Below are 66,553 nucleotides of genomic sequence, written 5' to 3' on the forward strand. Positions count from 1 at the left end.
GTGGGTGTCTGCCAAGCCCCTGGGCAAGCACTGGCACACTTTTATTTTCCATCCATCCCTTGGGATACAGCACAGCTGGGATTTTGGAAAGCAGCTGGGTTGGCCTTGTCCTGGCCAGCTCAGATCAGGCTGAGTTACGTCCAGCCCTCGGAGTTTGACCCTTTGGCGTTACCCTTCAGCCTTCCTGTTTTCCTCTGGTATTGCTGGCTTCTTTGGTTTCCCATTTCTTACAGCAGTCCTGCAGCTCCCCAGAGCACCAGCAACCTTGGCTCAGTGATGGGTGAGACCTCTGTTTGCTCTGCAGGAGCAGATAACAAAGGGGATAAAAAAGTGGACATCTCTCCTCGCAGCCACTTCCCAAAGCCAGGACAGAGCTGGTGGCTTTGTGCCACAGCTCAGCTCCCTCCTGCACCCAGGGCTGCCTTTATATTTACTTCCTGAAACCAGAACCGCTGCCCTGGCTGCCACCCGGGAGGACAAATCCAGGCATGATGGCATTCCTGCTGTGGCAGGGGCCAAATCCCTGTCCTGTGCTTCCAAACTCCAGTGGCTGTTTGAGGCCGAGCCCTGATGCCAGGGGCTGCCTGGACAGGAATGGACCCACAACAGCTCCACTGGCAACCAGAGCTGCCGGGGGGCCCATATGGGGGGCTTTGGGATGTCCCACATGCTGTTGTCACTGCTTCTTTGCCTCGTCACCCATCAGCCACGTTTCCTCCTTGCCTGGGACAGGGCACAGCTGTGGCACGCTGTGGGAGTGTGGAAGCCCCAGTGACTCTTGCTCTTCCTATTCTTTCTTTCCTCTTCCCTCTGTCTTGTCACGGTTTAACCCAGTGACCCTCCAGCCCCCGCAGTTTGTAGGGAAGGGCTTGATGGGAATCTGGCAGTGAGGAGGAGGAGGAGGAGGAGGAGGAGGAAGAAGAAGTGCAGTGGATTGGAGCTCCTGGCTCAGTGCCAGCCTGGGTACCAGCTGCTCTGCTGGAGCAGGGTGTGAGGAGCCATGGGGGGATGGTTGTCCCAGGAACTGCCATGGGAATAAGAGGGTTGTCCCTGGGGCTGGGGTCTATGTCTGACTAATGGGCCCTCCCCTTCTCCTGCCTTTTTCATCTTCTGCATCCATCATTTATGAACTTTCTTTCCTTTGGAAAAAAGTATTCCTCGGGGCCTTGCAGGAGCTCCAAGGCTTGCCTGACCACCATGCCCTGAGCCCCAGCACTGCTGGACCCCCACCAACCTGGACCCCTGCCAGCCCCTGACAAATGATTTTGCCATTTCATGGGGGGAAGGAGACATTGATTAACTCCTGTACTTGCCTTTCTGGAAAGGTTATGGTTTAATTGGTCAAACTTGGAGTCGTAAATCATGTGCTGAAGGATCAGCAGAGATAAGAAAATTTCTGCAGAATGTTGCAAAACACTTTTTGGTAGGCAGAATCCAGCTGTGCCCACCCAGCTGTGGGGGCTGAGAGCAGCCAGTGTGCAGGGCTCTTCCATGAAAATGATTCACCCTCCAGCCAGGGGCCGGAAATTCCCCCTGTGTTATCAATTAATCTCAGGACTTGCAAAATATCCTTTTTTATTTTACTTTTGTAAAAAGAAAACAACAGGAAAGCCAGTGTTTGCTTTATTCAGAAGAATCATAATTCCATCTGGTTTGAAGAATGATTCAGTTTCTTACTGGGAAGTGCTATTCCCCCAACCTAAAAACTGTAATGGGGGGGATGCAGCAGATCAGCTCTCAGCAGAGCAGAAAATCGAGCAAGGGAACTGTTAGGCCTGTCTTAGAGTGATGCTGGAGGGAAAAGAGATTTTTGGCTCTTGTGATGTGCTGTTTGCCTTCCAGGTGGGCATGGCTTGCACTGGCCACATGTGTGGGGATGGGGAGAAGGCAAATAAGGCCGGCACAGGGATGGGGACCAGGGACATGTCATAATATGAAGAGCTGAAATGTCCTGGCTGGGTGACCCTGGTGCCATTCAGGACATGGCATTATTGGAGAATGGGGCAAAGCCTGCTGGCACATCCAGGACATGCAGACGTGTTCAGGGTGTCTAAGACAATGACTTTTAAGCCAAAAAAGAATGGGGTGGACTCAGCAACCAGGATTTCAGTGGAGGAGGGACGGAAGTGCCAGTAGTGAAATCAGTGTTGAGCTGGGGAAGATGGAGTTCAAAAGAACTGAAAGAAGAAGTAAAGGGCAGACAAAGGGCAGGACTGGGAGTGGTGACAGGCAGGAAGTTCTGTGACAGTGCAGGGCTGGGGTCGATCTTCAGACGGTTAATGATGCGTTAATGACCCAGACAGGAGGAGCACAGTGCCGCAGCCTCCAGAGAGGAGCTCAGCGGGGCTCGGCTTCGGGATCTGGCAAAAACAAGACTGAGGGGGGTATGAGTGATGCTCAGCCGGACTGGGATGGGCGAGTGCCCTTTGCCGAGGAGCAGCATCCTGCAGGGCGCGAGCCATGACCACACCGGGCTGGGAGGAGAGTGTTTTTCTGGAACAGCCTCCACGGGAGAGATTGCTTCTCCTCCGATGTCTCTTGATTAGCTCATGCTGCCGCTGCCCAGGGGGGCGGCCATTCAGCTCCTGGCCCCGACAGCCGGGGTCCCGCCTGCCTTTGCCTGCTCCTGAGTGCCCAAACAGGCGGTGCATGGCAGGGGGGACGCACCCACGGGGATGGGATCTCTGGGGACCCCAGGCTGCTTTGGACTGGGATCAGCAAGGTCGCACCCAGCTCGAATGGGTCCCCAAGGCTCCAGGGCAGTGCGTTCCCAAAACAGAGTGGGGAGGCTGGGCAGGATGACACCATCCTCGACGTACTGGGAGGGGGGACCAGAGACTGAGGCACTTAACCCTTACAAAAGGGTCCTTTGAGCAGGAACAGGGTGCTGGCAGCAAGCAGGAGAGCCAGGCTGTGGGTGCAGCCCATGTGGGGGGCACAGGGGGCCTTCGTGGTGGCACTGGCTGCCTGTGGGCACTGGGCTGGGGCGGTGGGAGCAGCTGGAGCCCAGGTGAGCAGCCCAGCACCTGGCTCTCAGCAGGACACGACTTCTTGCTCTTCTCCACGAGGAGCACCCCAGGTATTTCTCTTCAGGTTTATTAACGTTAATAGCATTAGTCCCGTGTTAATGAGCACACAAACACAAGGCCCATCGATGGGGATCAGCTGGTGCAGGGGATGGTAAAACCACCGGGAGGAGTGGGGAGCACAGTCAATGGCAGGAACACCTCGGCACAGGTCTGCACTCTCCTGGGATGCTCCAGGCACAGCTGCTGACTGTGGGAACCTTCCCTGCTGCCCAAGATGAGGCTGGCACTGGTAAGGATAAAGGCACTTTATGGGAAGATTGCTACATGCCTGGTAGATTATTAACAAATCTCATGAGCTGGTGATGGGGTTACTGCCAATCCACAGCAGGGAGAGCACTAAGTATAGGGAACCAAAGATTCTGGGACTGAAGGTTGGGTAAGAGTCCCCAGCATCCCACTTCTGAGTGTGGGAAGTCCCATCCAGTTGGTGATTGAGACTTCCACAGCTGGACAGGAAGAGCTTCAACTGGAGGGACTGGTTACTTGGCATTTGCTTTAGCTAGACTCTCAGTGTGGTGGTTCTCCAGGTAAACAATCTGAGGGGGCTTTTCAGAGGGGCAGGGTGGTCTGGGACTCTGAAGATCCTGGGGCAAAGCCGAGCTCATTGCTGGGGATTCTTCCACAGAGTTCTGTGAGTCTGAGTCCTCGGAGGAGAAACTGCTCTGGCTGGAAACCTGAAAGTACTGGGCAGCTTCTGCTTGTGGCCCCGGTGGTGGGCCAGGTGTGCTGGGATCCGAGGCAGTCCCATGGGGCACAGCGGTGGGACGTGCCTGGTCAGCACCTGGAAAGCGCATCCAGGGAGGCAGCGTGAAGGGACGCCTCCGAGGGGGCTGGCTGCGCTCCGGGGCGAGGTGTCCTGCGGCTCCCAGGCTGGCTCCACTCTCGGGTTTGGGCAGGGGGGTGTCAGCAGAGACATGGTGGTGAGAGGTGCGGGCACCCTCAGGCCCCAGCTGACAGGGGGGCTGTGGGGAACTCGGCTCTGCACCCAGTGTGGGGCCAGGAGCAGAGTTGGTCCAGGGCTGCCCTTGCCCCTGGCGCTGTCCTGGCCCCTCAGGGCTGGGCTGTGGCTGCTCTGCCACCCCCTGACCCCCCAGCACTACTGGCTCGGGGCTGGCAGCTGCTCTGCAGACGGGGGCTTCTGTGCGAGGGGCTGCAGACTCTGGGCTGGGGGGGCTGGAGGAGTCTCCCTGCCTGTCGGCTTGCACTCCCCAGGCCTCCTGCAGCTCCGCCAGCATCTCCTCCAGGACCTGCCGGGTCTCCTGGTACCTGTGCCGTGCCTCTGTCCAGGCTGCCAGCCCTTGGCTGCTCTGCATCCTGCGCACCTGAGCTTTCATCTCCTGCAGCTTCTCCAGGCCAAACTCCATCGAGAGCTTCTGGAAGGATCTCTGCAGGCACCTCAGTGCCTGGCCCTCCCCACGCTGTGCCTGGGCCGAGCACTGCCGGCAGTCCAGCTTCAGCCCCGTGACCTACAACAGGAGGTGAGAGCAGCTGGTTTTGTTTCCACCAGCAGCACCAGGTCCTGCAGGGGAAGACCCGCTGCACCCACCTTGTTGGAGAACTGGGCAAGCTCCTGCAGCAGCTCCCATTCTGCCTGCCGCCGCTCCAGCTGCTTGGAGAAGCTCATCAGCTTCGTCTGGAAAAGGGCTGCAGCCACCTGGAAGGCATCTGCCTCAGGAAATGCTGCGTCTCGGACCTCAGCCACTTCCCGGCACAGGGTCAGGCCGTGCTGGTATCGAGCCTGTAGGGATGGCAGGAAGGAACAAGCTCCACATTTGGGAATGGTGCTGGCCTGGATGTGTGTCCAGGGTGAGGCGCTGCAGGTCAGCACTCAGCATCACCATCACAGCTGGATGGGAAACACTTCTGGGCAAGTGAGAAGAAACAAAGGGAACAGAGATCCTCCAAACTTCTGCTCTGCCCTGGCTTGGCTCAAAATGCATTAAATGCACCTCCTGTCCCAAGTGGGATCACTGTGCCTTGTTCTCCCTGCGGTGTGTGTGACTAAAGGGCCTCCACACCCAGGGGAGTGGGAAGAACAGATCCTCATCACCATATTATTTGTTGTCTGATGGATGCCCAGGCTCTGCAGGACAAGGGAGCTGCATACATGGAGTACAGCAGGGATTGGGGACAGCAGTCCCAGCCTAGCACACACTAAGGAATAGTGCAGGCACCCCCTCACTGGAGCAGGGCTGCCTAGAATCCCTGCAGTGTTAGGCTTGACAACTGCAGCTTGACAACTTCAGTGTGACCCGGCAGCACAGGGACACCCAGTTCTGCCCAGAAGCCTCATTCCGAACCCAGGGAACGTGTGTTACGGAAAAGCCTCTCCAAGCATACCGTGGCCTGGGCCAGGAACTCATTGAAGTGCTTGGCAGGGCCCTGGCAGCTGTCGGGGCTCCACTCCTCGGTGCCCATCTCCTGCAGCCGTGCTGCTGCCTCCCCGTCCAGCCAGCATCCGAGCTGTGAGACAGTAGGACAGGGGTCAGGGGGTCAGGCAGGACTGGCCACGGCAGCAGTGTGGCCACGGCACCTCCCCTTCCTGCCCGGGCATCCCAGCCCAGGCACAGTCACGCACAGTCACTCATAATGAACATCAAAGCTCAGGCTATCCTGCTATTCTCCAGGCTTCCGTCATCATCGGAAGCAAAGGAAACGTGCCCAGAACACTCAGCCACGGAACACCAGAGAGGACAACCACAACTTGCAGTGTTCCAGGAACGCCCAGCTCACCTTGCTAAACTCGGTCTCGAGCTCCCGGACCTTTCGGAGGAACTCCAGGCGCTCCAGGCAGCTGTTGGATTGGGACACCAGGTCGTGAAGCTCCTCCTCCAGCTGACTGTACAGCCCCTCAGCCAACTCCATGCCAGTCCTGGTGGTTGGGAGGAGAGGGGCCGTCAGTGCCAGGTGCTGCTGGGTGGGCTCAGGGATGTGTGGGGTGGAGGGGAGCAGGTCTCTTAGTCAGCTCCTGACTCTGGTCCTGCACACACCTGGACAACTCCCCATCCCGTGGAGCAATCAGAAAGCAGGGACCACAGGATGGGAAAGCATCATCTGTCAGTGCAGCCCAGCCCCGCAGAGAGGAGGGAGCAGTGGGATTAGTGCTGCCAGTATGCACGGACAATAGACCAGTGTGGAATGGCTGGACCAGTGTGGCATCACCAGATGAGTCTCACCAGCAGCATCACCCGACAAGTGCGACATCACTGGATGAGTATGGAATGACCCGACTATGGCACGGCTGGATGAGTAAGAGCATGGCTGGATTACGGCATCGCTGGATGAGTATGGAACGGCCAGACAAGTGCGACATCACCGGACGAGCACGGCATGGCCGGCCGAGTGCAGCACGGCCGGGACTTGGCCCCATCTAGTGGCTTTTCACAAGCCCAGCCCGAGGCATCGCAGCGCAGAGACGGATCCGTTCTGGCCTGAAGCAGGAGACCCTCCCAGGGATCTGGCACTTTCCCCAGTCAGGATGGGGGCCATACTGCTGTGCCAGATGCGTGCTCTGGGCTTGCAGAGCAGGAGGGAGCACGGCAACAGCTTGTGCTCATAGGGACTGAGCTGACCCTGGGGAGGTGGCTCTGTCAGCTGGCAGAAGCTGGGGGTCCCCACCACTGGCACCCTGGACCAGTGAAGCCGCCCCCTCCTACCTGACGTGGTCGGAGGCGCAGAGGCGGGCGGCCTCCCTGCGCAGCCTGGCCAGCACGAAGCCCCCCTCACGCTGCACCCGCACCAGCTGTGGGTCACTCAGCACCTTCTGCATCAGCTCCTGGTGCCTCCTGATGCCCGCAGCTGCATCCTGCGGACGGAGGGAGGGTTGGACAGACGTCTTACCCGAGACCTCACCCGAGGCCTCAGCCAGCACAGGAGGGGTACCTGGAGCTGCATCCCAGGGATGAGCAGAGGGGACAGGGAACAGCCCCATGGCCAGGAGCAGCCAGTCTGGGAGTGGTCATGCCAAGTTTTGGGCAATGTCACAGGAAATGTCGCTGTGGCTGCACTGCAGACAGGAACCTTGGAAATGCCCCCAAGCTGCGGTGCCACCATCCCTCTTACCCGTGTCCCTGCCAGTGTGTCGGTGCTCCGCAGTTCCTGGATGCAGCGCTGCAGCAGCTCCGATGCCTGCCTGAGGCCGGCCGTGAAGGGATGCAGCTTCTGGGGGGGACACACAGTGGGTCAGCGGGAACAGCTGCCCATGAGGAGGAAGAGGAGGAACAGCGCCAGGACAGAGTAGGGAATACTGTGAGGCACTGGGTTAAAGCAGAGGGGGAAGGGAGCGTGGAGACAGATGGGCAGCTGCAGGCAGAAGCGGGCAGCAAGGACCTGCCCTCCTGTGCTCAGAGCTCTCCTTTTCCTTCCCCTCTCCCAGACCTTCCTGTTGCTTTTCCAGGGGTGTGTGTGGGACATGTAAGACGTGGTGGGGACAGAGGGGCATGGGGGAGGTGAGGTGATGGCTAATGGCGTGGTGACAGACACCTGGAAGAATTGAACCCACTCGCCGTGGCAGTAGGGGAAGGCACCATCCAGCTCCGGGGGCAGCTGGGAGCTGTCGACATGGCGGCCCAGAGCCTTCAGCGACGTCAGGGTCTCCACCTGCAGGCACAGGGCTCATGAGGCTGGTCCCTCCCCAGGCACATCCTGGAGTAGGAAATAACCCCCTCCTGCCCCAGCCCACAGGGCAGGGACAGGCTCACCAGCACCCCGGGCAGCCTCTCACGGTGGGCGACCAGCTCCTTCTCAGCCAGCAGCAGCACACTGTGGATGCAGCCCGGTGAGACGCTCTGTGGGAGGCAGGGAAGAGTCACCAGGGCAAACTCAGCCCTCGGACTCGCTGTGGAGCCCATTTCCCAGTGAGCTCAGGCAACAGGCATTGGGAAATGGGCTCCGCAGTGACAGCCCATTGTCCTGGCAGGGACACCTGCCCCAGGCACAGGTACGCAGAGCCCAGTGTACCTGGATGGAGCGGAGGGCTGAGAACAAGACGGGAGCGGGTGGCTGCTTCCTGGCATCCACCACGACCGTCAGCCCAACGTCCTTCGGTTCTCGCCTCTCGCCATTCCTCACTTCTCGCCTAGCGAGGGGAAACACAGCAGGAGCAGATGGCACTTGAAGTGTGGGTCCTCCCCTGGGGCAGGACCTGCTCAAAGCCCCCTCCCACACTCTGCACCCCCCGGCAGGCAGGAGCCCACAGCCACAAGTGGTGACCTCATCCCTGTGGGATGCCCCAGCCAAAGGCTCAGAGCATGTGCCTCTGGCAGGGGCACGGCCCAGGGTCCCTGGGGATGCGCCCAAACCAGAATTTGAGGGATGTTGGGCATTCATCTACTTGGCCAAGGAGCCCTGAGCCAGGCAGTATCTAGGGATCACTGGTAGGTCCTGCTGGCCCTTACCTGGGGAGGGAGCAGAGGTAGAGTATGAGCCTCGCCAGCTCAGCAGTTGAGCACCACGCAGCCCCCCAGGCGCTGCCACTGGTGGTCACAAGAAGGAGGGCCCTGCCCAACCTGTCCGAGCTCCCTGCAGGAAAAGGGTGAGTGACCCCTCCGGCAGCCACCTGCCAGCCCTGAGCAACCCACAAGGGGCCAGGGCACCCATTGGTGCTGCCCCAGTTCAGCTCGGGGGCCTGCCATAGTGCAGCCCCTCTGGTCCTTCCAGAGAAAAAGGTGGAGTTTGTTACTGTTTTTTGGTTCTTGGGAAAAGGAAGGAGCCAAATGTTTAGTGTTTGGCAGCTAAAACTGAACAGCTTCACTAGAGAGGAATGGTGTGGGAGGGTTTGGGGCGGCTGGGACCGGGGCAGCTGCTCTGCTGCCTGCATTTATGTTTTTAATATTTTTGCCAAACTGAAAGGAAATTTTCTGCTTGGGGGATTTCTGGCCTCCAGCAAAGCCCTGAAACCTTCCTCCAGAACACCCTCTCCAGCAGCCCACCGTTTCCCTCTGGAGGCCTCTCCCACCATCCCCTGGGATTGCGGTGCCGGCAGTACCTGGCAGGCAGACGATGCCAGAGCGGAGCAGCCCCGCGTGCAGGTTCAGCCAGGCCAGTGGCTCCCAGCCAGCAGGGCTGGTGCCAGGCACAGGAGGACCATTCTTACAGCCGGTGCTTTCCAGGGAGCGTTCCTCCACGGGGGCAGCGGCATTTGTACCTGTGCACAGGGATGAAGGAGGGAGGAGCTGGTGACATGCAATGAGGCAAAGGAATGGCAAAGCCCCAGCAGTGCCTGATCAAGTGCAGCAGCCCCATGGGACGGTACCTTTCCCAGCTGCCCTGGCTCTGCCCATCCTGGGTGAGTAGATGGCTGACATCTTCTTCCAGGCCCCCTCATGCTGGCTGGTGGCTCTTTCATCTGCAGGGGCTGCCCCGAGCCGAGCACCCTTCAGGAAGGAGAACTTGTGGCTGGAGCCTGGGGGGAGCCGGGGGCTGCCCCGCTGTGCCAACGCCTCCGCTGGCACCCTGGGAGTTGCTTGGCGGGGCTGGTGGCTGAGGAGCGTGGGGTTGCTGGCCCCCTTCCCATGCTGTGCAGGGGTCTCACAGTGGGCAGCAGGGGGCAAGTCGGGGCTGTAGCCATCTGGCTCCTCCAGGATGGCTGCCATCAATCCGGGGCCGAAGCTCACCGGGTTCTGCAGCGCAGCCAGGTAGGAGTCACGGTGGCGGCACCTCGGGCCATGCAGCCCTGGCTCCTGGCTCAGCTTCCTCCCCAGGCACGGGCTGCAGGGACTCTCCTCTGAGCTCAGTGCCCCCCCACAGGGCCAGGCATCTGCCCCCAGTCCCCCATTTTCCCAGGGGAGCGTCACCTCAGCCGCAGCCCCCATTGTCCCTGGTGGGCAGATGGGAAGCAGGGGCCTGGTTAGGACATGCAGCTGCTCCTGGGATTGCTCCAGCAGGTTCACGTACTCCCCCTCCAGGTTCTGGCTGATGATCTCGCGGAGGCTGGGCACGGCCAGCGTGGATGGCTTCTTCCGCAGCCCAGCCTGCTCCACCTTGATCAGTCCCGGGTATCGTCCCTGGCTCGACTTCCAAGAGGTGGCCTTGCAGCCTGGGATGGTGCCTGCAATGTTGCCATAGGGCACAGGAACATTTGCCGTGCTGTGGTGCACGGGCGTGCCGGGTCCTGCTGGCTCAGGTGCAGTCTGAGGAGCAGGTTCATGCCGGGCACCTGCGGGCACACCATCGGCTCCAGCCCTGGGCTTGTTGACGAACTCTGGCGTGGCAATCCGGCTCCACGGCAGCGGGGTAACGCCGTTCTCGGTGGCCACCAGGCAGGTGTGCAGGGGGTCCCCAGCCCAGCTGCTGTTCACCTCCTCCAGCCACGCCTCAGTGAAGAGCAGTGCGTGGGCGGCCTCGGGGACCGGCGTCTCCTCCACCGAGCGCAGGTCCAGGGAGAGGTGCTTGACGGTGACGCGCGCCGAGTGCTCCTCGCAGGGCTCCGCTTGCAGGTAGAAGTCCCCGGGGCGCAGCAGGAGGGGGTTGAGTGGTGCCAGGTGCACGACCACCTTCTCGTGCAGACACAAGGGCCAGCCTTCATGGAGAAAGATGCGGTTAAAGTAGGGAGCCTGGGAGGGAGGAAGAACACAGCACGTGAGCGAGCCCTGCCAGCCCCACGCCCTCCCAGCCGCCCCACGCGCTCTCGCTGCCCGGCTCTGCGCTTCCCGCCGTAGCGACAAGGGATCCCAGTGGCACGATGGATGTCCCTCAGCCAAGTCACCACAGCAGAGCTGTGCAAGCCCACCCCGATCCATGGTTATTCCCAGGGTGTGGAGTCTCCCCACGTACTTACAGGGGGAAAACCCCTGCTTGAGCCTCTCTAGGAGCAAGACAAGGTGACCCTAGAGGGACTGCATGTGCTGGTGCATTCCCAGGGAGCTGGGTGTGCATGGTCCCCTCTGTGGGGAGGGGATGGGACAGGGAGGGAGCCATGCAGGCAGGATGCATTAGGGCAAATTCCCCATGTCCAGGAGCAGGACTCAGGGGCACTGCAGTGGGGGCACAGGGGCTTACACAGGCTGCCTGCCGCAGGCGCTCGAAGAGCCGCTTGGCCGGGATGAGGAACTGGAGCAGGTAGCAGAGCCCATCACCCTGGTAGCTGGTCTCCAGCAGCCGAAACACCTGGCCCAGGACAGTCGGGGCTGTGGCTTCGAAGGGCGGGTAGAGGGCCTGGAGAGCACTCTGCACTGCTGCATCCAGCGACCTGGCATCCTGCTGCAGGGAGGAAAGTGTCACTGGTGGGAGAGCAGCCCCGCAGCAGGGATGCCATCCCCCCCCAACCTGGTGCCTCTGCCCACCATCCCACACTGCACTACACTGCTGCCAAGGCCCTGGGATGCCCACGCTGCCAACGCTGATGAGCTCGGGGGGCTGCAAACCTTCTTGGGCTGGAAATGGGAGGAACTGGGAGTGGAGCATAGTGAGCACAGCACAGGCAGGGTATGCAGCATGGCAGGTCCATTTCCCAGTGATTAAGGAGCCCAGGATGAGCTCCCAAAGGCTGCCAGCCACCTTGCTCGGCCACCAGCCACGTGGAGGTGGAGGAGCCACAGCAGCCGAGGGGTTAAGCGGAGTCAGACCAGACAGAGCGTGGGGATGTGCTGGGCTCCTAAGTTCGCTGCAGGAATGCAGCAGATGGGAGGAAGGACAAACATCTGAAGATGGATAGGGTGTTTTGGTCCAGACCCATTGCTGAATTCGCCAAACTTGAAATTACTCCTGCAAGCATTTTCTGGGAAGCGTTCTGCTGTGTTGCAGCCCCCTGAGCTGCCCCAGACTGGGTGAGGACACTGGGTCTGTGCCACACGTGAACCAGCGGTTCCCAGTTCATTCTCCCAGTGCTGCAGGAGCTCTCGGCTGCCTGGACCCAGCTGGCACCGCTGCTACATGAGGGGAAGCCATCCCATGGCTCCCGTGATGCCCTGGCTGTGCTCCAGGCAGTATGAGGGTGACTCTGGCACACTTGCCAAAGGGACCCCATTGGTGAGTTGGGAAGAGGAGCATCCTCCAAGCATCTGGGTCCGGCACTTCAAGCAGCTGCAGTTTGCCATCAACCCTGTGCTCCTGTGAGGGCACCTGGGAAGTCCGGTGGAATTAGCTGAAGGTGGGATTAGCTCAAGGTGAGCATTAGTTTCAGGCAACTAATCCCTGGTTCAGGAGCCCATGCAGAGACAAAGGGGCCCTGGCTAATTCAGCTTAATTAGCTTTAATACGTTTTAGCTAAAGCACTTTGCAGTCACGCTTGGTTAATTCTTCTTGACTTTTTCTCCGTGTCTCCACACAGGAATCTCTGCCCTTGCACCTGACAGGAGAAGCCACAGAGCCAGGCAGAGCAGGAGGAGATCCAGTCTCTTCTCAGGGCCCTGATCTATTAGTGTATTCCCTATCCAGGCTTTCTGCCACTGGACCTTTCTCCTCACGCTTGGTCTTACTATGCACGATTCCCAGAAGGGACTGGAGATCTTTCTCTGGAAAATCTCTGCTGCAGGGCAAAGCACCCCACTCCATGTTGCTCCAGTGGAGCCCTGGTGCAGCCACCTGATCCCCTGTGCCAAGCCCAACCAGGCACCCACCACCCCTCTGTCCAGCACTGCTGAGCTCAGCTTCTTCCCCATCCCAACACCAAGGTGAGGAGCCACCATCTGCAACAGCACAGGGGGATCCATCCACCTCCAAATGCTGCCATGAGAAATGAGCCAGCACTGCCACCCTGCCTCCAACAGTCTTTTAAATCCTTCCAGGGATGGTGATGACTCCACCAGCGCCTGGGCAGTCTTTGCCAGAGCTTGACAGCCCTTTCAGTGAAGAAGTTTTTCCTAGTATCCAATCTAAACCTCCCCTGGCGCCACTTGAGGCTGTTTCCTCTCGCCCTATCACCCAGGACTTCATCCAGCGGCAGGGACTGTGTGAGCCAATGTCAGGAGAGAACCAGGGACTAATGGAGGCACCAGACACAGGACGGGTTGTGCTGGGGAATATTTTGGCCTGGAATGACTGACTAAAAATGTTTTCATGGAATGTCACAAAGCACTTCATCACTGGGGGAGGCTTTTGGGGTAACCATGGTGCAGCAGCTCTGCGTTCGTGGGCGAAGCCGCATCCGGGCCGGACAGGAGCCCGTAGGAATCCAAAAGCAGCCAGTTATCCCAGTCCCTCCACCCGCTGCGAGGGAGTGGAGCTGGAACAAAGGCATTAGGGAGCATAAGGAGATTTACATTTGCAAAGCTATTTCCATTTTAATAAGCCAAAGTGCTGTTAAATAGAGATTGATATTTCTCCCCAAATACCCATATTTTTAAAGTGGTTTACATCAACAAGTCAGGCTGGGCTTTGGGGTTTTGGTGCGGTGAAGTTGTTTAACCCGAGCCCAAAGCCACAGGGTGACTCAGCTCCAGCTCCTTTCTCCCCCCTGCTCAGGAAGGAGCGAGGTTTGAGTCTGGGACCAGTCCTGAATACCAATTCCTCTCTCTCTCCAGCAGCTCTTGCTGTCACCGACTTTGGCAGGACGAGATGCAAGTGCCCAGCCCGGCCTGGCAGAGCGGGATCTCTCTCAGCACATAGCCCGGGGCAACGGCACGTGCCGGCTGCGGTGACGAGCCAGTCGGCCCCGGGAGAGTCTGCTGAGCGTCCCCGCCACTGGCACAACTCACGCAGCAGCACCCACTCGCTGCACTCCACCCCCCTCACAAACTTTGCAGGGAAGTCTAAACATCGCAGGATGCAGCCCCGCACACACCTGCCCAAGGGGCCACGGCCACCTCCACACCTGATCTCCAACCTCACACTGATCTCCAACCTCGCACTGACCTTCATCTTCGCACGCACCTCCACCTTCACACCCACCTCCCTCCACCTTCACACCCACTCACCTCCACCTTCACACTTGCCTTCGCACCCACCTTCACATCCACCTCTGCCTTTGCACCTCCTTCCACCTTCGCTCCCGACCTCCCTCAGCTGTCGCTCCCGGTGCCCACCCCGTGTCCCCCCGGTGCCCGCGGGGCCGGCACCCACGGGGAGGGGCAGCGGCAGGGAGAGGGATGCCCCAGGAAATTACCATGTTTCCTAGGAAGTGGCGGAGGGGCCGGGGGCCGCGGCACCGACCGTCCCGTCCCTCCTCCTCCTCGCCGGGGCTCTCCGGCCCGGGGCTCCCAGCCGGTCCCCGTTCCGCGGGCGGCTCTTCCCGGCGCCGGCGCCTCCGGAGCCGCGGGCGGGGGCGGGCAGCCCCGGCCCCCCCGGCCCCCTGCGCCCGCCGCGCCTCTTCTGGGGGAAAAAAAAGAAGAAGAAAAAAAAAAGAAGGATAAAGAAAGAAAAGACTAAGAAAGAGCGAGCGGGGCGGGGCGGGGGAGGGCAGGGAGGGGGCTGGCGAGGGCGGCCCGGGGAGGGCGGGGGGGGCCGGGGGCCCGCTTCCCTGTGCCCGCCGACGGGAGCCCCCCGTGCGCTCCCGAGTTGCGGATCCCCCGGGGGGGTCTCCCTGCGTGCCCCCGCCGGTAGTGAGAGCAGCCCCTGGCGGGATGGGATGGGATGGCGTGGTGTAGGGAGTGTAAGACCCCCGGAGAAAGAAGCCCCGGGGGGTGGCAGGAGGGGCTGCGCTGGGGGTCCTCCCACAGCCCCTGCAGTCCCCTGGCCCCCGAGCAGCTCCAGACAGGGCGTCCTGGAATACACCGGGAACATGCAGAGCCGCATGTGCATGTGTATATGTAAGTGTGCAGATGTGTTCATACATGTAATGTCTGGGGGCATTTCCTTCTTTTCCAGTCCACCCCAGTCAGGCAGAGTTGGTGTGATCCCCAGCACTGGTCTGTGTCCTGGATGGATCCCGTGGCTCCCAGTTCCCGTTCCTGAGTTGCCCCAAAAGTGCAGCAGCAGCACAGTGAGTATCTCTCGGGGGACTTTGAGCTCTTCCAATGATGGGAAGGACCCACTGAGGAGCAGGATTGTGGGATTCAGCAACCAGAACTGTACAAAAACAACCAGCGTAAGAGCCAAAGCCACAGATTTGGTGTCTCCTCAGGCAAAGTGCTGCTCTGCACAGCTCTGCCAGTTCTGGGCACAGACAACTCTCCCAGCCCCAGACATGGTGGGCACAGACAACTGTCCCATCCTCAGGCACAGTGGGCTCAGGGTTCCCAGCTCTGCCAGCCCCGTTTGCAGTGTCCAGCACTCTTAAACCCTCTTGCTCAGGCTGGAGTCATTTCCACTGTCATGTTCGTGGGAATGGGCTCGAGGCCGGGACCGGAGCTGGGAAAGGAGACAGGACTAGGGCGGGTGGGCCGCAGGCTGCCGGGGCAGTCTCGCTAAGGAACATTTGTCCAGGGATCAGTGAGCGGCCAAAGGACAGGCTGTGAAAACAAGCCGAGACGGGAGGAGGTGCAGCTGGGCTGCTGGCGTGTGGGAGGGAGGACGGCGCCAGCGAGGCCTTCGCGTTTGCTTCCCATTTCCTTGGGAGCTGGCGAGAGCCCTCCCGTCGCCCACATGGATCACGAGTGCTGCGAGGGCTCAGGCACCAGGGGTTGTGCAGGTGGGCAGAGGCTTGGCCGTGGGGACCGGGCTGGGTCGCTGGGCTGAGCTCACACACAGCTCCCTGCAGGGCTGGCCCTTGGCTCCCAGCCTCCTGCCCGGGATCCCCAATGCCAGCTGGGGCCAACTGGGCAGCTCCTCCTCCCCACCAGCAGCCGATTCCTCCTGTAATTGTGTTAGTTCGCTTACCAGCTTCAGGCTTTTTGTAGTTCCTCTGAGAGCAGGGGAGTGTGAGCTCAGGGCTGTGACCTTCTTTAATTGTGTAGTCACCTCTGAAATGAGCCCAAGAACTTGCTTTGGCTCTCGCGCCTCCTGACGGGCACCAGGCTGAGGGCAGGGAGGAAGGCAGTGTGACTGACCGGGTCCTGGCACCAGCACAGTGGATCAATCCCTCTGTGGTACTGGCAAGCAGGAGGGGACAGATGTGGAGCTGAGCCCAGAGGGACCCCATCACCTTGGCACTGAGAGCAGCAGCTCCCCACCTGCACCATGGGGTGCCTTTTGCCAGCTGTGCTGAGCTGGGCCACCCTATGAGGGCACTGAGCATGGCTGGGTCCAGCCCTGCATCCCCCAAAGCATCTCCCCATCCCCTCCTGCCAGCCTCAGACAGTGAGGCTCAGAGTTGGGAGTCAGGCTGTTGTGGAGCAAGCCCACCCAGTAAAAGGCAGAGCTCTTTGGGGCCTCATGGGTGCCCCTTCCACTCTGGGGCCCCTGACCCCATGAGCTCACCCTGCTCTGCTGCTCCTGTTCTCCATGTCCTGTTTGTCCCGAGCAGCTGCTGGGACAGGCTTCATGTGGCCTCCTGCCCTGTCCCTCTGCCGGCACAGAGCCACCATTCAGATCCCCCCCGGGCTCTGCCCGAGGTCACCATTCCTGCATTTTTATTTTTACTTTTCTGCAAAATCAACCCCCTTGGCTCTCTGCATCCCCCTTTGTCTCCCACGAGGCTCCCAGACCCTGTGTCATGAGCTGGCGTGCTGCGAGAGGAGCCCGCCTGTCTGGGGGAAGGCAACCCTTGGCGGGGGGAGAGACACTGACTGCAGTGCCGGTCCCAGGGGTCCCCTGGGATGTCACTGGGATGTTGGGCTGGAGGGAGGATAAGGGTGGTGAGCCCAGCATCAGGGTTGGTCTCTGTGGCTGGGCTCCTGGTGGACCCTATGTCCCCACACCCAGGGTCCTTGCCTGCTGCTGGCCATGCCCTGCAGGGGCTGTGTGAGCTCTGGGGTCCCCGGGTGTCCCCGCTGACTCTGTTTGATGAAGCGGTCAGGGCTGGCGTCAGCAGCGACCCCACGCTGGCCTGGAGCCCTCCCAGCTTCAGGAACAGCTGTGGCTGGGTCACGCTGAGCCTGCAGCTGGGAAAACAACCATGGAGGAGCCCCCACATGTCCCCCAGATGTATTTTTAGATGCTGCTGGGTCAGAGGCTGTCAGGGACGTGCAGGTGACAGTGGGCAGCATCAGGCTGGCAGCAACACCACACATGAGGCAGTGGGCAGGAGCTGCAGCTCCCCACACCTCGATGTTGACAGTGTTTCTCTGAGCTCTGATGAAGTGCCTGCTGGTCTAGGGATGACCACAGTGGCCACAGGTCCTGGTCACAGCCCAGTTCTGTTGGTGACAGTGAACTTGTCCTGGCTGGAAATGGATGTGGGAGGTTTTATTTTGAGCTGTTGACTTTTCTTTCCAAGTTCCCTCCAAACCCATCCAGGCTGCTCTCGCTTTCCTTGCCGAGTCCCCGGGTTTTCCCCGGTGTTTCCCCAGCCCACATGCGCCTGCCGGTGGAAGGCTGGTGAGCAGCAGCAGTGCTGCCTCTGGCACCGGCACACGCCGTCGGGGGAATTCCCGGGGTGATTGTGGCACCGCGGGACACGGGTGTGTCCGGATTTCCTTGCAGATGGAAAACGTGCCTGGATGTCCTTGCTCACCAAAGCAGCACTACCCCAGCCCAGCCCCTGTGGTCCCTGGGGAATCCTAGCACGTGGCTGCAGGGAGGTTTGGGCCATTGTATCATGGGAGAGATGTGGAAAGAGCTGGGACAGGATGGGGAACCGCCTGCACGTGCTGAGGAGTGTGTGGGGCCACAGGGAACTCTGGCCTGGTGAGCAAGGGGTGTCGTGGGGACAGCGGGGAGCGGTGTCCTGATCTGAGCAGGGGACAGTGGCAGCACAGGAAAGGGAATTCCTGCAAGTCCCTGCCCTCCTGGGATACTGGCTCCCATCTGACCATGGCCCATTCCTTCTGCAGCATCCGGGGGGACTGGCCTCTCCCCAGCAGAGGAGCCCTCACGCTCCTGGAATGGGCAGAGAAGCTCAGCAGGAGAAGCCTCTTCCCGTCTGAAAGTCTGGGTCAAACAGGGCAGGATTTCACGATCAGTCCCTTCTGTCATCCCTTGCAGGAAGCACTCCTAGGAGCATCCTGTGTGTCAAACTTTAGATGTGGTTTTGGCTGTTCCTTGCCGAACACAGGAGTGTTTTGTTAGGGTTGGGCTCTTTGCAGGCTTTTTTCAGTTCAACCTCAAAATTTGCTCAAATCCAGGAGGAAGACTTCCTGGTTTTGCTTCCTATCTGTGCTGCTCCCTATAAAATTTCATTTCTCCTCATGGAAGATGTTCTGATTCCTCAGTGCTCCTCCTGAATGTCTTGACTGCTGGCCTGAAGTAGCCCTGTTGAGGTGGGGTGTCACCATGGGAGGTTTGGGTGCTCATCCTCTGAAACAAGCCAGACTCAGCAAAGAGCTGGTGATGGGTGACAGGAAGGATCATGGTGCTGTGGAGGATGTGAGTGGGGATTTGGCCTTTCACCCTTCAATTCTGCCCTTGGCTGCTTCTTTCTGGGCAAAAGGAGCTCTGGGCAAAAGGAGCTCTGCCCATGGGCTCCTGGCTCCCAGGGATAGATTGGGCTGGCACTGAGGATCACAGCCTGTGGATGGTGGTGGGTGCCTGTGGAACACGGCTCTGCCCGGGACGGTTTGTCCCTCTCTGAAGGCGCCGTCCTTGCCATGTGCCTGTTTCCCTGCCCTGGGTCTCAGAGCTGACAGTGACTGCAGTGCCACTTTCCAAAGCTGTAGCCATTCATACAGGCCTGGTGGGCATTTGCTGGGCGTCTGCCAGGCAGCCTGCAAGTGACCTCACCAAAAGCTCGTGGGAAGAAAGGCAGAGGGGAACCGAGTGCACTGGTCTCTCCATCCCTGCTCTCCACGTGCCGGGTTTCTCCAGCACAGACACTCAATGCCCTGTGGCCCCATCCCTTGGGGTCTCCTGGGGCTGCAGCACTGGGGGATGGCCGTGCCATGCCAGTGGCTCTGCTTGAGCAATAGCTGCATTTCACAACATCCTTGCTTGGCTCAGGGATGTTGCCTCTGGCAGCCAGGACTTCCCTGGATCCAGCATGAGATCTGCCTGCATCAGCAGCTGCGGGTTTCCTGTGCCTGGACCCCATCAGGAAATGAAAGTAACTGAATCATTTCTTCTTCCCTCACCTCTGTCCTGCAAGGAGAGATCAGCCAGCCCAGCTCTCCCAGCTGAGGGCCACGGGGTTGCTCCCCCCTTGCCCCTACCTGCCTGCACCCAGCTCCTGCTCCTGTCTCCAGCCATTGTGATGAGAGCTGTGACTTGTCAGGGCCTCAGAAGTGTTGTCTTTGGGGCTTGATCCTGGAGTGATGGATGTCTCCACTTGTGCATGGCTGCTCTGGGCTGGAGCCCTGTGCCAGAGCCTTGGGGTGCAGGAACGTGTCTCTGTCAGGCTCTGCTGCCAAACCCAGCTCTGCTCCACTGAGCACCTGCTGCTGCTGCATGCAGGGATTGCTGGCACTGACAGAGAGCTGGGAACTGGGCTGTTGCCTCTCAGTTTCCACTGCCCCTTCCCTGCCTTTGATGAGAGGCACCAGCTGTGCTGCTGGGTACAGGTGCCACGGTGCCAGTGGCACAGAGGAGCAGGGCGGTGGCCGAGCAGGAAGCCCTGTGGATCTGGGGACGCCCCGCCTGGCTCCACACGCCTCCCTCTCCAGAGGTTCCCGTTTTGGCAGGGATATAAAGGTGGCGTGGGCAGGGAGAGCACGGCACTGCGGGAAGCCAGGATGGGAGTGCAGAGCCTGGCAGTGGCTTGCGGGGCACTGGCCTTATGCCTGGCACTCACCACAGCCACCAACCCCGGCTTTGTGGTGAGGATCACCCAGGCAGGCTTGGACTACGGTGGGTTCTGCTTCTGATTTCTCTCCTTGCAGATGTGCTGGTGGCAGAGGGGTAGAGCTGGGCCCCCTGTGAGAAGTGCAGGGTCCTGGGGCAGGATGGGGCTTCTCAGCCATGGGTGCCCCTGTGGAGAGCACAGGGTCCTGGGTCAGGATGGGAGAATCCTTGGACAGGGGTGCCGAATGCGCCATCGCCCAGGGCTTCCCCTTTTACATCCATCTGCCTTCCTCACCCCCCAGCTTGATGGAGCCCCTGCAGAGGGGACCAGACCTGTGGGGTCTTGGAGAGCTGCACGCAGGTGTTGAGGGAGGGGCTGGTCCCACGGCACATGTCCGGGCAGCTGAGCCATGAGCCCTGGAGGAGTGAGCTGTGGAGGAGAGAGGAGGTGGGGAGCTGCAGGGTAGGGAAGTGACAGAGATGGATGGGCCCTGTGCTGGTTTTATGGAGGCAGGCAGAGCCCTGGCTCCAGCAGAGCACAGTTATGGATTGAAATACACTGTGTGAGAAACAGCTCATTTAGCTGGCAGCTCTGCCAGCTGTGCGGGAGAGGACGTGACTCCCCTTCCCAGACAGAGGCAGGGAGGCATCAGCACCCACTGATGCTGTGCTACTCCTTAGGACACAGGCTCCATCCAGCTTTTCCTGCTGGCACTGAGCATGGAGCAGCCTGGAGCCTGGGACCTCCCATGTTCCTCACACAGTGCACAGCCTGGAGAGCGAGGACTGGGACCTCTTTCTCCTTTCTGTGGCCACCACCTTGCCCTGGGGCTTGCAAGCAGGACACCAGGCAACCTCGTCTGGGTGCTCACAGGGCTGGCTCTGTAGAAGGAGACTAACTTTAAAGCCCACCTGAGAGGTGGAAAGCATCACCTGGATGATCCTTCCTCTGCATGCCCGAAGTGCGCTCCAGCTCCTGTGGCAGCGGTGGCAGCGATGCTCTCCCCGTGTCCCTGCAGCCCATCAGCATGGAATCGCGATGCTGGAGAAGAAGCTGGCTGAGCTGACGCTGCCAGACATGTCGGGTGACTTTCGTGTCTTGCGTGTGGGAAAGGTGCACTATGAGCTCTCCAGGTGAGCCCTGCCAGCACCCAACCCAGGCGATGGGCAAGGGGGGGTGGTGGCAGAGACCTACTGGAGCAGCGAGGAGCATCCTGTCACCTCCACAGCTCCCTGAGATGTTGGCCCTGTCCTTGGTACAGGCAGAGATGTTCCTGCTTCACCCCCTGCCCAAAGGGAAAAGAGAACTGGGGTGATGGTACTCTGGGTGTGGGTGGAGTTTGTGAAATCAAAGACCAGATAGTGGAGGTGGCCTTGTCTGTAGGACTAGGGCCCCCATCTCCACACAGAGGAGGAGCCCAGCCCCTGTGGATATCCCAGCTCCCTGCTGCCTCCACTCCTGCTGCACAGGTTTTGGAGCTGCTGCCTGGGTGGCTGCAAGGACCATGTTCCTAAAGGCACCACTCTGCTCTGTGTGTCTCTGCCAGGCATAGCTTTGCTGCAGCAGAACTGGAGCTGGGGCACTGCAGTGACTCCCCAGCCGTGTGCTCCCACCACTGTAACATAACTTTTCTTTTTATTCATTTATTTTTAGACTGCGCCTTCGCAGTTTCCACCTGCCCTACTCACGGATTTCCCCTGTCCCCAACGTGGGCCTGCAGGTTGCCATCTCCAACGCCTTCGCCGAGCTGGATGGGGACTGGCGGGTGAAGATGCTCTTCATGTGCGTGCCCAGCTCCTCCCCTCCCTGCTTGGGTGCTCACTCCGTGTCTCCCTCTCTGGATCTGGACAGGTTTTTCCTCCTCTCCCTCTGCCGTGTGTTTTGGGCAGCTGTCACTTTGCTGCCCCAGATATGATGGATAAAACAGGGTGGGAGGCAGGAACAGGACACATGATGGGAGAGCTGTGCATGGACTCTCAGGTCTCTTTTCCACCTCCCCTACTTGCTCTCACTCTCCTCTATTTAAAGGTTACCTCTCCTACTTTATGTGCCAGTGAAATTTGTTTTCCCTGAGTTTAACAACTTTCCCAGTCTCCTCTGGATGCACCATGCAAGGAGTCTGAGTTAGATTGATCCATCCCAGAGCTGATCTGAGGTCCCTTCACCAGGCCTTGGCATTGAGAAACATCCCTTTCTCATTCCCCTCTCCCTGCAGCCGGGACCACGGCTCATTTGACCTGAAGGTAGAGAATGTCTACATCAAAATCAGCCTGAGGCTGGGCAGCGACGCCACTGGGAAACCCACCATCAGCACCTCAGACTGCAGCACCCGCATCTCCAAAGTCCGGGTGCTCTTTTCGGGCAAATTTGGGTATGTAACTTCACTGGGAGATCTGGAAGCACTGTGTGTTGGCCCATTTGCTGTGGGAATGTAGCCCTGCCATTGGAATGTGGCCCTGGTGCAAGGAGTAAGATGCTGGCATATCTGAGCTTGCCTGGTCTTAAATCTGGCCTGAATTTCTCCTGCTGTGGCTGCACTTTTAAGGGGGTTAGGGGCGGTTAAGGCAGATACCAGACTTTTGTGGTTTACCAGCAGGTCTGTTTGCAAATGTAAACCCTGAGGCAAAGCCAGAAGTCAAATTGGTATGAGAACAATGTTCCCAAGGTCCCACATCTCTAGGGTAGATAGACATACTGGGCACATACTTCTGCAGCAGTTCCTGAGCTAGACACAGGGCTCCTCTCTGTGTTTCTCTGCAGGTGGCTTTACAACCTCTTCCACAGTGCTGTTGAGTCCAAGTTCAAGAAGATTTTGGAGAGTAAGGTACGTGAGCAGTGTAGGGCAGGGCTCTGTGTTTTTCTGATGGTCTTTAGCCCTTACTTGTAGCTGATGTGCTGGAAGAATCGGAGCAGATGCAGGGATGTAACTAGAACCAGAGCACAGGACTGTGTTGCCAATTTGGTGAAAACGGGCATTGCAGGCTCCGTAGCATCATGTGTCTCAGGCTGAATTTGAAACCTGCAGCCTTTGCCAAAGCCCAGTGTAATTGGTTCCTAATTAACAAAGACTTTTCTTTCCATGTGGTCAGTTAATTAGATCTTATGCCTCAGCCAAACTCATTGTAACAGAGGGAACCTGATCAGAGCTGTCCTTTAACCAGCTGTGCTCTGGAGGGCTTTGGGGAGCACTGGGGGGGAAACTCTCATTCCTGGATTTCAGACACTTGCTGTTTTGTTTTATGGAGGGGGGTCAGGGAGCCCTGGTACTGCCGCCTGGTACAGACACTGACATGCAGGAGACCTGCAACAAGACATGGAAACAAGCTGTTAGCAATAATTGCTACAAGGATAACTGGCATGAGTTACAGCCTCCCTGGATGTGAACCTTGTTCAGGAAGGAGGCAGTTGGAGAACAGGCAAATCCCACTCCTGAGGCACATCCCATCCTGCCCGGGGCACTATTCCCAATACCATGCAGTGCCTTTCCCAAGGCCCCTGGGGGCTGGGACAGCAGATGGCCTGGCAGCAGGAGCCACGCTGGGACTCAGAGGCCTTTTCTGCTGTTTTGCCCCCTCGAAGGAGGGCAGCTCTGGGACTGTGAGGGGACCCTGCTGCCCTCTCTGCCTCCTCTGGGCACTCTCTGCCCCACACAAATTCCTTGGTGTCTTTGTGTGAGTGATGGTGCGAGGGGCGAGGGGCAGGAGAGGGAGTGCACTGCCTGGAACCCCCTCTGCACAGCTCGGTCCCAACCCAGCCTGGGCAGCCTGTGTCTGCCTCCTGCTCTCACTGCACATGCTTGGACACTCCTCGTGCCCCCAGTGCTGAGGCACCATTCCCGGGGAGATCCAGCTCACAGGGAAATCCAGGTCATGGGGAAATCCAGGTCACAGGGAAATCCAGGTCGCAGGGAAATCCTGGTCACTGGGACCAGGGCTGTGTTTGCCTGTTTGCAGCAACGTCCTTGCAGGAAGCAATGGGGCTTTTCCAGCACAGACAAACAAATATCGCTGGGCACAGGGAAGAGCAGCAACCTGCTGTCTCTAAAGCCATGCCCAAGGCTCTGTCCCTCCTCCTCCCTGGCACTGCCCAGCCAGCAGCTTCATCACTGTCAGTGTGGTCACTGCCCCTCCGCAGTGCTGCATCTCGCCATCAGCTCTGTGGGCTCCATGCCTGGTCAGAGATGATGGCTGGATCCTGCTGGTAGTTTCTGTGATAATACAGCAAAAGCACTGGAAGGAGCTTTGCAGATTTTCTCAGCCACCTGCAGGACTGTGCCCCACAGTAAATTTCCTGGATTAAATCCCCACTAATGCCTGGGCTTCAGCTGGGTATGACAGCAGCAAAGGGATGTGCTCTTCTGTCCTGGTACGGAGTTGTAGGAGCTCAGGAAAGCTCAGCTACAGTGCAATCAGTGCTTCTGCCCCTGTAGGGTAGATTAACCCCTTCAGTTGCTCTGCTTTGGCCAAGTCCTGGCAGCTCACAGTTCATTCCTGCACCAGGGAATGGTATAAACCCTGCTTGTATCTTGGACACTTAATGTGCTGTCTGATGGATGGAGACAATCATCACTGTGTACTCTTTTATTTAAGCAGGCTTTGTTAAGGAATAAACCCAGCAGCAGGCAGCAGAGCAGGGAGTGTGGCCTCGGCTCTGAGAGGGGGCTGTGACCTGGCTGCCCCTGCTCAGCTCCGTGGCCTTTCTCTCACACAGGTCTGTGACAGCGTGGCTGAATCTGTGCACAATGAGCTCCAGACATACGTCCGGACCCTGCCAGGTACCAGGGGGCTGCATGGGGGTTTAGGACCAGTTTTTCTTAGCCTTTCCCAGCCATGAGAACAGCATTTTACCTTGTGTCCACTCCCCACCTCCTCGTATTCCTGCATCCAAGCTGGGAGCTGGAGAGGACCTCATCAGCAAAAACATGTCACTGTGCACTTTGTCTGGCTGTGGAGACCCCTCCAGGAGCTGTGCCCCAGGACTGGCAGGGGCTTGGGCTGCCCTAGCTGGGGTACCCAAGCCATTTCTCAGGTCCAGGAGTCGGTTTGCACGGCTGAGAAACAGCCAGGAGGAAAATGGGATTTTTTGCTTCTAAACAGAAGCAAGCACATGTGGAGCTGGTACGGAGCTGATGCACCAGGAAGCCCAGATGCAACACTGCCTGAATGCCAGTCAAGGTGATCTGCTCCCAGATTTCCCAGCCATCTCCCTCTCGCTCACCTCTCTGCCTTGTGTTCACAGTCACGGCCAAGATAGACGCCAGGACTGGGATTGATTACTCCTTCGTGGCACCCCCAGTTGCTACTGCCCAGTCCCTGGACACAGGCCTGAAGGTGAGAGGCTGCCCTGGGGACACTTGATTTGGCCGATGCTGTTGCCGCAGGCGGGTGGGTAATGCCAGCCCGGGTCAGCAGCTGAGCCCCACCACTATTTGCCCTCCTTCTCCAACTCTCTCCCTTCTCCCAGGGTGAATTCTACTCCCTGGCCCACCGCTCCACTGTCCCCTTCTCACCACTGCCGCTGTCCTTGCCCTCGGATCACGATCGCATGGTTTACTTCGGGGCCTCCAGCTACTTCTTCAACACAGCCGGCTTCGCCTACCACACGTCCGGGGCACTGGTCTTCGAAATCACGGATGCCATGGTGAGTGGTGCAGGAGGGATAAGGCTGGCCCCAAGCCCCTGGAAGGGATTCCATTTGCTGAAGAGCTCTGGTGGCAGCCAGAGGTCTTGGAGGACCCCCAGTGGAAGAGCTGGGGCTGTGGGATGAGGCCGGGCTGTTGAGCACGGCAGCAAGTGGGGACGGGTGGGCTCGCCAGGGGCTCTGCTGTGCCACATTGCCCCAGCATGACAGTCCTCTCCCTGCAGATCCCAAAGGATGTTGATTTCCACTTGAACACCTCCACCTTCTCAGCCTTTGTTCCCCAGGTGAGCAGTCCAACCCTGCCTCCCCAGAGCACCTGTACACAGAGGTGTTCTCCCCCAGCAGCTCAGGTTTGTGCCACTGTCCCCACTCTCTCCCTGCTTCCATGCAGCTGGAGCAGATGTACCCGAACATGCCAATGAAGCTCAGGCTGTCCACCCCCACTGCCCCGTTCCTGAACATTGGACCAGGAGGAATCTCACTCAGGCCCATTGTGGATGTCCAGGCTTATGCCATCCTTCCCAACTCCAGCCTGGCTCCTCTCTTCGTCCTCAGCCTGGTGAGTTCATGAACAACCTGCAAGTAGTGAGGCAAAGACAGAGTTTGAGTTGTGCTCAGTCCTGTTGCCCAGCTCCTGCCAGGGGAGGTGCCATGTGCTGTCCAGTGCAGTGGGGGTCCCCAACAGAACAATACCCAAGCTGACAAATGCCACGTTTAATGCTGGGTGCAAACATGCCCCCGGATGGGCAGTGGTCCTGCTGTGTTTCAGCTGGTCTGAACTGTTTCCTGGGTGTCTGGTTTGGGGTGAGGTGGGATGGTCACTGCTGGAGCTCTGTGCTCTCTCCCCAGACAGGGAACGTGTCTGCTGTCATCGACGTGAGGTCTGGCCACATAGTTGGGAGCCTGAATGTGGGCAGGTACAGAGGGGAGCGGCCACTGCTGGGCAGGGGGTGACTGGGGGTGTTTCTGTTCTGGGCTCCCAGGGACAGAGGGTGGGTGGGGAGGTCCCAGGGATGTGGACCTGGTGTGGAGGGAATGAGCTGAGGCTGGAGGGAGCAGGATCTGCATGGCCATCAGTGGGTGGAACTGCTCCCTCCACTGGGACATCCCTGCTCCCTCCGCTGGGACATCCTCCACAGCACCACTTCTGTCCCTGTGCAGGATCAAGCTCTCTCTAAAGGACTCTGTTGTCGGCACTTTCCAGGTAAGTTATCCTTGAGCATGATCAGAGCCCCCAGTATGGAGTTGAGAGCCTGCTGGGGGCCAAGGAGAGAGCTCATTGCCCCTGCCCCACAACACGGGACCTGGGGGTGCACTCAGGACCCCACACTGATCCTGCCTCAGCCTGCAAGGCTGGGAGAGGATGCAGAGCCAGATCCATTGCTGCTCTCACCCCCGCACTTCCTACCCTACCAGTGTGGCCAGACAAGGCTGCTGGTCTCTGACAAAGTGTGTGCTCATCCCGACTCCTCATCCCTTTTTCTTTTCCCAATTATCCTCCAGTGCTTGCACATCTCTTGTCCTGCAGGCTAAAACTTTTCCTCCCCCTCTCCCCGCTCCCCAGGTGCGACTGCTGCAGTCCATAATGAACATCTTTGCTTCCGATATCCTGCTCCCCCGTCTTAATGGTGAGAACCTGCTGGGGGGAATGGGGGTGCTGGAGCAGCCTCCAGTCGGGTTGCTCCATTCAAGCGGTCCCAGCTCACTAATTAAATCCCTGTTGCCAAGGCTGATCCAGGGGTAAAAAGCCCACAGAGTGTGCAGGAGGTGGCTGTGAAGTGGCGGGATCCTCTTGCCACTGTGACATGCTCCCAGCAGCACACGCAATGGAAAAAATGAGCCCTGTGCATATCTTAATGCTTTCCAGACCCTCTCCCCCACTCCCTGTTTCTCCTGCCTCTCCAGCAATTCGGACCAGAGCGGGGCTGGCGGCTGGAGGGGCCCAGGGGGCTGTCATGGCACAACACGCAGCCCCCAGCCCTGCCGTGGAGCTTGGGAGGAATTTCCTCTGCCTGCCCTGTGAGCAGCAGAGGCAAGGAAGGGGCTGGGGGGAGGAGGTGGCTGCCTTCTCTGCGTGGCCAGTGCTCCCTTCACTCCCCTTCCCATCCCAATGCAGCTATGTGTTGTCTTTTCCAGCCCGGTTAGATGAGGGTTTCCCTCTGCCACTGCCCGACAGGATACGGCTCCTCAATACCTTCGTAAGGTTCCACCAGGTGAGTGAGGGGGAGCACCTGGGCCCAGCTGGGGACCATCCTGCCACCCCTGAGCCCCTGCCAGCCACCACAGCCTCCAAATCCAGTTCCCACAGCCATGCTGGGAGGGAGCAGGCAGGAGGGTGATCTCAACAGCCCAGTGGCAAACCAGAGCCCTGCTTTTCCCATCTGCACGGTGGATGCCTGGGGCAGCATCACATCCTTCTCCAGTTCTTGAACCCGGGGCTTCAATTTCCCACAACACTTTTTATAGCATCTTTAGCAGCAGTGTCAGCCCCCAGCCCCCTCCCTGCCCCATGGGCAATGTCTGTTGGGATGCTGTGAGGTGGGACACAGCTGCTCCCTGCAGGGCATGGGAGCCTGTCAGCCCCTGTGGAAGGAGCTGTGCCGGGTCCTGGGGAGCAGAGAGAGCCCCTGTGGTGGGGAGCCTTAGGGAAACCCCAGAGGGGTGTCACCACAGTGGCTGTGAAATGCCTCCAGAGCCTGCCAGGGTGAAAATTAGGCACAGGGGCTGGCAGAGCCACGTGCCAATCCCGTCTCCCTCCTGGGGTATGATGGGTGCTGGGGAGTACAGCTGCCAGGGCTGGTGTCAGTCCAACGCTTTCTCTCTTTTTCCCAGAATTTCCTGCTGCTCGGAGCAGACGTTCATTTCCAACCTAAGGCATGAAGATAAGGCCATGAGGGACCTCCAGCACTGAAAATACCCCCTTGACTCCTTCACCTTTCCCTGCCCCTGGCCCTGCTGCGGGAGACAAACACCACTGATCCTGCCAGTGTCCTGCACCACTGCCCTGGCCTGGACTGTGGCCAGGGGCAGCAGCACTCCCAGGGCTGAACCCCCTGTCCCCTCACTGGGGCCTTACCCAGTGCTACTGAGAGCTGAGGGTCCGTTGCCCCCAGCCATCTCCTCCCCTCCCTCCCTCCTCATCCCAGGGCCTCTGAGCAGCAATAAAGGCGCTGGCGCCGGGGCCGTGGTGTCAGTGTCACTGTCTGTGCCTGGGGCCACACCGGGCTCTCTGCACTGGGCCAGGCGGGAGTGGGAGTGGGAGCGGGACCACTGGGCTCATCTGTTCCCATTGTCACAGCCATGTTGAGGCCCCGCAGAATGCCCGTGTCCTGAACATGAGCCAGTGTGTTCCCAGACAGCCAAGGCCAGTGGCATTTTGGCTTGTAGCAGGAATAGTGTGGCCAGCAGGACCAGGACAGTGATTGTCCCCCTTGCAGTGGGCACTGGTGAGGCCACACCTCAAGTGCAGTGTCCAGCCCCTCATTTCAAGAAGGACATTGAGGGGCTGGAGCGTGTCCAGAGAAGAGCAATGGAGCTGGTGAAGGGTCTGGAGCACAAGTCCTGTGAGGAGCAGCTGAGGCAACTAGAGGGGCTTAGCCTGGAGAAAAGGAGGCTCAGGGGAGACCTTCTCACCCTCTACAGCTCCCTGAAAGGAGGTCATAGCCAGGTGGGGGTCAACCCTTTCTCACAGTCAAGCAGCAATAGGATGAGAAGACCTAGTCTTAAGCCGCTCCAAGGGAGGTTTAGGTTGGACATCGGGAAGAATTTCTTCGCAGAAAGGGTGATTAGATATTGGAATGGGCTGCCCATGGAGGTGATGGAGTCACGAGTCTGGAGTGCTTAAGAAAAGACTGGACATGGCACTCAGTGCCACATGGTGGTGTTCCGTCATAGCTTGGACTTGATGATCTCAGATGATCTCGATGACCTTTTCCAACCTAAATCATTCCGTAATTCCGCGATTTCCGCGGCGGTGCCGCGCGGCAGCGGGGCGGGTCCGGAACGGCGGCGGGGCGGAACGCGGCGCCGAGGGGCGGGGAGCGGCGGCCGGGCCGCTTTGTCGGCCCACCCGGCCGGTCCGTCCCCCAAAGTGCCCCCCCGGCCGCGGCCATGCTGCCCGGGGCCCGAGCACTGCGGGCGGCGGGGCTGCTGCGCCCGCCCAGGGCCGGGCCCCGCACCGGGGCCGCCCGCAGAGCGCACTGCGGGCCGGGACAGCGGCCTGAGGGGCGCGGGGCCGCGCTGCCCGCGGGGCCCGACCTGCGGCACTTTCTGAGGGCAGCGGCCGTGAGGGAGACGGGGCCACCACCCGAGACGGGCTCTGCCCCCGGGGCCCCGAAAGGTCTGTGGGTCTGCAGGTCCGCCGGGTTCGTGGGGTCAGTCGAACGGGGGGGAAGCGGGTTGTTTGGGAGCTTTTGGGGCCCTGAGGGGGTTTTGGCACTAGAAGGAATTTAGTCCTTGGCTCCGCACTGGTGTGTCTCCCCCGCCGTGGAGCTGGGCAGGGAGTGGGTTGTGTGCCCCCCGTCACGGATCTGGGCAGGGAGTGGGTTGTGTGCCCCCCGTCACGGATCTGGGCAGGGAGTGGGTTGTGTGCCCCCCGTCACGGATCTGGGCAGGGAGCAGGCTCTGTGTGTGTGTCCCCACCACGGAGCTGGGCAGGGAGGGCGTTCCTCTGGCACCTGCCCGCGGTGTGTGCTGGGCTGTCAGCGGGGATGTGGCAGAGCCCTGGCTGCGGCGCCCTGGGGAGGGGACGGTTCTCATTGCACTGAGAGTTGTATCTCAGTAAGGACACAGCAGCTCCATGGCCCAGACCTGTCGCGTTGCAGAGACATGCTCTGATCATGTGGGCTTCTCGGAGTGTGTCCTTCGGTTATCCTTTGTGGGCTGCAGGTGAAGGCAGCTGCTTCTCTAACTCCAGTGGTGGGATTGAAGGCTTCTTCCTATAGAGAAGGTCACAGAACAGGCTGTGGATGGGAGCTGAGCAGGTCCCTGCCTGTGTTGCAGTTTACCTGGAGACCTACGGCTGCCAGATGAACGTCAACGACACGGAGATCGCCTGGGCCATCCTGCAGAGGAACGGCTATGCCAGGACAAAGAAGCTGGATGAGGTAAGGCAGCACCTTGGCAACTCTCCTGGAGTGCAGGGCTGCGGGGGCCTTGTACCCTGGCTGTGCCTGCAAGTCCCAGCTTTCCTCTGGAGTGCAGTCCTGCAGGATGTTGTGGTTTTTGCGATCTGAGTTCTGCAGAGTGGAGGAAACTACCTAACAAGTGTGGTAGAAAGCTGTGGGTTGTCTTTTTTCTTTAAACTGCTGGGCTCCCTCTCAGTTGGAGAGGGATTGGACACAGCAGGGTCCTCCTGACTCATCTTTGAGTTTAATTCTGTCATTTAGTGGAAGACTCTACTTGTCTTCTCTTACTTTCTTGCACTTCTGTTTGTTGAAACCCACTGTGTGCTCAGGCAGGTCTTTTTGCCTGACTTAAGTGAGTTTTATAGTCTGCCTCTTCAGGTTACCCAGGCAGGGCATGAGAAACTTATCATTTGGCTTTTATGAATTCTTCCTTTTTTGTTGCTTTCAATTTAGGCAGATGTGGTTCTCCTTGTCACCTGTTCCGTGAGGTAAGGAAACTTTTATCGCTGCTGGGTTTGGACAGTTTTTAAGGAATTTCCATTTGAAAACCAGAGCAATACATGTGTTGTGTGAGGAAAAGAGTGTGCAGGTGTGAAAGTGACTGTTTAGTTGAGGGTAGAGCTGGCTGATGCCACGATTTACAACATTATTTGTACTATAAATTGCTTTTTTCTCTAGTGAGAAGTTGTTTGGTAGTGCAAGCTCTGTGTATATGCCATGAGCAGTGAGAGACCTGCACAGTCAGTGCTTTAATGATTTTCTCTTGAAGTGGGTGTCTAGTACAGGGTGTCTAGTACTTCAGAAGTGTGAGAAATATAGTTAAGGGCAATTTGATATAAATACAAAGGGAACTTTGCTTGGTTTTTTTGAATGGGGAAGATCCTGAATGCTCATTGTCACTTGCAGTGTAGCTCATACTGTGTACTTTTTCTCCCCAAGAGCTTAGTCTGTTTTTTCTGCAGCATAGATGCTTCCAAGCAAGTAAAGTGATAATAGATAAGACAGAGTTAAGACATAATCCCCACAACACAAATGGCTTGCCATCGGGTCCATCAGGTGGATGATTCCCTCCCTTTAGCTGAATTCTCCTCAGAAAGTGCTTCAGGCTGGTACAATTTTAAAGTGCAACAGCTGGAACAACCAGTTTTCCTGGCTCCCCAGGGAGAAGGCAGAGCAGGCCATCTGGAACCGGCTGCAGCACCTCAAGGCGCTGAAGGCCCGTCGGCAGCAGGCTCGTGCACCCCTGCGCATCGGGATCCTGGGTACCACCAGACTGCATTCACTGTTCCCCTCTGGCAGCACCCACCTTTTCCGTGGGGTGAAAGCAGCTGGGAAGGGCTGTGGAGCTGTAACAGGTGGTGGGCACTGCCTCACAAGGACCGTTCTCCTTTTGTTGCAGGATGCATGGCTGAGAGGCTTAAGGAGGAGATTCTGCAGAGGGAGAAGCTGGTCGATGTCGTGGCAGGCCCGGATGCCTATCGCGACCTGCCCCGGCTGCTGGCTGTGGCAGAGTCTGGCCAGCAAGCTGCCAATGTCCTGCTGTCCCTAGATGAGACTTATGCAGACATTCTGCCTGTCCAGACTAGTGCAGGTGGCACGACAGCGTTTGTGTAAGTACCTTCTCCCAGTGCTTGTTTCTGTGGCTCTGGTTTGGAAATCTGCTGTGCAGAGCAGACGTGCCGGTGACAGCAGCAGCCCAGGAGATGCAGTGCCTGGCTGCACTCGCTCCCGGCAGCCCAGAGGCATGAATTTACCAAAATGTGTGTTTGCTGCTGCTTCACTATGTGACTGAGTCCTGGAGAGCCTGCCCCAAGCTCTGGCTGTCATGGACTTCTCTCCCTCACCTTTGGGAATGCTGACTGCCTCAGCCTGATGCTGTGCTGAGTGATTTCTGTCCCACTGACGTCTGTGCCTCTCTCATCCCCTGCTTTCTGTGATGCCCTGCCCTAGGTTCTGTTATTTATTCTTCTAATCCGCCACACATTGTAACTTCTGTTGATTTTATTTCTGTTTGTTTAGTTTTGATAATAACACTCCCAAACATGAAACCTCACTCTGCTCTGTGTGGCCATAGCATATGGAAGGACAGTATTGCTCTCTGCAGGAGAGTGGGAAGGACCTTTGGTCACTGCCAGGCTGCAGTGGAAGTCTGTGCCTTGTTCTTTTCAACTTTCTTGGGAATGTGCATGAAGAATCAGGAGGTGTTAGCTCAGGGCAAGCCAAAGGCAGGGTGGGTGGAGGGGAGTGTGAGGTAAACTGCAGAGCTGTGCCCAGAGCTGGTCTGTGTGCAGAGCTGGCTGGAGGCAGCAGTGCTGGGCACAAAGCAGGGCAGGATGCAGCATGGATGGTTCTTGCAGAGCAGTCGTGGTGTGACCTGTGCTTTACGTCTGGGCAGGTCCATCATGCGGGGCTGTGACAACATGTGCACCTATTGCATCGTGCCCTTCACCCGAGGCCGGGAAAGGAGCCGCCCCATCGCATCCATCCTGCAGGAAGTGAGGATGCTCTCGGATCAGGTGAGGCAGAGCCTCCTCCCACCTGTCCCAAGCCATGGGAGGAAGGGTGGGGTTTGGTAGCAGTGTTTTCAGTGATACATTTAACCACCTCTACCTTTGTCTGTGGAGATGAGGTTACTCTGGGGTTCCACCACTGGTTTTTTGATTCCTCTTGTAATACTCCATGATAGACAGGGAAAGGAGGGCTTCCTTGGAAAATCCTTCGAGTAAAACCATGACTGCCCTTGCAGCTTGTCCATCCTGCTCAGGTTATATTTTTTCCTCTCTTGTTTATTTTGTAGGGAGTGAAAGAAGTGACCCTCTTGGGTCAGAACGTCAACAGCTATAGAGACCTGTCTGAGGTGCAGTTCCAGTCAGCAGCTGCCCCAGGCCTCAGCCGTGGCTTTAGCACAGTCTACAAAGCCAAACAGGGAGGTTTGCGCTTCGCACACCTGCTGGACCAGGTCTCTAGGATTGATCCAGAAATGAGGATCCGTTTCACCTCTCCACACCCCAAGGATTTTCCTGATGAGGCAAGTGTAAAATAAACACCTAGACCTCTGCTTGCAGGCAGGGAGGCAGCTCTAAATTGTGAGATGTGGACTGTGCTGTCTTCCCAAAGGGAACGTGGAATCCCAGACTGGGAACAGCAGCTCCTGGGACCGGGGTGTTGGGGCTGAAGCTTGCAGATTTGCAGCTTGCTGGCTTTTACCCAGGCATTCTTGGGACCCTGGTAGAGTTGAGCCATCTGGGACATCTCCTGGTCACTTATCACAGGTCCTGCAGCTCATCCAGGAGCGACACAACATCTGCAAACAGCTGCACCTCCCAGCCCAGAGCGGGAGCACACGAGTGCTGGAGGCCATGCGGCGAGGGTGGGTCACCCCGCGGGGAGCCTGTGCCCTGCACTCTGATTTGAGGTGCTGGTTTCTCCTCACCGATTTGTGTGTTTCCAGTGAGCAAATCCATGTGCTGTTCATTGCAGATACACAAGAGAAGCATATTTAGATCTTGTGCACCACGTGCGTGACTCCATCCCAGGTGGGCGTTCCCTTTGGCTTCATCTGAGCTCAGCACAGCTGTATCTCACTGTCCTTTCCTGAGTGAAGCATTCCCCTCTTCCATGAGGGAAGTGTACAGCCGTGTCTCTTACAGGAGTGAGCTTAAGCAGCGATTTCATCACTGGATTCTGTGGGGAGACAGAAGAAGATCACCAGCAGACCATGTCCTTGCTGAGGGAAGTCCGCTACAACGTTGGCTTCCTGTTTGCCTACAGCATGAGACAGGTGAGTGCAGGACCTGGTGGAGAAGTCTGTTATCTCTGGACATCTCACCTAACTACTCAGTGCTATTTCTCACAATAACACAGTTTTTAAAAGCTATTGAAAATCATACCCAAAGTAGTATAGTGGTAGATTTTTTTTTTCTCGCAGGCAGGACTTGTAGGGTGTGGGGTTCTGCAAGGGCTGTTGTTGTGCCTGGGAGGCTTCCAGCTCCTCTGTGGAGTGTCAGGGTTGGTTACTGCTTGGTGACCTGGCTCTGCAGATGCTCCAGAGCGATTGCAGGGAAGCAACTCTGCAGAGACCCAGCTGCTGGTGCTTTATTTGCTCATGAGGACTGTGCTGAGGGAGCTGGGCTGGAGCCCAGCTATAGGGACTGTCAGTTGAGTCAGAAGGTATTTCCATGAGAAGAGTGGATAGTTGATAAATCCCCATTAGAATGCTCTCCAGAGTATATGATGCTGACGGGGAAGAGGACAGGAGGTTGGGAAACATAAGGAAGCAAAGGAATATAGAGCACGTTTCAGCACATGGGACTAGAACTAGAAGAATCCATTGCCTGTCCTTGTGGACAGACAGGCACAGGCATATCCCACACAGGAGCTGCAAAACTGTTTCACAGCCACTGATACTCAGTGCCCTACATCAAACCTTCTGCCTAAAAGGTGGAGCAGAAAGATGTGAGGAACTTGAGGACACGGCTGGTGCTGAGCACCCGGAATAATTCCTTTGTGAATACGAATTTAAGCGCGTGGGAAGCCGTTGCTGGAAGAGCAGCAGAGCTGGCTGGGGTCAGACAAAGCTCTGAGCTCAGGATGGGTGTTGAGGGGCCGCACTGGCTTGGTGTGTTTGCAGAAGACCCGGGCGTATCACCGGCTGCAGGACGATGTGCCCGCGGACGTGAAGAGGCGGCGGCTGGAGGAGCTCATCGCCGCCTTCCGCGAGGAGGCTGCCAGGGCCAACGCGGCGCTGGTGGGGCAGGACCAGCTGGTGCTGGTCGAGGGGGTGAGTGCCTGAAACCAAGTAGTCCTCTTCCCCTCTTGCTGGCCCTGTGCAGAGCAGTCACCACTTCTGCCCTCCCTTCTCACTTTCCCCACGTAATCCCAGGACTCCCCAAGAGTGTTTCTTCACCCTTAAGCAGACAGCTTGGTTTTTCCAGAGCGTTGAGCTGAGCACAAAGGATGGGATCAGTTAGGGATGTGTCTCTGGCCAAGCACAGAATTAGTGCTTTTGGGGTGTGTGTCACCCAGGAGCTCTGGCCACAGGGCTCTGTTCCAGGGGTTGCTTAACAGCATGGAATGTGGGTTTAACACCGTCAATAGCGCTCAATTAATTCCTGAAGCAATAAAGCCCAGCAGTGAATCAGAGAATCAGAGCGATTGCCATGCAGGTAATGTTCCCTGTCCTCCTTCAGCCCAGCAAGCGCTCTGCCTCGGAGCTGTGTGGGAGGAACGACGGCAACATCAAGGTGATCTTCCCTGATGCCGAGCTGGAGGATGCTGCGGACTGCGGGGCTCCGGGCAGAGCCCGGCCGGGGGACTACGTGGTGGTGAAGGTGACCTGCCTGCAGTGCTGTTTTCTAGAGCAGCTGCTGCCAGAAGAGCCTAAAATTAAGAGTGGATCCTCCCCAGCCTTTCCATGCCTGAAGACCCGTGTTGTTTCTTTCAGGTGACCTCTGCCAGCTCACAGACCCTGAGGGGAGTTCCACTCTGCCGGACAACCCTGTCCCGTGCTGCTGCCTGTCGCTGAGGGTCCCTACTGCCCATAGATGGAAGCAGCACATTTTCTCCAGGAAGAAACAAGAAAGTGTTGTCAGGTGGAGATATATGTATATTAAAATTTATTTGTGAAATAATAAAATACATACATATTTCTGCTTTGGCTACAACGTACCCCTCGTAGATGCGTGCAAGTTCTTAGGCAAAAGGAGTGGAAGGTGTGTGTGAACTTGCCAAACACAATTCCTGTGAGATTGTGTGTTTTGACTTGATCTGAGGCTTGACCCACCCTGGCAGTGCTGCAGGTCTGTCCTCTGACTGTGACCACATCTTCTAACACAGCCCAGCCTGAGAGATGCCTGTGCAGAGTAGGTCCTTCCTAAAAGCTCGGCTGAATATAGGAGCTGCAAAAGCTGGTAGTGCCTGAAAAATACAGCTCCATTTAGCTGCTGGAGAATGGTAGGGGTACTGCCAAGGGGGACAAAGAACTGAAAGAAGGGGAGAACATTGATGAATGTTTTCCAAATATTGGCAAAATGCTTGGAAAGTGGAGTCAAGAACTCGCACTGTTCGTGTGTTGGAATGTCACGGTGGACTGTGGAATGTAAAATGGTGTTTAGCGTGCACCAGTGAATCTGTTGTGTCTGAGGCTGAGGGAATGCAGCCTTGCCCTCCTACTGGGGAAGATTGGATCTCAGCTACAGAGGTTTTCCTTGTCTCCAGGCCTGGAGGATGCCTGGTAAGATCTGGCTGCCAGCCAAGGGTCAGCTCTGGCCTCTTAAAACTTGGGGTGCAGCTTTGTAATCCAAACATGCCTTTGCTCACTAAAGAAGTGGTTGTACTGATTTAAATGGCCAGTAAGTTCTATAAGTGCATCTGACAGTTCCTTGTTTTCATCAGCCTGCAGCTGACCCCAGCTGCACCGTGTCACATTCCAGCCTGCTCTGCAAAATTCAAACAAGGACCTGTGACCTGCACTTATGAGTAAACTGAGATGTGAGAAAGGATCACCCCTTTTCATACAGATAATCATGTCATTAGAAAAAAATCTTGTAAAAGGCTCTATCCAGTGACCAGTTTTGAAGGAACAGCTGGTAACAGAGCAGTCTTACGTGACTTTGCAGAATTTTTAAATAAACATGAAGGGGTTTTGCTCGAAAGCCTTCTCTCCTGCTCAGCTCTTTCTGGGCTATAATTGTATCTCTTTGAAAACAGCATGGTTCACTGAATATTCATTAGACTTCAAGAAACAAATACATTTTGCTTATTATCTCAGTGCTGAGTTCCTTTTCCTAGAAGTGAATCTGCACAGTCAGCATGGTCCCTGAGGGCTCTGAGGTGCTGACAGGCACATGGGAAGGTGTCTTCTGCCCAAGTTCACAAACCAGAGCGTAGTCCTCTGCTGCCCAGTGAGGGTGAACCTTTGGCATGGGAGGTTTTTCAGGAAGAGGCAGCAGTTTCGGTTGAAATCCCAAAGGCAGCAGCAGGATGTATAAGCATCACCCCTCAGAAGCGACCCATGCTGAGGCCAAGGTTTGTGTGGCTAATTAACCCCCCGGGTAGTGGCCCAGTTTAACTGCCCTGTGGCAGCTCTTCAGCTCATGTTTCCCGGGCATTTTGGGACCGTGGCCCAAGCCAGCACCCCTGGAAAGGGCTGACACTCACCTTTCCCTGCTCGTTTTGACCTTCTCCCCACGAGCACCTCTTTCAAGTGGGAAATGCAGACCACGGTGTGCCCTCCCCCCTCCATCCTGCTATGAGGCCATCTGCAGCCGTTTTACAATCATTATTTTAAGAGCGGGAGACTAATGAGGAGGAGAGCTGGGTTTTACATTTTGATGAGGAGGTGATAATGCTCAGTGCACGGCCTCCCCAGGGAGCCGTAGCACTCACCATTTGCTTTGCCTTTTTAGTTTTTATAGGCCTCGGGAATGAAGACTGAGGTTTTAAGGCAGCAAAGCATCCATTAGGAAGTGCTTACGGTGACCTTGGAGACTGAGTCAGTTCTTTGGCACTGCCTGAAAGCAGGAATGTGTTGTTTTTCTTGAGGGCTGGAGGTAGGATGCAGTTTCTGTGTTTCTTGTCAGATTTGCTCCCTGAATCTGCTGTTGGGAAAGCTGAGCTCTCACCTTGTGCTGATTCTTGCACGTTTCTGTTCCCAAGGGATGAGAGCCCTGAACTCCCCTGGACCTCACATTTCCCACGGTGATGTTCACCTGTGCCTTCTGCAGGTGCAAGTGTTGCCTTCCCAGCCGGTCGTGCCCTGGTTACACCCATGGGCAAACACCTAAGGAGGCATTTGGTGGATCAGGTTTCCCAGCACAGACCTGAAGTGCTGGGATGACATTTACTTTCCAAGCAGACGTGCCCTGAGGCATCTCCTGGCACTGGGATTTCGTAAGGCACAGCCTGTGCTTTCCTTTATGCTGGTGGGGTGTGTAGGCAAGGCTGGACATCCCTCTCGCACACAAATAGCTTCACCTGGCAGAAAGGTCGCTGTCAGGGAGAAAAAGCCTGTTTGTTCCCTGGAGCCCCCTCACAGAACGAATCTCTTTGTGCTCGGGGAGCGGAGGCACAGACTGCAGCAGGCACTCGCAGCCTGTCTTCACTGCTCATCACTGGCATTATTGGCCCAAGGACAGTCTCGAAACTGATGCCCATCGTTGCCTACACACCCCTACCCATCCTTCTTCCTTTCTCTAAGGCTCTCGAAGCAGCTTGGGCAGAGCACTGGGCTTTTCCCAGCATCAGAGCTGGCCAGGGTGTGTCACGTCCTTCCCCAGAACCCCCGGAGCTCTGCAGTCTGTTTTCCCTCTGCGTGTCATGGTGATGGTGGAGGGAAGGATGGGTGTTTTCCCTGATGGCAGCCTTGCAAGCACAGTTTGCTTCAGGTCGGCCAGAGCCTCGCTCTGCTGTGGCAGGTGACAAGGAATTGCCTCTGAGCGATGCCAGCAGCCTGCCAGGCTGTGCCGGAGGGAATGCTTTCCTCCCCTTCTCTCACGGGTTTTCACTTCAGCAGACAGGCTCCATGTGCCTGCCAGCCCATTCCCCCAGGCCTCCTCCTCCTCCTCCTCCTTGCTGCACCACGACTGCTTGTGGGCTGGGGATCCAGAGAGGTTTCCTTCAGTGGCTTTTCATCACCATTTCTGAAGCCAGCTCTTGGCACAGAGCTTAGGGATTTAATGCAACATAAAGAGCTTTCAAAAATGTTTTCCAGTTCTAGAATGAGATCTGTCTTTAGTTCACTCCATTCTGGAACTGGCAGCAGTTGGATTCCAGCAGGACAGGTATAGCTGCTCCTTCAGGTTCCTCTGCAGCCAACAGCAAACTCCGTGCTCTGCTGGAAATGCATCAGGCTCTCCATTGCCACTGCCTGGTGCACTCCTAGCCCAGCCCCAGGCTGCCCTGCAGCCCCCCCCCGGGTGGCATTGTCATCTGTCCCCAGACTCCTTCCATGTCCCTGCGCCTTCCCGGAGCACTGTGGGGCTGTGACCTGCATGGCAATGACAGAGGCACCAGTGGTGAGTGGCTGCTCTGAGTCCTTGGGGTTTGTGAATTCAGAGGGTATCTCACAGTCTGTCACAGGCTCTGCTACTCTCTAGGGCCTGGGAGTCCTGTGGCTTTCCCTCCTCCCTTGTGAGCAATTTATTTCCTTTACTGACAGGCAGCTATTGACTTCTCATTCTCCTGAAGATGAGATGTCTTGTCTCATCAGGTTTAAATTAGTTTTATCTTTAGCCTTTCCTATTAATAGGCTCTCATCGTGGTGTCATTACTTGATATCTATTTTCTGATGTTTTTCATTAATGGCTCTATATCTTCCAGATATTTTTTCAAGTATTTTTTCCCCTGCTGCTGAGTTATTTAACAGTCAGGCACAGATCAGAGACATGAAGATGGTCTGATGCTGGTCAGAGACAGTGTGGAATGGCCCAGTGACTCTTGGGTGTGTAGGGCAGGGCTCTTGGGCTGTGGTGGGGCTGCACTGGGGCTGTCAGGGACCACCACTCACTCCCTCCCTGTCTCTCTGCCTCCCTCGGATCCCAGGCTGAGCTCTGACACGCCTGGGGCTCTCAAGAGCACGAGTCAGTAGAGTAATTAAAATGCCTTCCATGAGGCAAAGGTGCTGCAAATCCTTTGGACAGCTGTATCTGTGAAAAACAGGGGACTGCTTTCCATGCTTTGTGTGCCTGGCAGGGGCTCTTCCCCATGAGCAGAACTTCCGCTAGGAAATGTAAAAGGGAATTATTTCACATTGTTTCAAGGTGGCCCCTGACTGGGGTCTCTGTTCCTGCTGGGTCAGAGCCACCTTCCCAGGCAGCCGGAGTGGGGAAGCTGCCACTGCCACCAGGAACATGAAGCAGGCAGTGCTGCCAGCACAGGCATAGGCAGGGCTGCCAGCCTGGGGACAAGCAGGGTGGCCAGTGTGGGGACAGGCAGGGTGGCCAGCGTGGGGACAGGCAGGGTGGCCAGCCTGGGGACAAGCAGGGTGGCCAGTGTGGGGACAGGCAGGGTGGCCAGCCCAGCCGAGTGCCTTTGTCTGTGGGGGGTTTTCTCATTGTGTCTTCAACGGTGTCAAGAGCAAAGCCCGTCAGTGTTGAAGGCAACCAGATCTCCTCAATCTCAGTAAGACCGGGTGTATTTTTTCCTTGGGCTTCATTCCCAGGAGTTGCTTGCACAGGTGAGGAGGGATGCGGGGCCAGGTCGGCCGCGTGGGGAGAGGATTAATGCAGGAACCAACCTCGTTGCCCTACATTTATTTTCTCACATTAACGAGGAGGAGAAATGTGCCCAATTCCTTGAGAGCAAACCCAGGGATGACAACAGCCTGATGCACAGTGACATGTTCAATGGAGCTGTCAGGGTGCTCAGGGATGCTGCTGGGGAGGATGTTTGTTACCTGTGGAGCCAGGTCACTGTGGGGATCCCACGTGTCCCACATGTGGGAATTAGAGAGGCTGCAGGACCAACAATTTGCAGCAGCGCCTCCAGCACAGGGCTGAGGGTGATTAATATTCAGTGCACTGCCATGAAAATGAACAGCCAGACAGGACTGTCCTCCTCCCCTTCCTGCATCCATGAGGACAGCGAGGGGAATGTCTGGAGCACGGGAACAGAGACGAGATTTGCTTTTGGTCGGGCTGATACAGGATTTTGAGACTAAACAAGATGCTTCATTCTCTTTTGCGTTATTTAGTGTCTTTCAATCTGTTTATTCCTTTTTTATGTCATCTTTCTGTTATTTAATTACAGGAAGTTTAAAAAAGAATAGTAGGAGGCCTTGTTTGAAGCTATGAGAACCAAACAGGAGGCATTTGCAAAAACAGTTTCTCTTTAAAAAGGGGAAGTGTTCTGGTTTTCATTAAAAAAATTCTTCCCATAATTTCTTATCAAAATTCTGGTGAAAAACCCTTTTACTGTTGGCAGGGAAGCTTTCCCCATCCCATGTTCAGCGTGGCAGAAGCAGTGGCAACACTAACAGCACCCAGGATGCTCTGGACAGTGGACAGATGCCCCAGGACTTGGGGGACAAAACTCCCACAGCTGGTGACATCCTCAGTGCTCGTCCTGCCATCTCCTTGCCTGCCATCTGCTCTGCCCGGGGATGGCTCCTCCATCTTCCACCGCCTTCCTGGGGCTCCTTTCTTCCCATGTTGGGTGGAGAAGTTTGGAATAGCCTCAGACCAGCCAATCCTGTGTCCTTCCAGTAGTGGGCTGAGCTGGGGCTGGGTGCTCTTTTCCACCAAAGCAGCTGACAACAGAGAAAAGCGGAGCCACAGGCACAGCCAAGGCCACTGTTTGCCTTCAGGGCTTTGGTTCTGCACCAACTTGGGCCAAGGCAAACCCTGGCTGGTGGCCCCAACCCTCAGGTTGTTGTTCTATTGTGCAACCAGCAGCAGGGAGCTTGGGGTGGCTGCTGCAAAATGATCCCTGTGGGCAAACACAGCTTGGGGTGCTCTGGGCAGGAGAGCTGGCACCACTCGGAGCTCTGCTTGCACAGGCACTCCCAGCCCCAAGCCAGGCTCCAGCCACAGGGCTCTGTCACAGGTCCCTGCAACATCCATTCCACCAGCCCTTCCACATATCCCAGCCACTGCAGGGGAACCTAGTGGGGTTAAAGGAACCTCCAGGTGCCCCCAGCCCCAGAGAAAAAAACCCCATCTCTGCCCTTGCGACGAGGACTTGCAGAGATCTGGGGTGTTCCAGAGTCACCTGTCCTGGCACACTGGGGCCAGGTAGTGCCAGCAACAGGGACATCTCCTGTTGCAGGCACCATTTGTTATTAATGTTGGTGGGTCAGGCTGGTGTGGGTGCTGCCACTGGCTCTGCAGGTCTCACCATGACTGTTGGCTGCTCAGCCCTCGCTCTGTGGCAGCGGAGGTGGGATCCAGCCCAATGGCACGGCAGCACCTGGAAGGGTTTGGTGTTTGGCATTTTGTCTCTAAGGTTACTGAGGGAACATTTACACCTCTCTTTGCAATCATTAACAGCCAGTAAGCCTGGGATGGGAGCTGGCACGTTCCTTCATCCTCCTCCTTCTGTTTCCTCAGGAACTGGAAACCAAAGGTGCCCAACGATGCATTACGGATTCAAGCGCTTGGGCCAAGGCACTGCCACCCCTCCTGTCCTCGCTCTCACAGCCATCAAAGGGCACCCAGAATCTGCTCTTCATCTTTGTGCTCTGAGCACATGCAGCTCATTGGCATCAAGATCCATTTCCTGGAGTCCCCAGCGTGTTGTGTTGGTGTTACTGCAGCCAGAGTGAAAGGCAGGGGGGATGCAATGGGTGCAGCCCAGACATGCCTAATGACCACATCTCCTAATGACCACATCTCCTAATGACCACATCTCAGTAGTGTTGCCACCTCTGTGATTAACTGGCAGGGTGGGGCTGATGTCAGGCTACTCTGGGTATCAGGGTATCTCTTGCTCACAGGCTGCCACGATGAGGTAAAGGGAGTGAGGAGCAGCAGGAGAGGCTGGGCCGAGGTTCCAGAGCACTGGGGACACCTCAGTCACCCCATCACCTTGGGAAAAGAGTGGTGGGAACCTCCAAGGTTTTTAGAGGAACGTTTAGCTGCAAGCAGGAGCCCTGGCCATGGGAATGAGGCACCAGGGAGGTGCAAACGGCACCAGGACTCCCCTGTGCCCATGGGATGGGGGTCTGGGCAGGACCATGATGGGCAGAGGCAGAGAAGGGTGTTGGTGCTGCCCACCAGGGATGCCAGAAGGGCCAGTGTGGGCGCTGGGAAGTGGCTGGTCACACATGATGCAGTGCCAGTGGATCCAGAGGCTGCAGGGCTCAGGAATCTGGCCCTGGCCCCACCAGCTCTTGCCGTGCAGCCATTCTGCTCTGGGGCTGTGGCAAAGCCAGCCCCAGGATGAGGTTTGATGCCACTGCAGCTGGGGGTGAGCTCCTGTGCCTGAGAGCTTGCAGGCTACTGCCACCTGCTCACCCCGGAGTCCTGGGGGTCCCAGCCCTAGTCCGGCAGGGACCTGCCTTGATGGGGCACCAGGGATGTGTTTGTTCATGTTGAACAGATCCCAGCTCTCTGGCAACAGGTGGGAGCAGGAACAGGCATTGAAAGAACCAGCAGCTCAGGGACAGGGGCAGAATAAATCTACATAAATACAAATGAGGGGAATATTATTTCACACATTGACCACATTTCTGTAGCTACTTTAAGCTGTGAGAGAGGGGCTTCAGCAGCCTGAGCAGGGCTTGGGCTCGACTCAGGCCTGGCTCTGGAGCTGGAGCAGCTTGTGATTCCCCACCTTCCCAGCAGACTCACCTATTCAATATTCCCCACATGCGAGTTACTCCTGTAGCTGATGGGAGAGATAAATAACAAAACCCTCACAAATGCAAAAATCCTTTGGCAGTTTGGAAAGGAACCAAGTCACGTGCTGAATGCAGACGAAGAAAAATCCTTTTTATTGTAAGGAGTAACAGAAGGGTGTGAATCAGCCTCAAATCCACCTCACTCACAATGCAGCACATCCAAATCCACTCGGAGATTACAAGGCAGGATAGCGCTCGCTCTGATCAGTTCAAAGCGTCGCTGTTTGGGAACAAATCGGCTGAGTGTGCGCCTGGATTAGACTGGGGGCCTTTTTGCCTCTTGAAATCACTGGAAACAGCAAAATTCCCTTTTGAAATGGTAAGCTAATCAAGAAGCAGAAGGAGAGCAAAGACAAAGCATTTACAGCTTTTAGGTTCAGGTTCATCCCTTTTCTCCCTTCCCTTCTCAGGGGTCTGGTGCAGTTGGTGCAAAATCCTGAAATTCCTGAGGGGTGGCTGTGAGGGGACCAAACCCCTGCCTTCAGCCCAGCTGCCTGCTTCCAGCACCTGGAATATCCCCTCTGTGCTGAGCCATTACCTGGCCCAAAACCCAGCCCCAGTGAAGCTGGGGTGGGCGTGAGGAAGAAACAAGGGGTGAAGGTGTTCCCTTCATCAGTGAGTGCCATAACAAGTGGCTTGTGGCCGTGAGAACCAGGAGAGCACAGAGGCAAGATCTGGGGCTCCTGCCTCTGTAGTCACCAGCATGGCTAACCACCCACACAGCTAACCACTGACATGGCTGATCATAGGCACAGATAACCCTGGGCTGTAAAAAGACACCAAAGTCTGAGAAGTCTGAAATGTAGAGCAGAGGAAAATGCGAGGTTTTGCTGGGTTTTCTCCACTTTCATGTCTATTCTCCAGGTATCGAGTCATCTTCCTCCCTTCCCTCCTCTTCCTCCTCAGGAATCGCCTGTGGAGGCACCTGGAGGGATGAGGTTTTTAGACAGCCCTGTGCTCTCCCCGTCCCCTGCTAGCAGGCAGCAGGGTCAGGACTCATCCCACCCAGACCAGGCACCGGCGCTGGCACAACTGGCAGCAGAGTCCTGAGCCAGGTCCCCAGGCAGCAAATCCTCCTTACCCCACGTACTTCCAGTCTGTGGCTATGGATTGCTCCCGGGATCGACACCTGCGACTGGGGGAGAGACACCCAGGTCAGTGCACTCCCTCCTCCAGGCCCCCCCAGCCCCACAGTCCCCTGGCAGCCCCCACTGCTGGGCCAGGCTTGGCAGTGTCCCATGTGCCAGTTGCCCGAGAGCCCCCGGCTTTATGGGCAGAGATGATTTAGTGCCCTGAGGAATATGGCTCTGGAGAAGCTGGGATGGCTTCCAACTCTTCCTTCCCTCCCCTGTATATTAACTTTCCATGCATATGAAGCTGAAAGCTCTTCCAATCACCTCTGCAAATATTAATTAATCCTCGCAGCATCCTGAGGACCATTATTCACTCCTATTAAGCAAATATTATTAAATCCTTTTATAAGAGGTGAAGTGACTTTTCTAGGGCTGTGCAGGGCATAAGTAGGAGCGCACAGACTTTCTCTCTCTGTGTAGGAACCACTGCTGCAGAATGGCAAAGCTGCTCACACCTGAGCTGGGGGGATGTCTCTGAGGACCAGGCACTCCAAGCACCCCCAGCACTGCTGTGCCATGCCGGGTACAAGTGCTCTGTGGGACTCTTCCAAGATGAGTCGGCAGCTCTGGCAGCTCTGGCTGCATCCCAGAACCATGAGGACCCCCTTTCCACTCTTGGCCACTACCCAGGATGGTGTCCCCCTTTTAACTGCCCTGTTCTGGCTCACAGACACCACTGGGGATCCCCATAGTGGCACTGGAGACAGACTCACTCTGGAGGAGCCAGTCGATGAAGGTGCTTGGGAATGGGGAATTCTGCAAAGAACAAGGAGGCGTTAGAATGTGTGAATGTGGAGGGAGGGCAGCAGTGCAGGGACATGGGATGGGACACGGGATGGGACACGGGATGGGACAGGGCTGTACCTGCAGATCCAGCTCCACAAAATGCCCAGATGTCACCGGCAGTTTGGAGAGGGCAGAGTAGATTTTCCCCAGGAGCCCGAAGGAGACGACGCCTGGGGACAGGGAGAGGCCATCAGGGCTGGGCAGAGCTGGCTGTGGGTCCCAGAGCCTGCCGGCGCCCTCTGCCCGCAGCGTCTGGCAGAGGCTGGGAGAATATCGTCCTGCCCACCACGGAGTAAAACCCCTCGTCCTTCCTGTGGATCTCAAACCTCCCGGGGTTCAAAGGTTCCCATGAAAGCTGCTGCCCAGGAACTTCCAGATGCATGTCCCATCACAGGGGAAATGTTGGGGGTAAATAGGGACAGCTCTGCTCGCAGTGAAGCAGCAATCATGTCTGTGTGAGATTTGACATGAACAGATCTGGGGAAGGAAAACCCCACAGGTTCTGCAGGGCTGCAGTGGAGGGTCCTGACAGAGACACCTCTTGGCAGCAGCTTGAGTCTGTCCCAGGTGGGACAAACACCCATGAGAAGAGCAGGACTGTGGTGTCTGGCAGTGGCAGTGAACCAGGACTGTGCCACCCACAGCGGCTTTGCTGGCAGAGCAAAGCTGCTCCTGCTCCATGCAGAGAGACTCCTGCTCCCACACACAAAACCCAAGTGTCACTCAATATAGAAAAGAAAACTTAACAACTTACGGTTGAGGAACTGTAGTTTCATGTTGATGATGCCGACCCAGATGTTCACTAACGGGCAGAGCTGCAACGACAAGTGGCACAGCCCTGGTGAGAACACTGTGGGTGCAGCAGCACGTTCTCCAGTACGGCTTGAGTTTCACAGACAAATCAAGATGGAACAATAGGCTCCTAGAGCACAGTTCCTCCATGGAAGAAGAGCCATATGACTCGTTCAGCCCTCTTCTTAAAACAGCACAGGTTCTACTGAACAGGACAAGAGATTCTCTAACAGGCCCCTTTGCTCTAAGTGGAGCTGTCGCTTCTGCTCATCCCCCCCAGGGAACACCCGAGTACAAATTATCCCATAACATTGCATGATGGAATTGAAATTACTCCTAACAAATAAATTCTGACTCTAAGGAAGATCAAGGAATTTTGTGGAATTCACTTATGGGCTGCAGGCATAAATATATATTGTAAATATATTGTGTATATATATCATCTCTGACCATGGGAGGGGGGTTGGTATAACTGATCTTTAAGGTCCTTTCCAACCTAAGCTGTTCTGTGATCCTCTGTGTATGTGTGTGTGTGTGTGTGTGTGTGTGTGTGTGTGTGTGTGTGTGTGTGTGTGTATCTTCCAGAGAGTTCTGGCAGGAGCACTGATTGCAGCTGAAATGCATCTTCACAGCAAAGAACATTCAGACACTCACCAGTGCAGGGACAAGGGTCTTGAGAGTAGAGTTCAGCATGCTGCTCACCAGGTTGGTGAGGAGGCTGGGGAGGGAAAGGACACACAAAATTACCAGGGAAGTTGTCAAAACCTAGGACTTGACATCAAGACAAACCAGTGGCTGTGGAGGAGCCCCTCTCGTCTTGTCTCCTCTTATATTAAAAGATGCCGCAAGCCCACAGCTCCCCCAGGCTCTAGCAGGAATTGCAGATGGTTATCTGAATCCCATAATCTGGTTGTTATGGTGTCAGTCCGTGACACTGAAGTTCTGCCCCACTGCAAACTTGCAGGAGCTCACCCACACACTCACCCCTTCCGCAGGTTGATGCTGAAGCCGCCAAGCAGGTTCTTGCAATCCTTAATCACCAGCTTGAGGTCCCCGGGGGTGTCCTGGGTCACGGCGATGTGTGACGTGATGTTCGTTTCTACCGAGGATTCACTCAGAAAGCTAAAAATCCTGGAAAAAAGGGGAGTAGCGTGGAGGGTTATGGGGGAAACAGAAGCGGCACAGGAGCTGCAACACAGGCTCAGCTGGTACAGTGCTTTAGTCTTGGGACTTCTGTCAGGCTCCTGGTCCTATAGAAGATCACAGAATGATAGAATCATTAAGGTTGGAAGACACCTCTAGATCACCAAGTCCAACCATCAACCCAGCACCACCAGCATGTTCACCACTAAACATGTCCTCTGGTGCCATATCCACAGGTTTTTTGAACACTTCCAGGGATGGCAATAGCAGCTTTGGAGTAAGGACAGCTGGAAATGGCTGCAGGGAGAGGCAGCAGTACAGCTCAGAGCTTTCCTCACCAGCCCGTTTGCTCAGCACTTGGGGATGTTTCTCCAGCAGCAGGGAGTGTCCCATCCTCCCCAGTGCTCTCAGGCCCCCGTGGCCTCACTCTCCAGCCCTGCTCACCCTGGAAAGCGGAGCACCAGCTTCGAGTACAGGTTCAGCACCAGCTCAGTCCCACGAAGGACCTTCCATGACACTCGGGCGTTCTCGAGGTTCAGCACCTTCAACCTGGGGGTCAACACCAAATCAAACCCACCTTGAGATGGCAGGATCAGCAGGAGCAGACCCTACAGTCCCATCTCTTCCCGCTCATCGTTTGACCTGTTACCCATTTGGATATTCCCAGGTAAAAGTGAAGGTAGGGAAGGACCAACCCCTGCTCCAAGAAAAGCCAATCTCAAAGCAGGGTCAGGTTTCTCAGGGCTGTGTCCTGCTTGCTCTCAACCACCTCTGAGGATGAAGATTCCCCCACCTCCCAGATTGCCCATTGCAGTGTCACAGCACTCCCATGGGGAAGACTTTTCCCATTTCTGGTTGGAATTTCCCCTGTCACAGATCTTCATGTGAGCCCAGGACTGGTGGTTTGTATGACAGGGAGGGTCTGATGCCCTGGACACTATTGGTCACCCTGCAGTGAGCCCTACCATGGGGCTTCTGACTCACCAGGCATAGCGTGATATTTTCTGAGAGGTTCTACCACCCAGCAGGCCTCCTGCACCCAGAAGTCCTCCTGCTTCACCCAGAAGACCATCAAGACCAAGTAGACTTCCGTTGCCTAGGAGACCTCCTTTCCCAAGCAGCCCTGTGCCAAGCAGACCTTTATCTCCAAGAAGGCTGTTATTGCCGATGAGGCCATTGCCGAGGAGACCATTGCCAAGGCCTTCCCCACCAAGGATGCCTGTGCCAAGTCCTTCTCCACCAAGGATGCCTGTGCCAAGTCCTTCTCCACCAAGGATGCCTGTGCCAAGTCCTTCTCCACCAAGGATGCCTGTGCCAAGTCCTTCTCCACCAAGGATGCCTGTGCCAAGGCCTTTCCCACCGAGGATGCCTGTGCCAGGCAGACCGCTGCTGCCAGGATGTCCTCCTGCAACAGTCAGAACTCTGTTACTGTCCTGGCCATCACTGCCCAGAAACCCTCCTCTCCCAAGCACGTCCATGCCAAGCAGACCTTCCTCACCTAGGAGGCCTGTGCCAAGGACCCCAGATCTGCTGGGTTCATTTTCTGCTTCAAGGGGACCTTCGCTTTCTGCTTCACTTGCACTTCCCTTGCCCAGGAGGCCGGTGCCAAGCAGCCCACCTTCACCAAGAACACCTGTGCCAGGCAATCCACTTTTTCCACCGATGAGACCAAGCAGACCTGCACCAGGGGAGGCCCAGTTACTAATCAGACTTCCACCATTGGAAAGATTCCTTTGGCAGGAAAGGTTGATTTGGCCACATTAGGTTGCTCTGCTTGTGAGATCTCATAGGGATCCCTGAGCATCCTTGAGCAAAGCTGGGTTCCCCACAGAGATGATCCTACCAGGAAGCATCTCCCTGATGACCAGAGGGACACGCCATGAGCCTAAAATGGCACAGGACTGTGCCATGTCCCTCCCCTGGAAACACAGAAAATATCTGAACTCACCACCTGCAGCTTGCTTTGGGTTCAGCAGGTTGAGGAAGCCCTGGGAGGAGGGCAGGAGGCCCACGAAAAGGATGAGACACCAGAAGTGTGGCATCTCCTGACCCAACATCTGTGGAAAGAGCCACATCAGCCCACGCACCAGTTCCAGCATATGGGTACAGACAGTCTGGGTACTGGTACAGCTCCTCATCCTTCACGTGCACTGCCCTGGGGTGATGGGGGAGGTTCCCCCTGGACATTCAGCTTCCAGAAACCACCCCCCCCCCCCAGATCCCAGGGGATCAGTCCAGGCCTGCAACACCTTCTTCCCACCCAGAAAGGCTGAACCACTCTCTGGTTAGCAGAGAGTAGCTGGAGCCCGGTGCTGCACTGCTCCAGAACCATCCATGTCTGGGCTCCCACACTGCAGAGCTGGGTGGCTGATACTGCAGGGAAGCGAAAATGCCATTTTAAGAGAGGAAAAGGGATGGAGATGAGGGAGGAGGACCTTGTACTGAGAGAGATAGATGGCTTCCCACCGCTCCGAAATGGTCCTGAAAGCGGAACTCTCAGAGGGGCACGGCCGGATAAAAAATGATGAGCATTTCAGCAGTGTCCTTCTGCCCACTGTGAAGAGCACCCTGAGTTATTAAAGCCCAAAGCACATCCAGAATCAGACTCACTTTCCTGTGGGCAGATTGTTTGTTTTTCTCATCTTGCTTCACTCAGGCAGTGAGAAGAGCCCGTTTTCCCTGTGTTTGATCTGCCCCGAGCCAAAAGAACGCACCTTCAAGGACCTCCTGTTCCTGCCCAAACTCAGCTTCTCGGGATGACAGTGCAGGCTGGGAAGTGTTTGTTTATGCACAGAAAGGTGTTTGCAAAGAAAGGAGAAGAGGCTCTTGCTGCAGTGCTGCCGTGGGTCCCAGCTCCAGGAGCACCTGCCTTCACAGCCTGTGCCCCAGATGGAAACCCCGCCTCATCCCTCCTGAGGAAAAAAAGGTAAGAGGTGCAGATTGCAGAGGTTCAGCATTGAGAAATAACATTATTTAGGTCAGACTGAACAACTCCTTTGTTTCTTCCAGATACTTTTAAAAAATCCCTCTATGACAGTTCTCGGCACAATTAAATTAGACTTTAATTCACTCGACTGTCTTTTACATTTTCCCTTTGATCAGCACGTAATGATGCACAGCTCCTGTAGCCACGATTATTGAACAGGAGAGAAGGAGAGAGGCTCGAGCAGCTTCTATTGAAAATCGTGTCAAATAAAATCAGTGGGATTTGTTGGAGGGGCTCTGCGAGACGTGCACAGCATTGCAAAAGGGTGCCAAAATGGATGTCAGGGCTCTTAGAAGAGCTCTTAGAGAGAATACGTGACCAAGCAGGCAGCTATCTCTGCGGTTATTAGCAATATCTGTCGGGGTGCTGCTCCTCGGTCACACACATTTCAGCGAGCTGAGCATCTTGCACATGCAAAAGGCACGTCTGGCTTTGCAGATAAACACTTATTTTACACCAGCTGAGACGAGGTCTGGAAAGCTGAAAATTGCTCTGAATTCTGGTCACCGAGATCATGAAAAAACTTCCAGTCCTTTTCTGCCAGCTTAGTCATTATCACAAACTTAACAACAACAGGAATAAACGTGGAGTTTAACAAGGAAGATCTCTGCTAGCTTTAAAAATTAATTTTCATAAATGATTAAATGCTGCTACAGAAATCAAAGGAAAACATCATTAAAATTCCTGCTTTTCAAGTCGAGTTACACTGAGCTGTGGGTTGCCTGATGGAGCTGGCACGGTGGCCATAGTCCTTCAGTGCCACTTACCTGGACCCTTTGATGTCACAGTGGAGCTGCCCATGGTCACAGCTGCTGGCAGTGGCTTTTATATACCCGACGTGAGGAATGAGGAAAGCCCAGGGAAGGATGGAGCAGGGACATTTCCTCTTTGCTGGCTGTGAAGTGTGACTTCCCTGGAATCACAAGGAAAGGAAACACAGGTCAAAATGTTTGCAATATTTGCCTTTACGGTTAACTTCATATTCCCTCGGTGTGAAATGGTTGCATGCATGGCCTCGCCAAGTCAGGCCCGTGACACTTCCTTCTCATGAAACCCAAACCCTGCTGCGCTCTCCCATGACAGTGGTGAGAGCAGGGCACAGAGCCAGGACCTCTGCCAACTTCCACAGCTCGCCTTGGAGCCCCCTGTTCAGGGGTACACAGCCCAAGGAGTCCTCCTGAACCCAAGGGAAATATCCCAACCCCTGTGCATAGATGGAAGGAGAAGATGCAGGACTCATGTTCCAAGTCCACCTCAAGGAACTGGCCTGTTAGCAGGGGAAGGCTGAACACAGTGTACTGGATGCTGCCCAGCAAACCAGAGGCACCAGTGCTGGGGACAGAGGAAGGGAGTGTCTGTGTTTCCCTGTTGGACTCAGCTGCAAATCCTCCCTTCATTGCCCGGCAGCTCCTTTTCTTCCAGAAGAGCCAGGGAGCTGCTGGAGGTCCCTGCTCCTGGCATGGGGCAGATCTGGGGTCAGGGTGAAGTGAGGGGTTTGCTCTTTCCCCCCAAGGTGCGGTGGGGTCCCAGTCCTCCCACAGCTGGAGCGGAGGTGACACGTGGTGCAGGGCAGTGACAAGACGTGGGACCCATCATGTCCTTACAGTTCACAAGTCCCAGATGGTCACTGACAAGTCCCAGGGCGATGTCGACCACCAGGCAGAGCTGCAGGAGTCAGGGTGGGCTGGTGAGAACCCCTGTTCAGAACCAGACAAGGACACGCAGCCCCACCTGGCTCTGCAGGGCTTTCCCTGGGCATGGGAGCACCAGGTACGTGGGATGGCAGTCCCAATGGGGACTCCACCAGCTCTGGGTGTGTCCCTGGGCACCTTGCCCTCCCTCAGAGAAGTGGGATTGGGGCCCAGGAGCCCATGGGCGATGGCTAGAAAGACCCTGTGGCTTTCGGGTGGGAGGAGAGACTCCATTAGTCTGTAACATGGTCCAGAGCACCGTTAGGAACTCTCAGCACTTGGGCAGACCTCATGTTGAGAAGGAGGGAAAAGCTTCTCCCAAGCTGCTGGAGACATGGTATGTGTCCCCCACTAATCCCAAGCCACTGGGTGGGTGGATGCAGCAGCCCTGGAACACTGACTGTGCTCCTGCTCTGAGCACCAGCAATGTCATGGGGAGCTGCACTGCAGCTTTTCAAACTCATCACTCCTTCCCAGAATAGGGTTTATTTCTGATTTACCAGATTAGGAAGAAGTCTGTTCAGGACGCTTGCCAATAAATTATCCACAATTGGGAGCAGGCTGTGGAAAAATAAAGGAGCACCATGAAAACAACCTGCTGCAAAGTAAATGGGTCTTGTTAAACAATTCCCTATGAATAGCGCCGAGCACAGACCTCCCGGAGCAAGGCAATTGCAGCAGCAAAGTGAATCGTTTCTGCTTGGATTTTGCATGAGATAACTGTAATTTGCATCCCAAAATAGCCAGTGGGAAATTTATTGCTGCCTTTTATCTACTAGTGTATAGTCTCCTTAAATGAGCAGAAACAACCTCAGCCCGAGTGGCTCCTACAATGTACACACCACATGCTCACATCTCAGGAGACCCCACACCATGTCAGTTAAAATGACCTGTGTACGTGGCACACGGGACAGAACTGTCCCACAGGACTTCTGGGAGAGCACATCTGTTCTCTGTGGCTGTGTGAGGGGAACACAGAGACCATCACCACCAGCCCGTTATTCAGCCCCGTGACATGGCCAGTGAGTGGCCATCACCTGCAGGGATGGTGGGATGGAGATGTATAACAGGGAAATGCCTTCATGTGTTTGCCATTCTCAGGGTGGGGCTGGCAGAGCTCGTGGTGGCAGAGGAGGACACCACCGTCACTCACCCGCTCAGGAGTCTGATTTTAATGCCACTGAGGAGCGTGTCACATCTCTCTGTCACCAGTTCGGGGTAGCCCATGCCATCCATGGTCAGCCTGACCCTTGCTGTGATGTTCACCTCCATGGTGATGTCAAGCAAACTCGAGATGCCAGGCAGGAGCCTCAGGGATACCCTGGGCAGCGTCTCCTCCACGATCCTCAGCCTGCAGGGACAGCGAGGGGGACACTGCGAGTGACAGCCCTGAGCCCGGCACAAACCAGCCCGGCTCCACTGCTCACACACAGCCACGCTGAGGAGGTGGGCGAGTCAGAGACCAGTTAGACCAGAAATGGCAAAAGATACCGAGTTTTCTCAGTTATATCCCTGGTTTAGTTATTTTCCAGTTTTATCAGAAGCTTGGTTCTTTTGCTTTATCATTTTTTTCTGCTTCTGCTGGGCTTCAAAGCAGAGTTAATCGTGTGGGCTGCAGACGGGAGTGTTGGCTCGGCAGCAGCCACCAGCGCGCAGCTCGTGCACCCTCTATGGGCAAACACGTCCGTGCTGCCGCCTCCTCTGCCCTTCCCTGGGCAGCTCAGGAGGCTCCTTTGCGGTGCAAACCTGCAGGATTCCCAGGCAGCTTTTATCTTGTTTTTCTCAAAGCATCAGCTCCAAACCAGACCTGAGCATCTACCGAAGCACCACCATTGCTCCCCCAAAACAGCACTGAGATGTTCCCCCTGCAAGGCACCCGGACGGTGCTGTCCTTACCTGGTGAGCCCCTGGATGGTGCTGAGCAAGCCACCTTCCCCGAGGACGCCGAGCAGGCCGCTGCCTCCCAGCAGCCCTCCATTTCCCAGGAGCCCTGCTCTGCCAAGAAGGCCACCAGAGCCACTGAGGATCCCTGCTGTGCCGAGGAGACCTCCGTTGCCAAGCAGACCTCCTTGTCCCTGCGCTCTTCCAGCAACCCCCACAGGGCTGCCATCCCTGGGGACATTGCCACCAGCTGCTGGCCAGCCTCTGGGAGGGTTTCTGGGACCTCCACCATAAGCACCTCCACCACCCCCTGCACCCAGCAAGCCACCACCAGCATCACCCCCTCCACCGATCAGGCCACCAGCCAGTCCTCCCAGCAGCCCTTCACCACCACCACCCAGCAGACCACCAGTAGTACCACCAAGCAGACCATCACCACCATCAAGGACACCTCCTATGAGGCCACCCAGCAGGTCCCCACTTCTGTCAGTGCTGGGATATCCATTTTGGAGTGACACCTCTCCCAGGACACCTCAGAGGACTTGTTCTTGACCGAGGGAGCCTGTAAGAGCTGGACACATCACTTGCCATCAAACCCTGCACAGAGCTTTCTCCTTTTAGGGGTCTGGCCAGTTGAAATTTTAATTACATGATTTTCACATAAGTTTCATACATTCCAATATAAGTAAAGATTTTTAAGCCAGGGAAAAGCATTGAGCAACAGGTTGTTGGACACCCAGTATCAGGCAGCACTGTTACCCCAGAGCCCAGGACTAAAGGGAAGGAAAAGGAGCCTGAGATTCTGTGGTTGTAACAGTGAGGCTGTGCTGATCTGAAAGAGCCATGCTGGGAAATCAGCTTGTTCCAGAGAAATCCCTGCTGGCACTTGCACACCAGCTGGCACACACAGGTTACTGTATCAGGGGGAATTTTTTAATTTTCCAGCAAGCACATGAGGAGCCTTCAGAAAAGTGCCAGGAGATTTTTCTCTCCTTTAGTGCTTGAGGAACCTCGAGGAGTGGTTCCTGAGGATTGCCCCACCCACCCTGCAGCTGCCAGCTCCTTCCCAGCAGACAGTACTTCCACAGCCTCCAAAAAGTCCCTGTGCTGGGACACCTCCCCGGCCACTCCAGGCTATAAGGGCCCTTTTGTCCAGGTGCCCTCGACACTTAATACCTTTGTGAGATCAAATGTGCTTTTTTGGGCAACCTAGTGCGTCTTACACAACCAGGGGATAGTATGCCTCTAAACAAAGGAGGTGTGAGCTCAGGTTACCCATGCCTGGTTCTGGACAGAGCCTTGCACAACAAGCACCATCCCACCATGTGGGATCTGCTGCCAGCAAGCCACTGGCCAGGAACTGCTCCCTGCAGCGGCTGGAACAAGGGCTCCAAAGGAGTGGGAGATGTCAGCAGGAGCTTTGCTATATCTGTGCCAGTGCTGCATGGCAAGCCCCTCTCTGCCCTCCATCAGTCAGGCACAAGATGGGCTGCAGCAGGGCACCAACCACCACCAAACCCAGCGGCCCTGTGAGTGGCTGTTTCACACCTGGTGTCACAGGCTGAGCTTCAGAAATGCTCTCTGAAGGTACCAGTTTCTTGGCTGTAGGTGCAGCCTCCTCACCCTGCTGTGCCACCCCTCCGTGGGCCGTGTGGCAGAGGAACACAGTGCAAACGGGTGCTGGCAGCCAGAACTCGTATAAATAAATATCCAGAAAGGGAAATACTGAGGCAATGAGAGATTTTTATTGAAAGAGCAATACAAGAGTAATCTTTCTGCCTAAGGAATAGCTGTGGATGTTAAAAGGGGCCCTAGAAACACCCTAACATCCACCAGCAGAGCAGCTTTCCCACCCCGATGCCAGCCAGAGGCAATCACCGGCCTTGCTCAGGCCACAGCTACAGCACAGGGCAGTGCTTGAGGGAAAGGAAGGGGGAGAGAGTGGAGCAAGTCTTGGGGTGCACGGTGTGCTGCCTCAGAAAGGGAGCAGCATTGAGGCTACTCTCGAGCAGTATCCTTCAAGAGTGGCCTGGCCGGGAAGCTCGTCCGCCTGGAAGATGCAGCACAAAAACTACTCAGTTTTCTCATTCAGACTTTTACCTGTGTTTTCCTATATCCCCAGGTGAGGTTTTTCTGTGGGCCCACACCAGCAGAGGGACCTCCTGGACGCTGGGAGCAGCCCATGGGAAATGGGGTTGGCCGAGGTAGTGTGGGGCTGTGGGATCTGCAGGTCCCAAACCCCGGGTGGGCACATCCCCACTCCCCGGGACACGGCGTGGTGGGAAGTGCAATCCTTACATCAGTGATGGTAACTTCAGCGTTCCTGAGGTTGGTGTTGAGGACGTTGGGCAGAGGGACCGACACATGGAAGGCATCTGCAAAAATAGGTGAAAGCATCTTGTCACAGGGAGGAAACCCTGAACACAGGCAGCAAGGGGAGGGGCAGAGCCCCAAATCTGTCTGAGTCTGAGATAAGAGGGGACCCCACCCTGCCATACCATTAACACCAGGTACATATGTAGCCGTGAGGATCTGCTTGAGCCATTCTGTGAGCGAGGGGACCTGCAGGGAAGAAGATGTGTCAGCAGCAGAAGAGAGCAATGGTTATTGAGGTTAGGGTTATCAATTGAGTTCTACGCAGTTTGCTATGGAACACAGATGCTGAGAAGCTTCCTTCAGTGAAACCCCTCCAGGACTGAGGTGGGATCTTCAGGGACATGCTTTTGGGGTAATTTCTTCTTGGTTATTCCTCTCCCCTTCCCAGCACCCCCACTGTGCTGCCACAAAGTGAAGAGAGACGCAAGTGTCATCGCTGTAGGGCATGGGGGATTGGCAGGGCAGAGAGTAATTGGCCTCTACCAGAGGAAGAAGAAAGGTGAAGACTGAAGAAGAATTGGGTTTTGGGTTTTCCTCTCATACACAGACTCCCTGGCCATTGCATCAATCCCTGCAGCACCTCGATCCAGTGCAAGCACTTACGGCGGAAGGGTTGAGTGACGGGGGGGACCGTGTCACCTTGATGCTACAAAAGATAAAAACAAGGCAGAGTTGGGGTGCATCAGCTGCAGCCTCCTCCTCCAGACCCTTTCTTGGTCTGGAATTTGTCTCACCCTCATAAAGATACAGGATTTTGAAAATAAAATTTTGAAACTGTCTCATGACTTCAGTCATGCACTTGGTCTGAGTTTGGGCCTGGGAGGCAGCAGGAAGGCTCTGGCAGCCTAACATGGCATCTCTACCATGTCTACATCACAGTCCCCCATCACTGCCACCAGCCCCATTTGTTGGTCCCCAGGCAGAGCCCTGCCACCTGCAGAGCTTGTCTCTACCTGTCAAGAGCCAGGGAGGTTTGCAGTTTGCCATCAGAGACCGATGGGGTGATGTTCAGAACAATGTCCTGAAAATGGAACAATGAAAGAAATGAGGTTATTCCCCTGCACAGCTCCCAAGACTGAAAAGTGTATTTGTAAATTACTCATTCTAAGAAAAAACACTTGTCTGTGCCTAGAAGCCACATTTTTGTGACGGATGGCATCATGTATCTCTCTCCCCAGGGTTCACCTTCCTGTCTTTATATTGAGTTGTTCCTGAAACATTTTACTTACACTTTGTGCTTGGTTACGAGTGTGTTTAAAGGACTGAGCACCACCGTTTTGACGATGCAGTAAATTCAAAAGTACAAATACTGCAGAGCCAAGGGCAGGACAAGCCAAGGGGATGCCAGCGGGCAGCCAGCCTCGGCCATTGCCCTGTTCTGGGGATCTCATCCCCCCAGAGCTCACTCACCGTGTCGACGGAGAAGAGGAGCCCCTGGGAGGTCTGTAGGGCAGGAACGTGGACATCAACGGAGGCTTTGAGGGTGACGGTGGCTCTTCCATCCCTCACGGCCACCACTGGCTCATCTCTCATCCGGACACGCAGCTCCAGTGGCAGAGAGCCAGGGAGGGACCGGGCAAGCTGCAGGGGCAGAGAAGGTCAAGGCAAGGGGGTATTTGCATGGCTGGGGTGGGTGGAGGGGTTGGAATCAATGCACACGGAGAAGGTGGCTGACCTGGGGGATGAACGGGAAAAGGGCAGACACGGACAGCGAGGTGCTCTCGGGAACCTGTGGGAACAGCACCAGTGACATCGTTGGCCAGGAGGGTTTGTGCCAAGCCCACACGGGGCTCAGCTGAACCTACAAACACAAACAGGCAGCAGCGAGCACATTTGGGTCACCCAAGAGCAACCAGGACACTGACCTGGCCTTGCAGAGGGGATTGGCTGCTCATCAGCGAGTTGGTGATGCTGAGGTTGAGGGCTCCCTGCCCCTGGACCTGCTCCAGCAGGGTGCTGAGGGTGTCCTGGGAGAGGCTGAGCTGTGGTGGGCGGCCAGTGGCCAGCAGCAGGGTGGCGGCGAGTGGCAGTTGCTGAGTGGGGGCCACTGCTCCAGCCTCGGCATTCCCGGAGAGGAGCTGTACAGAACAGAGTGGACAGGGATGTTGGTGGTGCTCAGAGGGTTGCACTGGGCACCCTGCCCACCCGTGGACCTTGTGGAGAGGCTCACACAGGGTTTGTTGGCACTTAAATGAACACAAGGCTGCTCCAGGCTGCTCTGGCACAGACAAGGCTGCATCTGCTACCCCTTCCCCATTAAAATGCTGCCATATCTCCCAACTGGAAAAACACACTGCTGATATTTTGGGCCTGATTACGGTCCCTATCAATTTCCAGACTTTGACAAACCACTTATAAATAGAACACGTCTGTGAGCAGTGACTGCTGCTCCTGCATGAAATTAAACTTTTCTAATTAACAACTATGAGAGTGCTACAATTATGCTTAACTAATAGCTAAGTAGCATGAAGCCGTTCTGGCTCATGCCACCATCAAGGATTAACAGGTAAAAAAAATCAGGTAGAGACACAACAGTGGCATTAGCAGGGATGTGGCTGGGGCAGACTCATCAGACTCTTCCAATGAACACGTGCCTGAAGGCAGCTGGAATCCAAGGAGCCTTTGACAAACAGCCATCACGTTCCAGTGAACCACCCAAACTCACATCAGAGGTTTTGGGACCAGGGAACATGGTGGCACTTACGTTCAGATCCAGCTGGATGGAGTCACTACCGAGGATGGAGAAGGGGGGCAGGTCCCCCAGAGCCCCGAGCGGGAGCATCTCTGTGGACACAGGGGAGAAAACTCTTCAGCTGCAATGGCAGGGGGTGCTCCCAAATCCCATGGTCCCAAGAGTTATTGGAACCAATGGCAGTTCCTGCTCACTGAGTTCCCAGCTGGAAAAGCTGCTAGAAAAATGTTGTTTCTAGAAGCAACAGTTCCTGCAGTGGGTTTCTGCAGGAAGAGCTGGCTGCTGCTGCAGGAGTAGGGAATCTTAATGCTGGGCTTGACCTGAGAGTCGTGTTTTTAGAAAATTGCTAAAATATATGTATTTACCCAGTGTAAAAAAACAAGCCATGCTAAGTGCAGGGATCCCCAGGTGCACAGGGAAAGGAGGTGCCAGCACTTACGGTTCCTGGAGCCAAGCAGGGAGTTCACCACGTTGAGTTTGGCATTGATGATGTTGCAGCCCTGGGGAGGAAGAGAGAAGTGAGAGGGTCCTGCTGCAACATGTGCAACATGACATGGCACCAACAGTGACAGCAGGCTCTGCTGGGCTGCACACATGGGCAGAGCCACTGTGGGCAGTGCTGGGTGGGACACCCTGTCACACAGAGCTCAGCATCGGGTGGGTGAGTGGCCCCTCTGGCCCAGCGTGGGTCTCACCTGGCTTAGTGGCTGCTAAGCCAGCACCTGCCTCAGAAATCTGTTTGCCAGCAGAGTCTGGCACAGATGATGGTGCTGGTGTCTTTCAGCAGGGAGGACAGGCTGACCGCCCCAGCTGAGCCCACAGCTGTGCAAACAGCCACATCCATGGGGCAGCCTGGCCCACTGCCTGCCCTGCCTGCACTGCCCACGCTGCCTGTGCTGCCTGTTCTGCCTGCCCACCCAGCACTGTGCTGGTGGCTGGTTGAAGATGGCTGTGCAGACTCACCAGATCACTCAGGACATCACTAAGGAGGCGTTTCAAAGGCTCATCCAGAATTGGCACTCTGGGACTGGTAACAAGAAAATAGGAATTAACAAGTGACTTAGGTTAGTACTGGAAAGTAGAAGTGTTTCACACAAGAGAAACATAAGGGCTCACTTGAATTGTACATATTCAGAGCCAAAATATTACCAAACCCAAGCCCTTTGAATCCCACCCAGGGCTAGGTTCCCAGCACCCCGAAATGATCTTTTCTTAGCCCAAATTTAAAAAAAAGGATGGCAGTTTCCCTCCAAGCCTTTCAGCCGGGTAGTTCACCCTCCAAGGTGTCAGACAGGAAAGCGCTGCCATTGATGGCACCAAGGTGTCCCACTGCCACAGGAGCCATGGGCAGCCCACTCACAGAGGTGTTACCTCACACCGGATTCCTACCTCACATGGGTGTTTATGTCAACAGTCTTGCAGTTCATGTTGCTCTGGTGAGCCGTCCACGTGTCCTGGACCAGCATGGTCGCATCCACCTCCACCTGCTCGCAGAGCGGCTGGCCCGGCACACTGCCCGAGGGAGCACAGCGTGCAGGTCAGGAAATTTGCTGACCGTCTACTTTCCAAAGAGATGATGACCCCCCCTAAGCCATGTCCCACATGGACATGCCATACCTGCTCTCTACCAGCAGCTGGGTGTTGAAGTCCACCTGGTGGCCAAAGCCTGGCAGGGAGCGCAGGCTTATTTTGGGGAGGGTGTTGTTCACAATTCTCAGCCTGGATGGTTGAAATGAGGAAAAGGCAATGAAGAGCACATTTGTGCAGTGGGTGCCCTGTCCCCTCAGCCCCCAGCACTGTGGCCAATTTTAGACCCATGCTCTTGGGGTCCTCTCCACCCTGGGTCATCAGGGATCCCCAGCAGCCAGGAGCAGCATGTAGCCCATACAAGGCACCCTGGCATGGCAGGCACAGGCAGAAATTCCCAACAGATGAACCTCCACTTATAAATCTGCCCCATGAGGGGAAAGAGGGGGCCCTGTGTGTGCAGTCAGCAGGCTCCAGACTAGAGCCTCCTTTCCCAAGGATGGCCCAGACACACTGGGCTGCTCAGGGCCACTCATCTCCCACTCTCACTCACCCCATGAGTTCTTCACCATTTCTCCCAAGAAGGCTGCCAACGAGACCATTTTTGCTGAGGAGACCATTTTTGCCAATGAGAAGCTCGAGGACAGTATCAAGGAGAGTATCAACAAGACCGTCTTTGCCAAGGAGACCATCAATGACACCATCTTTGCCAAGGATACCACCAAGGACACCATCCCTGTCAAGGAGACCCCCAAGCAGACCATCTCCACCAAGGAGACCACCTAGGAGACCATCTCCACCAAGGAGACCACCTCCACCAAGGAGACCACCAAGGAGACCATCTCCACCAAGGAGACCACCAACAGCACCATCTCCACCAAGGAGACCCCCAAGGAGACCGTCCCCACCAAGGAGACCACCAACAGCACCATCTTGGCCAAGGAGACTGCCAACAGCACTGTCTTTGCCAAGGAGACCTCCAACAACTCCTTCTTTTCCAAGGAGACTGCCAACAGCACCGTCTTTGCCAAGGAGACCTCCAACAACTCCTTCTTTTCCAAGGAGACTGCCTACGGCACCACCTTTTCCAAGGAGACCACCAAGCAGATTGCCACCAAGGAGACCACCTTGAGGCTTCTGGGGAACACCTCTGGCTGGTGAACCTTTAAAACCTGAAAAATAGGGTGGGAGGTCACTGTGAGCTATGTGAACTCAGCACACAAGTTGTGCCAGCCTGGCTGTTCCTTCCCCTCCACTGTCCTTCTTCATGTAAATGACGTGGTGGCACCAGCCACTGTGAAGTATCTGAAGAAACATCTGCAAAGTGCTTTATAAATGCAAATTACCAGCATTGGCACTACTGCTGAGTGGATCTGGACCAGCTTCTGGTTTTCTGAGCATGATCAAGAGACAAAAAGAGCCAAAGAAAGGATAAATGCTGTCTCTCACATACACTTACCATCTGTATCTCCTCTGGCAACCAAGGGTATGAGTCCAAATCCTTGTGAAGGGGCCAGCAGACTGCTGAGGAGGACAACAGTCCAGAATGCCGACATCTTCGGTCCTGATAACTGTGGGAAGCGATTGCCATCAGTGCAGGACTGGGAGAGTGAGCACCAGCCCATGGCGGGAGGAAAGAGGAGGAGGAAAGATTGTAAAAAGCAGAAAGTAATTTTTAAAGTTTCAGTGTCATTGAAATGTTTCTGTGTGACCTAAAACTTGAAGTAGCTTTTTCTTCTTTTTTTTTTTTCCAAAGAACCAAAAAGAACTTCATTGCCCCAAATCTATTTAAATGTAAATAGCTCATCAGAAAGGGATCAAAACAAGTGTGAGAGGTCTAATTCCCCTTAGCTAGAAATCTATTTCAGATAATAGAGTTATACCAAAGATAATTTAAGTGATAATTGTTTATGAAAACCCTGAAATACCCTTTCTTCTGCAAGGACTGCAAATCCAGTGAACACTCACATCTGTTCTTGAGACTCACAGTGAAAGGCGCTGCACATTTTACTTGCTGGAGCATAATTCAAGCAGGTAGGAGGCAAGAATAACAATTTTTGCTAAAAAGCCAACACTCTCAAAGGAATATTGAGGGTTTGCAGGAGCAAGGAGCACACTTTTTGAGGAGTAAGTTTGCTCTTACCTGACCAAGCTCTGAAGGACGAGGCTCTCTCCAGCCAATGTCCCTGTCTTCTGAGGATGACCTGCATCAAGGATCGTCATATATAGAGCTTCACAACAGGAAAAGGGCAAGTGATATCATTTAGGACATACAGAATAATTGGTGGGGAGCAAAACAAACAATATTTGGTTTCTGGTGACTTCCACTGCAAATATTTCCATGGAGATGTTAGGAGTTAGGTAAATCATTGAGCAATGATCTGTAGGCACAGACTCAGCCAGCTCTGGGTGCCTGGTTTGGTACATCATCCTTTCAGCCTGTCAAGGTGTGGACATGGCTGAGATGTCACGCCCTGATAAAATATCTTCTTTTTTTTTTTTTTTTAAATAAAATTAAGATTTTGACTAAAAAAAGTGTCAAAACACTGGCCACTTCTTCCTGTTAAGTACTTCTGCAGTTTTTGGGGCTGCAGTACTGAGCATTAAGCCCACGAGTGGGGATGTGCCACATATTATGGGTGATGAATGAAGGACCAGGCAGCACCTTTCTCAATGTAAAGACAGGTAGAAATAGTAACACAGACAGGTATTTGCTGTCCAGGCCAGCAGGACATGCCCAGCACTCCCATTAAACTTGCCTCCAGCCTGTCACTGAACCCAACATTTATTAAAGCCAACAGCCCCTGTCCAGGGACTGGAATGGCTCATGATCCCTTTGATGACTGAGGAAAAGGGGTTATTGAATTGGGAAGGAGTAGTGACACCATGACAAGGTGCATTGATCAGGTGTCATGGCCTAGCAGACACCCTGAGCTGACAGACTCTTCGGAGACTGGAAAATGCTGCCCTGTTCTAACTGGCATGGCATTGCTTCCAGGTCCATCACTTCTTCTCAGGACACTCCAGAGGACTGGAGCTGGGATGTTTTCATGGGTTGAGAGGCTGATGACGTTGCCCACAAAGCCAGGGAACTCCCAGGCCAGAGCTGGCTGATCTGGGGTCTTTCTGAAGTCCTGGAAGGATTGTTGATCCCTGTCTGGGCACACCAAGAGAGACACCTCCCTACCACACCACCCCTTGCAACAGATGTCCTGCAGCTGCCCAGGGTCTTCTGCCTCCTCCCCACAGCTCTCTTCAGTCCCCTGCCCTGATTGCTGCCCAGGATACACAGAGCCACTGCACCAGAGCAGCAGCTCTTTGGGGCAAGGAAAAGAAACCTTCCCCTGGGGACCCAAGAGCAAATGTGGTCTCTGTGTGTGGGGCACATTCTGACCTGCACAGCAAAAGCTGTGTGTGCTGGAGGGACAATGCACTGGCCAAAGGGGACAGAGGTGAACTGTTCACTCCCCAGTGCCCTCACTGACGACAGGCGTGGATGGGAATGGCTGCTCCTCAGCTCCGATGAAAACAATCCAGAAAAACATGTGCTCAGAGTTAATACTTTCTGCAAACTTGGAAATAAATATTTCCAGCAGATTAGCCAGCTTTCGTCACACATTATTACCAGCTTTAAAAAAATACCTTAAATAAAAATACCTTGGCTACTTAAAGGTCAAGGAAGGGGTGGCAAAGGTGTCAAAACACTGAAGGAGTTGTCACTCTCCTTGCAACCTGATCGGCCAGGAGCACAAAGCCCCATGACATGGCAAGATCATGACACCTGATAAGATGGAAGAGAGCATTAACAAGGTGGTATTATGTTATCATCCATCATGAATCACTTTATGCTCTGGGCAACCACTGTCCGAAACCTGAATTATCATAAAGACAGCCTTGATACTGGTCAGTGCACAGGGAAGGGGCAGGGTGGCATCACCGGGAATAGCTCCTGTGCAGTGACCTTTCAGGCACGACAGTAACTTGGCCTCTCCCCAGCAGCTGCTGAATGAAGAGCTCTCTGACCACTCACTATTTTGGAGAATCCAGGGTGGATTCCAACAAAGACAATGACATGCTGATGTCCAGGTCTCGCTAAAGTGACTTTCAAAGCCCCAGGGACACAAAGCCAAATCACTGAGTGAGGACAGAAACATGGAATAAACCAGAACGGATTTGGTCAAAGGGAGAAGAATAGGAGTGATCTGAACAGACAGGTTCACATCAGTTCTCCCTGCTTGGATCACCTGCAATGGAGAGGTCAGGCAAACAGCAAGGGGCACGTAACCCCCAGAAGCATCCAAGACCTTGACATTAGCAGGAGGTCAGCAAGCTCTGACCAGGACAGGCTGAGTGAAATGTCTTAGCCATGGCTGGAAAATGAGATGGATCTGCTGTGCTCTCCCATTGATGGCATCGTTCCAACATGGTCTCTCTGCCTTAGGAAACAGCCTCTGTGGGGATCTGTGAGCCAGCACAAGCTGGGTTTGCCCTGTCATCCCTCTGGGACCACTGAGGTACATCCCTGATGCTGCAGGATCAGGACTGCTGGGTCTGTGTAGGGCTCCAGGGGACAGCACTGGATAAGGCTGCACCTCCAGTAAGTGCTGCAGGGCACCAAATACCAGTTACGTGATAGTGGAGTTGTTCCATGAAAAATTAACTAAGTACCCGCCAAGATTCTCAGCCTTAATTTCCCTAGGAGGCCTGTGTACAGATAGTTGGATTCATTTTTTGTTCTTCTCAAGGGAATTGAGACTCAATCTGTTCAACTGTCTCTTGGCTAATGCAAGAACAATTAGGGAAATCTCTCTAAAATATGCACTGGGCACTGCCCATGTTTGCAGCAACATGAAGAGAGGCACCATAAACTCCAGTTTTCATGGGGAGCTGGTTTTACAGCTCCTTCCTCACTTCTGAGGACTCCCAAGGAGAGATTCCTTACACATGGTGCAGAACAAATCCCCGTGGGTCTGGCAGCACACAGAGAAAGCAGACAGGATTCTCGGAGCCTGCCTCCCCAAAGGGTTTTTGTCAGGGCAATTTCTTAAAAATACAATTTCTGAAAAATTTCCAAAGGCATCCTCAATTCCACACCGACTCCCTGTCACTAGGAAAAGGTGTTCAAATCCTGTCAGCTCGATGAAAGCAGGATCAAAGCTGTTTATTGACTTACTAATGACAAGGAATTATCCAGCAGTCAGTGAGCTACAGGCTCAATATCTGCGAAGCAGCTGATAAACCCCGACACCAGCCCGAATCTAACTCATTCTGTGAGTCCTGACTTGTTCTGAGGTCCTTAATCCCCACACACAGCTGCAGACACACTCCCCACCCCTCACAGCACATGCACCCTGCAGAGCAGGGGGTCCCCTTCTTGTGCCTCCCTCCTCCAGGAGGTGAGGACATTGCATCCTGATGATGCAAATGTGGTTTGTTTAGAGATCAGTTCTTTCAGGACACGTGGCCTCTGCCCAGTCATGCCCAGCTGGTTCTGACAGTGCATGGCAAGACAGCCTCACCAAGGAGTGTCGGGGTCTTTTTGTTTCAGCTTGTGGATTCAAACTATTGAAAAGCCAAGGAAAGAGGAAGAAGCACCCTGGGAAGCCCAGCACGTTACTGCTCCCTCACCCACCCATCCCCACCGGGTCCTGGCCACAGCGTGGGTCACAGCCACATGTCCCCATCCCTCAGGTCATGTCCCCATCCCTCAGGTCTCTGCGACAGGCAC

The 66,553-nt window shown here is 55.6% G+C and overlaps 5 protein-coding genes across 7 annotated transcripts; 2 read left to right on the forward strand and 3 right to left on the reverse strand.

Moving 5' to 3' along the window:
• Window positions 1–1,609: 1,609 nt before the first annotated feature.
• KIAA1755 (KIAA1755 ortholog) lies at window positions 1,610–14,285 on the reverse strand. Of its 2 annotated transcripts, none has more exons than XM_039384919.1 (14): window positions 14,131–14,285; window positions 11,088–11,285; window positions 9,343–10,642; window positions 9,076–9,234; window positions 8,486–8,609; window positions 8,049–8,166; window positions 7,790–7,876; window positions 7,572–7,688; window positions 7,152–7,250; window positions 6,746–6,894; window positions 5,823–5,961; window positions 5,430–5,552; window positions 4,636–4,827; window positions 1,610–4,555 (listed from the first exon to the last, which is right to left on the reverse strand). In XM_039384919.1, exons 1-14 carry the CDS (start codon window positions 14,131–14,133, stop codon window positions 3,569–3,571), a joined length of 3,795 nt encoding a protein of 1,264 aa, XP_039240853.1. In that variant the 5' UTR covers window positions 14,134–14,285; the 3' UTR covers window positions 1,610–3,568. The 2 variants fall into 2 exon arrangements, with proteins under 2 accessions (XP_039240853.1, XP_027577630.2); XM_027721829.2 differs by having other exon boundaries at window positions 11,088–11,288.
• A 345-nt stretch (window positions 14,286–14,630) lies between these two features.
• LOC113988345 (bactericidal permeability-increasing protein-like) lies at window positions 14,631–28,539 on the forward strand. 2 transcript variants are annotated; one of them, XM_039384921.1, is made up of 15 exons: window positions 14,631–14,946; window positions 20,735–20,849; window positions 21,370–21,498; window positions 21,932–22,087; window positions 22,477–22,540; window positions 24,427–24,490; window positions 24,955–25,046; window positions 25,180–25,356; window positions 25,581–25,640; window positions 25,748–25,915; window positions 26,206–26,273; window positions 26,518–26,560; window positions 26,921–26,984; window positions 27,493–27,569; window positions 28,189–28,539. In XM_039384921.1, exons 2-15 carry the CDS (start codon window positions 20,755–20,757, stop codon window positions 28,234–28,236), a joined length of 1,305 nt encoding a protein of 434 aa, XP_039240855.1. In that variant the 5' UTR covers window positions 14,631–14,946; window positions 20,735–20,754; the 3' UTR covers window positions 28,237–28,539. The 2 variants fall into 2 exon arrangements, with proteins under 2 accessions (XP_039240855.1, XP_027577634.2); XM_027721833.2 differs by lacking the exon at window positions 14,631–14,946 and adding an exon at window positions 19,667–19,781.
• Window positions 28,540–29,466: 927 nt separating this feature from the next.
• Window positions 29,467–36,149, forward strand: CDK5RAP1 (CDK5 regulatory subunit associated protein 1). The gene is made up of 13 exons (XM_027721827.2): window positions 29,467–29,695; window positions 30,358–30,461; window positions 30,936–30,970; window positions 31,644–31,744; window positions 31,882–32,092; window positions 32,878–32,998; window positions 33,280–33,510; window positions 33,755–33,852; window positions 33,963–34,018; window positions 34,133–34,263; window positions 35,113–35,262; window positions 35,672–35,812; window positions 35,926–36,149. Exons 1-13 carry the CDS (start codon window positions 29,467–29,469, stop codon window positions 36,004–36,006), a joined length of 1,689 nt encoding a protein of 562 aa, XP_027577628.1. The 3' UTR covers window positions 36,007–36,149.
• Window positions 36,150–44,657: 8,508 nt separating this feature from the next.
• LOC113988309 (BPI fold-containing family B member 4-like) lies at window positions 44,658–50,969 on the reverse strand. Its single transcript, XM_027721779.2, has 12 exons — window positions 50,387–50,969; window positions 49,621–49,729; window positions 49,171–49,350; window positions 48,657–49,077; window positions 48,117–48,221; window positions 47,514–47,660; window positions 47,184–47,247; window positions 46,492–46,552; window positions 45,816–45,907; window positions 45,665–45,707; window positions 44,900–44,953; window positions 44,658–44,743 (listed from the first exon to the last, which is right to left on the reverse strand). The coding sequence occupies exons 2-11, from the start codon at window positions 49,727–49,729 to the stop codon at window positions 44,922–44,924; spliced, it is 1,254 nt and encodes a 417-aa protein (XP_027577580.1). The 5' UTR covers window positions 50,387–50,969; the 3' UTR covers window positions 44,658–44,743; window positions 44,900–44,921.
• A 4,984-nt stretch (window positions 50,970–55,953) lies between these two features.
• On the reverse strand, window positions 55,954–61,389 carry LOC113988332 (BPI fold-containing family B member 3-like). The gene is made up of 14 exons (XM_027721819.2): window positions 61,379–61,389; window positions 60,916–61,017; window positions 60,688–60,810; window positions 60,262–60,325; window positions 59,738–59,798; window positions 59,311–59,390; window positions 58,472–58,684; window positions 58,282–58,335; window positions 58,017–58,187; window positions 57,560–57,627; window positions 57,210–57,252; window positions 56,729–56,792; window positions 56,529–56,605; window positions 55,954–56,280 (listed from the first exon to the last, which is right to left on the reverse strand). The coding sequence occupies exons 1-14, from the start codon at window positions 61,381–61,383 to the stop codon at window positions 56,206–56,208; spliced, it is 1,200 nt and encodes a 399-aa protein (XP_027577620.2). The 5' UTR covers window positions 61,384–61,389; the 3' UTR covers window positions 55,954–56,205.
• Window positions 61,390–66,553: the final 5,164 nt, after the last annotated feature.

Source organism: Pipra filicauda, unplaced genomic scaffold (assembly GCF_003945595.2).
Source record: "Pipra filicauda isolate LSUMZ 115617 unplaced genomic scaffold, ASM394559v2 scaffold385_size793830_pilon, whole genome shotgun sequence".
NCBI classification, from domain to species: domain Eukaryota; kingdom Metazoa; phylum Chordata; class Aves; order Passeriformes; family Pipridae; genus Pipra; species Pipra filicauda.

Excerpts from the sequence above, each read along its gene's own strand:
- LOC113988332 (XM_027721819.2), bottom strand. Across the intron at positions 60,811-60,915 it reads CAGCTGCTGGTAGAGAGCAG|TGTGCCGGGCCAGCCGCTCT; the intron begins GTATGGCATGTC and ends TCCCTCGGGCAG. Across the intron at positions 56,281-56,528 it reads CTGAAGTTACCATCACTGAT|GCGGACGAGCTTCCCGGCCA; the intron begins GTAAGGATTGCA and ends TGCATCTTCCAG.
- KIAA1755 (XM_027721829.2), bottom strand. Across the intron at positions 8,610-9,075 it reads TGGCATCGTCTGCCTGCCAG|GGAGCTCGGACAGGTTGGGC; the intron begins GTACTGCCGGCA and ends CTTTTCCTGCAG. Across the intron at positions 4,556-4,635 it reads TTGCCCAGTTCTCCAACAAG|GTCACGGGGCTGAAGCTGGA; the intron begins GTGGGTGCAGCG and ends CTCCTGTTGTAG.
- LOC113988345 (XM_027721833.2), top strand. The coding sequence starts at position 19,667 with ATGGGAGTGCAGAGCCTGGCAGTGGCTTGCGGGGCACTGGCCTTATGC. Across the intron at positions 19,782-20,734 it reads CCAGGCAGGCTTGGACTACG|CCCATCAGCATGGAATCGCG; the intron begins GTGGGTTCTGCT and ends GTGTCCCTGCAG. Across the intron at positions 25,047-25,179 it reads CCCTGGACACAGGCCTGAAG|GGTGAATTCTACTCCCTGGC; the intron begins GTGAGAGGCTGC and ends CCCTTCTCCCAG.
- LOC113988309 (XM_027721779.2), bottom strand. The coding sequence starts at position 49,729 with ATGTTGGGTCAGGAGATGCCACACTTCTGGTGTCTCATCCTTTTCGTG. Across the intron at positions 49,078-49,170 it reads CCTTGGCACAGGCCTCCTAG|GAGGACATCCTGGCAGCAGC; the intron begins GTGAGGAAGGTC and ends TGACTGTTGCAG. Across the intron at positions 48,222-48,656 it reads AAAATATCACGCTATGCCTG|GTTGAAGGTGCTGAACCTCG; the intron begins GTGAGTCAGAAG and ends GTTGACCCCCAG.
- CDK5RAP1 (XM_027721827.2), top strand. The coding sequence starts at position 29,467 with ATGCTGCCCGGGGCCCGAGCACTGCGGGCGGCGGGGCTGCTGCGCCCG. Across the intron at positions 29,696-30,357 it reads TGCCCCCGGGGCCCCGAAAG|TTTACCTGGAGACCTACGGC; the intron begins GTCTGTGGGTCT and ends CCTGTGTTGCAG. Across the intron at positions 33,511-33,754 it reads CCAAGGATTTTCCTGATGAG|GTCCTGCAGCTCATCCAGGA; the intron begins GCAAGTGTAAAA and ends CACTTATCACAG.